The sequence below is a fragment of the Echinococcus granulosus genome (assembly GCF_000524195.1).
Source record: "Echinococcus granulosus chromosome Unknown EG_S00027, whole genome shotgun sequence".
Taxonomy (NCBI): domain Eukaryota; kingdom Metazoa; phylum Platyhelminthes; class Cestoda; order Cyclophyllidea; family Taeniidae; genus Echinococcus; species Echinococcus granulosus.
In genome coordinates, this window is record NW_020170407.1 from 678,263 (window position 1) to 732,322 (window position 54,060).

The 54,060-nt window shown below is 39.6% G+C and overlaps 6 protein-coding genes across 6 annotated transcripts in view; 4 read left to right on the top strand and 2 right to left on the bottom strand. All coding sequences in view use genetic code 11, as the record gives it.

The window, feature by feature from the left end:
* The window catches only part of EGR_04410 (Transcription elongation factor A protein 2), a gene marked incomplete at both ends in the record, with an annotated part of 3,056 nt that extends 2,733 nt beyond the window's left edge, over window positions 1–323 (top strand). Inside the window, 2 exons of the mRNA XM_024493659.1 lie at window positions 1–72; window positions 158–323. The exon at window positions 1–72 is cut by the window's left edge and continues 20 nt beyond it. Of these exons, the coding sequence (XP_024351980.1) occupies window positions 1–72; window positions 158–323 (238 nt within the window). The remainder of the gene's footprint in view (window positions 73–157) is intronic.
* A 6,864-nt stretch (window positions 324–7,187) lies between these two features.
* EGR_04411 (hypothetical protein) lies at window positions 7,188–15,941 on the top strand (the record flags this gene model as incomplete). The annotated part of the gene is made up of 5 exons (XM_024493660.1): window positions 7,188–7,353; window positions 9,158–9,486; window positions 11,755–12,069; window positions 13,128–13,455; window positions 15,607–15,941. 5 exons carry the CDS (start codon window positions 7,188–7,190, stop codon window positions 15,939–15,941), a joined length of 1,473 nt encoding a protein of 490 aa, XP_024351981.1.
* Window positions 15,942–18,492: 2,551 nt separating this feature from the next.
* On the top strand, window positions 18,493–26,167 carry EGR_04412 (Rapamycin-insensitive companion of mTOR; the record flags this gene model as incomplete). Its single annotated transcript, XM_024493661.1, has 6 exons — window positions 18,493–18,966; window positions 19,035–19,328; window positions 20,725–21,177; window positions 22,222–22,430; window positions 24,233–24,558; window positions 25,686–26,167. The coding sequence occupies 6 exons, from the start codon at window positions 18,493–18,495 to the stop codon at window positions 26,165–26,167; spliced, it is 2,238 nt and encodes a 745-aa protein (XP_024351982.1).
* Window positions 26,168–35,084: 8,917 nt separating this feature from the next.
* EGR_04413 (Glycine receptor subunit alpha-3) lies at window positions 35,085–36,665 on the top strand (the record flags this gene model as incomplete). The annotated part of the gene is made up of 1 exon (XM_024493662.1): window positions 35,085–36,665. The coding sequence occupies one exon, from the start codon at window positions 35,085–35,087 to the stop codon at window positions 36,663–36,665; it is 1,581 nt and encodes a 526-aa protein (XP_024351983.1).
* Window positions 36,666–44,420: 7,755 nt separating this feature from the next.
* EGR_04414 (Prolyl 4-hydroxylase subunit alpha-2) lies at window positions 44,421–44,672 on the bottom strand (the record flags this gene model as incomplete). Its single annotated transcript, XM_024493663.1, has 1 exon — window positions 44,421–44,672. One exon carries the CDS (start codon window positions 44,670–44,672, stop codon window positions 44,421–44,423), a length of 252 nt encoding a protein of 83 aa, XP_024351984.1.
* Window positions 44,673–47,465: 2,793 nt separating this feature from the next.
* Window positions 47,466–52,775, bottom strand: EGR_04415 (Prolyl 4-hydroxylase subunit alpha-1; the record flags this gene model as incomplete). The annotated part of the gene is made up of 5 exons (XM_024493664.1): window positions 47,466–47,555; window positions 48,938–49,170; window positions 49,592–49,687; window positions 52,130–52,202; window positions 52,242–52,775. 5 exons carry the CDS (start codon window positions 52,773–52,775, stop codon window positions 47,466–47,468), a joined length of 1,026 nt encoding a protein of 341 aa, XP_024351985.1.
* Between the last annotated feature and the right edge of the window lie 1,285 nt (window positions 52,776–54,060).

The window sequence follows — 54,060 nt, forward strand, 5'->3', positions numbered from 1 at the left end:
TGAACCCATGACCACGTTTGTTTTTTGTAATAATTGCGGTCATCGGTGGAAGGTAAGTCAGGTGGCTATTGGGTGAACTGCCGCATGGCAGCTGCAATTTGTCACTGAGTGGCCCAAGTGTGAAGGATTTAGCGTCGTAATTTTTTCCTTTTTTTAGTTCTGTTAAACCTATGGAAATCATTGTGCTTGCTACCATGTGCTGTATATACAAGGACGAATCGGTTTTCATACATGAACATGTGCCCTCCTTATGTATTAGAATTATTTTACAGGATTTCGAGTTGATTAGTTTGCACGTTGCCTACAGGTTGTGTATTTCATGATAAAATTCTGTAAAATATAGGTCACTTCAGAGCTTATCTTTTTCCTCAACTTTTGGCTAACCAGGAATAAGTGTACTGGCTTCTCCAAATGGATTGCCAATGCTTAGCCAGATTCATTCTGGTAAAGCCTGGCGGCATGGATTGTTTAATGTCGGGTGCGTTGTCTTAGGTTATTGTAAGTGAACTAGTAAAATTGGGATACATCGGGGGTAGGCTAATGTCATGAGTGGGAGAAGGCTGCGTGATGGTAGCACAACCATTTTGGCATTGTGGGCTGTTCGTGTTGTTTCTGTTTATATGCTTCTAGCTCCTCAATAAAACCATAGTAGTGTAATGCATTGGTTGTTTATTTCACACTCAATTTTCGCGAAAGGTCGCTTTTGTGTTCCCGGCAGTGAATCCTTGCTAATTGGGCGCCATCGGGCAATGTTAGCATCCCCAAGCTCTACTGTATGTCGAATATGCATATTTGGCCCGAGTATCATACCTCATTTTTGTCTTCAGAGGCATTTCGTGACAAAACATCAGTGGCCACAAAAAGCGTACCCAATCCTAAAGGATACCCGTCCTGATTTCTATAACTGACTGATAAACTTTAGTGGAGTAAAAAGTGCATTGCTATGGATGGGAGAATCGGTGATGGCCCATAACAGAAGGGCTAAGAATGACTTTTACTTTCGGCAGCTAACCCAGTCCCATGATCTGCAGAAAAACTACTAACTACGGAAGTGATTCTAGCCGTAAACCAACTGCTTACCGTACCTGTATGGAGAGATCAAACATGTGAACACGCGGTATAGCCCAGACAGACATGTTTGGACTGCACTGCAGTAAGAACAGCGTGGCGAGGAGGAACAGGCGTGAAATCTCACCCCAATGGAATTATGTTCAATCCCGTCCTTTCTTGTATGACTTCTTTTAAGTCAGTGTTCTTACGACTAGCTATGGACACGTGTCATGACCAGCATATTCAGTTCTCAAAAAGGACGAAACTTCTGATCCAGTGAAAATCCCGAGAGGGATTAGTGGCGTGTGGTCAAGAAACTCCTCAGTTCCATGGAATTTCGATAGCTGGCACACTTGGCTCGTGGGTTTTTACCTGCAGCACGGATCACGTCCTAATGGTTGACGCAGGAGGTTAACCAAGGGAAGAGATCAAATGAGAAGAAAGGCTCTAAAACTAGGTTTGTTAGCTAAAATCACGGAAGTTGGCAAAGGGGGTAATCGGGTGACCCGCCATTATACCTTCGCCAGTTGGGCTGGCCTCCGGACCATACCAGTGGCTCCAATACCTTCACGGTGTAGAATATAAATACACTACCTGAGTGTTATGTCTTCTTTCGTCTTCAAGGAGGTCTCGGGACGCCACACTGCTATGTGCCGAATATACGTGTGTTATCCGAGTGCTATGTCTTCTTTTGTTATCAGGAAAAATCTCGACGCTACTGTAGGGCGAGACTCACCGGTCTCCTCTACCCTGTTCCTAGTGTTCCTAGAACAGCCTGGTTGATTTGGTTTTGACATCTTTATTAAGGGGGAAAGATAGGGAGGAATGGTACAATGTTTAGGGAGGAAAAGAATCGCAATCACAGCTAGGCACGGAAGGCGACTGCCCTCTCACCAGATTCGAATTTCCAGATTGCCTCCTCCCTGAAAGGTACATTAAAACAACATATGTATTACACTGCAGTAGTTATATCAGAAAGGTGCTGGCACCCTCAAGGAAAGAACAGAAGCTGCCTAAGTTCAGCACCTTTTTCATACTTTCATTTGTATTTTGAAATGGTTAAAACTCCATTACCCATGTCAACGCATTCCCCTATCGAAATAAGTTTAGATGAAAATTCAGTCCATTATGTGTTGTCCTATTCATAGCACAGGTTTCAAACGCGGTTATTAGTTAAAATGTTTATTAATTTTTATTGGCTACAATTTAAGCCTACACCCATGAATGCATTTCCGCAGTTGTTTTTGACTTGTTTAAATCTGCACCTATGAATGAGAAAAGACCGAAATTTTCAACCACTGGGTTACATGGTTTTGATTGGTTGGGGTGCCGCTGAGGCCTTTTTTTAAGCCGTGGCATGAATGTTTAACAAAGGAGGTATTTCCTCGGTTTCTCGTCTGTGTATTATCCCATGCTTCTGTTGACATCGATTGCCGCACCTAAATAACCCCACTGCTTACTTATCATAGGCTGACATCAAGATATTTAGTTTGCTGCTAATTTAATAATCCGAGCCAGCGTTTTGTTTATCTTATCGGTCGTTTCCTGTGGATGCTTATTTGATTTTTTATGCTTTATTCTGCCTTAGCTATTATCATGTTACTTTGTCCTTTATCTCTCCAAAACACATACATTACCAGGCACTGACTTCCGATATGCAATTTCAATGTGTCCGTCATTAAGCATCGAGCGTTTGGGTTTGGACTTAACTCAAGGTAATTTTATGCTTTTCTTCTTCGCCTGTGTAGGCGATCAGACGATTTATTGTTTTTTTCTCGTACATCGTCTTATCAACTCTTCGTTGGTCGATTTACGGTCATAAAAAATATGTGGTTTTACCATTTATGTTCGTTAACCGTTAACGTGCAAGATATGCAAATATTTCCTCCTCTTCTCAGAGCCACTCCAATTGCTGAATGATTTGCTGCGCCAATGCTGGTTCGATTTCTCACAAATCTATGCCATTGAAAGTCAAATTGATGGCGATGTACAGAAGGATAAAAACTCTACCAACACCCAAATTTACACACTCCTAACAGATCGCCTCAATGCCCTCGTGGTGCTCAGTCCCCGAGTCTTCTTTCGACTTAGAAATGCAGCTAATTTGCGACAGCCAATGCTTATTGCCGTCTACCGTATGTGAGTACTTCTAATTTAAGCTGTCCAAAAACCTTTGCATTCAAACAGAGGTTGTTTTACTACCTACTGTACTCGTGTCTTGTGTGATTTAATTCTTGTGAGCAAGCGCACCAACTAAGCAGGTGATGATGTTTTGCACGGTCCTGAGTGGTTGTTCATTTGCTTTCGTTCGTGGGTTTAAGGGGTGTAAATTTTGGATCCTAACTAGTTATTGCAAATTATTGTTTTACTCGTAGCCGCCCGATTTACTTCCGACTCACGACATTAAAATTCGCCTCAAAGTTAATTCACGATTTGGTTGAATAGGCATTGGCCGGCTTATTTGTTCATCAAATCTGCCATTGCACACTATATTGGGACCTTTCGTTAAACATCAATAGTTTGCTGCCCTAGACACCCATTACTAGATCATTCACCACCATTACTTTTTGTGATTTATGAATCGAATGAACTTTTGATGCACCATAGCTCGAAGCCTTCCTCACAAGCTAATATGCTACCTGTATGTGTTGTTCAATTTTTTCTCGCATCTTGAAATTTCTGGACCAAGTATTAATCACAAATAATATCGAATAAGTGTGCAGAAGATCAATTTGTGTTGAGATAGCACAAATAAGCTCAATGTTTTGCGGTATTCAAGAGTCAAATCAACCACGTATCAAGGATTTGATTTTAGAAGAATAGTTTTTTGAAATATCATTTACTCCCCATAGTCATAAACTTAGGTTAACGCATTAATTATGGATACATTGGGTCACAAATTTTCAAACCTTTTTACTGCTTTTAAAATTGCAAGCGGAAATTTAGCGCCTCGGTACAACGGTAGTTTTTTTCAATCACCGCTTCTTAGCATGTAAAATCGGTTGATATTTGCAGCCCGAGGTTCCATTAATCGCAAAAATGTGTCAGCTGCATTGGCTACTTAGAAAAGTTCGGTTAACTACGCATCTCTTTACAGTCTTTCTTTGGCCCTGTGGTGCCGTCAACGGGCGATCCGCTGCGCTGGTCTGCGCTGCCTGCGCTACTACGTTCGCACTAGCGAGGATGTAGATGCGTTCCTGGCTAATCGCTTGGATCTCTTTATAACCAGGTAGGCTCCTCTTGCCACCTCATAGCCACTTTCTTTGCTGTATATTGTGCGACCTCTTAGTCTTTTCGCCACCTGGGTTTTACTATTTTTGTGCGTGGTCAGGTTGCTGTTCGCCTGGTTTCACGATCAGGATGTTGTGGCCCATCTGAATGTTGTTGCTCACCTCGTGAACTTTTAAAATTGGAGTAAATTCATCTTACTATTCGTTGTGTGGTAGGAAAACTGCTTTTTTATTCAAGCCGCAAATTGGTTTGCAAGTAGTCTGCCTTCATACCAGACTTGTGTAATGACATTACCTTAAATTTCTCCGTATCTTTGTCTTACTTTCAATTAAAACATCTTTTAGCTGTTTAAACTAAGCGAAAAGCAGGCATCTTTCGATGTAGCTTAAAGAGGCAAGCGAGATTGAACAATTTTTTCAGGATCTTTATTCTTTCCATAAACCTAATATTTTTCTTCGAACCCCTTAGAGGAATTATTGTGGGAATGTATTGTCTTGATCGGATTTTGTAGTAGCTGCCGTTTGTAATAGTGCTAGATTCGTGTTTAAAATGTTAGTTTTAAAAACGCTTGAAATTGTTTTCTGTTTGTCAAGCCTCAGGCATGTTTTTCGGCATTATAGTTTATCATGAACAACGTATTCTATTATGCAGTCAATAATTTACATCAATTGTGCCGTAAAAACTATGCCAACTATAAATTTTGTCACTATTTTGGCTATCAGACAGCTATACTGAGCTAAACTCTGATTCCACTTATATTTAAAAGAATAAACCTAAGAAAGGAGTAATTTTTTGTGAGTTAATCAACTTACCATTTAGATGTCTCGATCTGTCTTACATGGAGGAACTACTAGCCCTCCTATCAATTATAAATGAGGACTCAAGATGCAGTGAGCGGGCCGAGAAGCCGCAGCACATACAACGCCCTGGCGGTCCTTATCGAAGACTCCTGGACAATTCTAAATGCGTCGTGCGAAACGTTGACTTCCAGCGTCCCTTTCACGGTAAATTGGACGTTGCACCATTAATTGAAATTCATCAGGAAGCTATCATTTTAAATTTAGTTTTGTCGCCCTTTTTGCGGTCGTTACAACGTTAGTCGATTATTGTCAGTAATTCACCTTTATATCCCGTTTTTAATTAACAAGACGGGATTTGGTAGTAATAAGGGAAAAATAAGCCTATCAAGCGTTACTGACGGATTAAGTTCAGTTGTTCATTCTGCCCACTTAAAATAATGTGCAGCGTCTTGGATTGGCCAATGTTTAATTATTTTGGCTTAAAAGTGGTAGTGTAATTGAACCTCCTCTAACGTCATTCCCCAGAACAGCGCTTGTACATCTTTTGAAGAGGTTTTCATCGAGTTTTACAGAAAACCTATGTCTACCATTAGTGTCCATGGGTTGGGAACATACTTTTATGCCCTTGTGTTTATTGTGGCTCACTCGGTTACCACTGAATTGAAGGCTAACATTGAACCGGGATATAGTCGATCTAACATCTCCATTCAGGCTTCCTACGGCCTCCTAAACTGCTATTTGGTTTTTGTGGATCATTATAAAGTTTTTTTTTCTCTTGATCGTGACTGCAGCCAAACATCTGGACATTATACATCACATTAGTGTGACTATTTTTGAACTTTTAAATCCATTGCAAGAGACAAACTCATTCTCTTTTCGAACGTGTCTGGAGACGAATTTGTGTTCGCAGAATACATTCTATCTACAAAACGAGTTTAAGTACTATCTTATTTCTGAGGCATATTTGTCCTCATACTATGCTACAGGCGGTGACGTACCGGACAATTATTTTCACCATGTGCTCATATAGGTCTCCTCGCTGCCCCTAATTTAGCCTTCACCGTTTTCAACGCTGGTGTACTTCTGTGAAAACTTATTGGAGGGTTATTTTATTGCTCTAATCGGTATATATCAGAAATGGTTTTTTTCATTTACCCACTTTCATGATGGGGCTGCGATTGCTTTTCTTCTCTCTGAAATCCGGCAGTACTCCTTATACAATCGTCCATCTTTGGTTTTTCGTTAACGCATATCTCGCTCCTAGCATGCTTCATTTGTCCTAAGATTATTTTTAAACCCCTCCAGTAAAATCAAACGTATTGTTGCGCTCTCTTTAAAAAAGAGTTATTGATTGAAAATTTCCAAATTTAGCTACCGAGGCGATTTTTCTCAACTTGGTTAATCCTCACGTCAGTGTATCATTGGAGTGATGGAACCTAGGCCTCTAGTTCTGCTCACTTATTTATCCGATATGAATATCTTTAACATGTCAGACCTTATGAAATAATTCGTTACAATTTTTAATAAAGAATAATAAAAAACACTTCATTTTATTCGTTTACGCAATGTTTTAAAGGAATTTTTATTAACGTTTTGCACAAGTGTTTTTTGCTACATCGCTTCCACTGTAGAATTCCTAGTTGGCGATGATGCAAATCTTTCACTTTTAATAGAAACTTGAAGAGCTTTTAATTATTATAGAATCAAAAGCAACATATTCGTTTACGATTGTAACGGTGCCCCTCCACAGGGATGCAACTTAAGAATATGGAAGTCAAAATTGGTGTGCAAGCACAATACTCGAGGAACTTAGGCGTTATACTTTTATCAACCTGATAGTTATGCATTGTAGTACTGTAGCAGGGAATAAGAATTTTCAAGGAATGCTTATGCAAGTATCGATTCAAATAGAGTGCTTAAATAAATTAAAAGTGTTATGCCTCAAAGTCCATCAAAAGGGTAGTTTGGGAACCGTAGCATCAACAACGTCAAGTATACTTCGTGTTATGTTGGTTATGCAGCATAGATGGCATGGTGATGAGTACGTTTAATTAGAGAAAAAAGTCAGTGCACTGCTTACTAGAAGCAACCTCGCGTGCCGCAGCGATGGACACGACGGAACGGTTAGCCGTAATCCGCCTGGCCTTCCACCTCCTCCGACTCTCCGTCCGTGCATTCTCACCTGACCTCGTTCACGGATTGGCTGCCGCCTTCGCCTCAACGTCCGCAACCGTCTTACGTCCAGCGGAGCTCAACCTAAACAAGGAAGTAGGTGAGGAGGCGCCCCCTCCCTTTTCACCCCTCTCTGCTCAAGTCAGCGCCACCCGGGATGGAGACGTTTGTCTTCGGGGCTACCTCCTCTTACTCACCGAATTCGGTATGAGAAATCTCTGCGCTTTGTGCGTGGATCACTAATTTTTTTCCGACTTAATAACCCATCGAGTCTGCGAAAAATGCCAGTAAGTTTTCTTCGACTGACTTTTTTAAAGAACTAATTAGCCTTTGCACTCGCAGCAACTTATTGGGTTTTGAATGTGAGGTATGGATATATTTTGTCGACTTACCTTATTGAATCAGTATGTCTTGATATATACCTTTGCGTGTCGGCTTAATAGATTCTCTTACCTAGCTCTAGGTCCCTCTAGACAAGGTATTGTTTACTGTGGTGATCTCAGCAAATGTGTTGTCCTTAAACAATCGAAATGGGAACGGAATTCCTGTCCTCGGGATTGCCTCGCTGAAATCTGCGTTTGGAAGGTCTTTGCTAGCGCTTGCACCCTCTTTAGGTTGCGTGGCTCACTAAATCCCTAAGGGCACGAATAAATACATCTTTCAAGTTAAATAAAATATTATCAAGTCACCTTGGTTTTCTGACAGACTAATAACGATATCGGAAATAGACCCGTGGCTCTAATTGGTAAGCTTGCCTCATCCTTGGATCATGGGATTTTGGATCAAATTTTCATCTGTCGTTCCTTTCCATCCCTTGGTAGTCGATAGCTGCTTCCTCCTTCTTCTCCTCGCTGTATTTGGCCTGGAGAAATTATTCTCTGGAGCCTACAGTCTTTGGTAGTCGAGCCGTCCACCTAGTTCTTCCTAGCGCTCGATAATGCATGCATTTAGTGGGATGCCGGTACGTTTTGCTCAATCAAATTTATTTTGAGCTGAGCTTGAAATAAATTATTTGGCGTTGGAAAGGTACTAATGGCTCATTTATAGGTGCGTTGGGCATCAAAATCACTTTTGGGTTCTTGTTTCTCAAGTTTTTTAGTTTTCTCTGTGAATCTGAGACCCTTTCAAGCTAGTTGCAGTTTACTGCACTTTTCAATGATCAGTCGAGCTTTGGAACTTGAGAAGCAGTATCATTTGGTGGTTTTAGTGTTAATTAGCTGTTTGGGACAATAATATGATCCGTAAGTGTTTAGGCCACTGGATTCTTGCGTGTGATATCGGTCATTTCGGTGGATGTGTGCTCTACGTCTCATGTTAATGCCAGTGTTTTGGTAGCAACTGTTTAGGGTAAGTTAAGCGATGATTCCCGATCAGGTGCGGTTATTTGTGCGCGAAATTCTTCCTCTCCCTTTGATCTGTTGGTGCATTCTTCTGTTGTGGAAAATGAATTTGTGGTTAAATGCCCTTCGGACCACTTGAGTTCTGTTGTTGATAGTCGCCAAAATTTTGAGTTACTGTTTTTGATTTCTCACATAATTGAAGTCACTTGTACCTGGCGTATGAAATGTAAAATGGTGGATTTGTCTCATTGTATGGCAATTAGTGCAGTGCATTATATTGTGTGTTAATTAACCATCTTATGATGCCCTCGGTTTCGTTGTTTCTATAGTTGCATTAAGCAGCTCCGGAGAAATGCACCACATATCAGTGTCTGTCACCATATCTAAGTCAAAGTTCTATGCATCCCAGATATTGACTAGTTTGGTGAACTGAATTCAATATAATTATAGTGCGGATTGAGGGCCTGAGAGATTTGACTTTTGTTAGTTTTTATTATACATTTATGGATACCGTGTTGAATACAAGCTAGAGTTACAAGTCGGATGGTTTCCAGTAAGGTACAGTAACTACAAAGGATATGGGTACTATGCAAATGAATGGGGAGTACAGCACTGATACTTTTTCAATTTTGATGCTCGAAGTAATGCGCAGCTCTGAAGTGCACGTTGAGCGTTGTAACGAGGGGTCGGATCTTCCAGCTGTGGCCACCTCTTGCTGCCCTCCGCTCGAAGTGGCTGTTAAGTCACTGTTGAATGCTCTGCCATGCTGCGGAGAGCCCGGTGGGGTTTCCAAACATCCCGCCCAAATCTTTGAGATGGTCCTCCTCGCTCTCCTCCGTCTCTCCGCGGAAAGTCAATACGGTCGACGGGTTGTCGATTCGTGGGTCTTTCAGGTAAAAAAATCGTTTCAATTACCAACCCGGCTTCAGGGGCATCGACTGAACGGCACCATTAGTAGTGTTCTATCGATTGGCATCCTTTATAAGTCAATCGACCGAGTTCCGTTGCAGCTGAGTTCGATTATTTCCTCAGTTTTGTTTAAAAGTATCATATAGGTTTTCCGGGAATAGTTCGTAAAATGCAGCATTGTGGCATGTGCTCTAGGTTCTGTCAAAGTAAATCCTTCCCGTCACCGACCTTATTGGCATGAATGAAGTTTGTGGTTACGGTGGCTACTTGACGTAGAGAGTACATCGGCGATTTATCTTCGATTTTGGCTTCGAGTAGGATTCTGCTCGCAACATCAATCCTCTCATTGCCGTTACTTTTGGAGCTACTTACTCATATGAAAATTCGAAAGAACTTGATTATTGTTTAGCATTAATCAAACAGTCCATTGACCAAATATTTTATAAAGTGCGTTCGAAATATTCACTGTTTTCATGGTGTAGAATGAATTTCAGAGTTTCACAATAATCGCTTTTTCATGAAAGTAATGAGCTTTTATTCGATTTTACTTTAGAAATGCGTCGCTCCCTTCCTGGTTACCTATCCCTTAGTCACCATTCCAAGGTCTCCTTTTGACTCGTACGTTGTCTTTGCGTACTGTTTATATCCCAACCTCTTTTGCATAACGATTTTCATCCAGTCTCTTTCTTGTTTTACTATAATGAGGTCCTCTTAGGGATGTTATCTTCTGCATTGATTAGGCGCAACCAAGGTCAGCTATGAATTACACGAAATATTTAATGTGTTTGTAAGTGAAACTGTGTAATCTGACTTTAAGACAAAAATGTCATTCATCCCGATAATTTACACCACGAAAAGCTATCTTCCAATACGCTACTGGTCTGACTCGCTATTCGCGTGATTTGATTTGAGCATTCAACTTTACAGTCTTTTCGTGCCAGCTACTAATTTGACTACCAAGATTACTGTTTCTCACGATTTTAGAAACCCATCCTTTATCGCCGCTACGAGGGACTCCCTAGTACTTGCTCTCCGCTCCTGGTCAGGCAAGTGTTTGTACTACTCTTGGGTCTCTGGGCTTAAAATATTTGATTTTCCCGATGCTAGGTTTGACGCTTTTTTCGTGAACATAGGCTTCTAATTAATTTTAGCCAACGTAGCAGTACAGACAGTCCACGTAAGACTAGCAAATGATCTTCAAAGCGACTATTAGATTGTCTTTGATCTTGGATTGAATGCTCCTTCAATTGTCATACAGTTTCCGCTTATTTCGTCAGTTTGGTACGTATTCCCTTATTCTTCTTGACTTACTGTAGGCCTGTTTTATTTTCTCCGCGAGGGAAGACCATGTCTGCATGCCCTGACTCAATCTCTTCTTCTTGGCTCCTCAAAAATTCGAGTGAGCATGTTTCATTTACCCATTTATTTGAAGGAAACTCGACCTTTTTATTGCAATCCACTTCTTCCAGTTCTTTGATTTTTTGAGCTGTCCTCAAGGGAATTTTAAGTCCTCTGTTTGATATTCATTTTGTGATATCAGTCGATTCGAGATTTGTTTGACAAAATGGGATATCGTCCGATGTCATATCAAGTCACTACTGCGTTTACTGCGAGAATCTTCACTCATCTTGGTCATTATTAAATGTATCGCGAATATTCGCTCCTAGATACTGCAAATACATATTGTGGACTATCCTGTTGACATTTTTGTTGACACCATTGCTGATGCAAATTAGTGATCCAAGGAATTTATGGCGTTCAAAAAAGTATTTTAAATGTTGCCACCATGTATGGTGGGCTTTGACTTGATATGTTCATTCCTGCCCCACTCATCACTCTTCAGGCGCTTGGTTCCTGGTCTGTTTTTTGTCACAGGTGTAAACTCGTTTTATCAGCCAATTTGAACTGCGTTTTAAGGGCGTTGGATTTTGAAAAGTTAATTTACTGTCACACTGACATTTACTTTACGAAAAACTTAAACACTTAGAGAACCACTGAGTAGATTTGTCGACACCCAGAATACTTTTTTTACATTTTCGTTGCAATACTTCGATGATATCGGTGTATTGCTTGTATGTATTAAAAGAAATTTGCGGACTGATAAAGGCATGGTTTTACTGACCACCAAAGCATTATTAGCCCTACGGCGCATCGTAAACCGTAAAAATTAATTATTTCCATAGAATGTCACTGCCCAAATTTCCACATCCATGGTTCCAGCTCCCACTATACTTTGCTTATATTTTTTTCAGGCTTTGGTGCTCAATGTGTTATACAACCTCTTTCCTGGTGTTCCCGCCCTCATCCGTACCAATCCAGCTGACGATACAGCCAACGCAATAGCGGGTGATCTTTCCTCGGCCCTTTACACAGGCCTTCCCTATCCTCTGGCTTCCCATCACCCAGGCAGAAGGCAGCAACAGTCGCCCTTTCCCTATCTGGATGGCGATTTCGTCGTAGAAGAGGGCCTCCGTCTCTTCCCTCTCGTCCAATCTGCAGGCACAGACGTCCTGGAGGCTCACTCTGCCCTCCTTTTATGCTGTTTTGCCCAAGCTGGCCTCTTTGAGGTAGGAATGTGTCGGAATATTATTGATAATATGATTAAAACGACTGCTTTTGTACTCATTTGTCACTTTTCTAAGATTCTGGGTATTAATCACTCTCGAACATCGATCCGACACTTTTAGATTACCTTTTACAGCTGTTTGCCGGGATTGCCTCTAATCTCAGGCGACGCTGCTTGAGTACCAGCGTTTTGAGTGGTGGGTCAGGTTTTTTACAACATTTTAAAGGAGTGCTGCAGCACTATTGTCGTTGCTTACGGTAAATACACTATCTTGTCATTTCAAATGTGTTTATTTTGAATGACCAGTTACTGAATGTCGTGTCAATCCCAGAAAAAATACTGCAGCAATATTCCATTTCTGCCCCATACCGATTGGGACATTATATTTTAGGAGTTGTCTTCTGGGCGTTTTTGTAAAAGATCTTTGGTAGCCAGCAATCAACTGGCAAAAATTTTGGTTAAAATTTTATTGGAATGATTGTAGTTAAGCACTTTATTTACTCCTGAAAAAGCTATATAGCGTTTTTGAAGGGCCAAAATTGTGTACCTTATGGTTAATCGATGTAGAAGCAGAAAGTCGGCAGGTTGGAAAATCGTGTATTACGTAATACGGTTACTTTTTTCATGCTTGTGTGCTAACATAACTACTAAATATTTCGGGGTCATTAGTCCTCTACTTTTCCCTAGATTAAAATAGGAGTTGCTATTTTCTCAAGCATAGCTGAGTAACCATCTCCTAAATGGTTTAATGTTAACAAAGGGCTCCGAAAATATGACAATTCCATATTAAATTTTAGTCAAAATTAATTTCTGTGTTCAAATGTGAGGAGTAGTTTCAGGATTGTAGTCTACTCCAAAACAATCCTATTTTCCTCTAGGCACTGATTTCTGCTGTGGATGACGCCTCACTCTACGTATCAGCTGCCGCGGGTCAACTGTTAGGCATTCTTTCATTTCGGGTGGGTTTGCCCTGGTATTCCATACGATTTTCTGACTGTCCTCCTTCCGCTTCTCCTCTTCCTCTTCAATTCAATACCATCCCCATTTCACTTAATTCAGGCTAATTCTCAACTCCACCCGAACTCCCTGTGTATGGAGCGTCTAACGAGTATTCCCCTCTTGCGAGACAAGTTCCGTGCTGTGGACTTCCTGGAAAGAGTGCATCAGATTTTGATGGAGCGTCATCACGCTGGCGCACGTCCGGTTCTCTCCGCACCGCTCATTTCGCCCTTCCTGGAGTGCCTCTCGCGGCAACAGCGAAGCCCATCCACTCCCTTACCGCCGTCGGTGCCCACCTCTGCCGGTAGTAAAAGCGCAGACATCGGTCCCGTCTCACTAATGCAAAAGGCATCTGTCGGTGCCGTAACAACCTCTCCATCTTCTCGAAGTGTGTCTGCTTCTCAGGTGGTCCGGAGCTCTCTTTTTCTCGTGCGCTTTTGACGATTCTTCGCTCTTACATCTATATCATTGAGTTGTCATCGCTTTTGGTCCGTTTGGCACTAATTCTGTGACGATTCGTTGGGGGCACCTGAGCTTAGAAATAAATATGGGTCCATTTTAATTGAGTCTCATCTATTTATCTTATTCTTTCCTCACTGGAACTCTAGAATCAGAGTTGCCTTTGAAGACGTTCTGAAACACGGAAGCACGCAGGGCTCTATGCCGCCAGCGTTGAATTGGTTTCTTGGAAAACTCGAAAGTCCTACGTGACGAGATAAAATTAAATCAAATATCGTTGTGCTAAGGAACACTGCACTTTTAATATAACACATTATGCTGTGTAGTAGATGTGAAACAGTCCATGAATGATTCAAGACATGCAATTATAAGCCATGAACCGCACTGTTTTGCCACCATCTTCACGGCAGCCTTTGTGTATCTATTTGCAGCAATGAAACCTGAAGGCTGAGAGAAAGATGGTGAAATTGCATTTGAGAATTCTTTCATGACACGGCGCCTAGAAGATGTAGTGGCGGCCAGTTTTTGAAAAATCTGGTGAACAATGTACCGTTGTCAGTAGTTTGGACAGCAGTGGTTAGCCTGCTTGATCACAGGCTCTTTCTCCAACATTTCCATTCGATGAATTACAGTAGATTCCGTCAGCCGTAATCGAGTAACTAGTGATCCCAACGAGTAGCGCCTTCCAATTTTTACTACCAACAAATTTGATATTAATGCTAAAGATTTCACTCATTTTTTTCGGTGCACTTTGTGTTTATACTGTACACCACTTGCAGCGGTAGCGGAATTTCTAGGGCAAGCGGTTTCACATTCAAACTTCTGACGATTTCCTGAACGTAGATGAAACCACTATATGAATAAAGGTGGATTATCAGTGTTTCAATAACATCTTTATCCAGATAAATAAAGTGCGCCGATAATTTCGACACTAACATTGAGCCTTCTTTTGGTAGCCTGTTTATACTCTCCGAGAGGTGATAAAGTCGGAAAATGTCTTTTCCCATTTCTTGTTAATCGTATTTACTTCTCAGCTTGCAGAAATTTGTGCGAATCGAAAGAGATGCAGCACTGACCACTTAGTCTTATGATATTTGCCTTATGTAAACATTCACTTATGAACTCCATGGTCAAGCACTATCCCGCAAGACCAGTGGGAGGCTCCCGTCTTCTTCACTTGCTTTCAGTACACCTCTTTCAAAATAGATCTACTAGATCATTTTAGGGAGTAGCGGAAGTGCTATCAAAAGATATCCACCGTTCGTTTTTTGGCAATGTTCAATCTTTTTTCCGTCGAGTAAAGAACCGTGATGCCTTCAAAACTCACCCAAGATGGCGCTCTAACCTCGGTAATGCTCTTTGAATTGTGAAAAAAATCTATTGGTTTACCTTGCAAATATAGCACCGTCTGGAAATATAAAGCACTTGGTCTTGCAGAATTTTGAGTACTATTTCTTTTAGAGCAGCCCCGGTCGACGGTACTCTCGGGAAATCCGTATTTACTTGCTGTTTCGCTTATTACAATGGTATTTTCCCCATATTGATCGAAAGGTGCTCGTCCGCAACCCATCATTACTTTGTGGAATGGCTTGCCAAAACAGACAGTCATCTAGCTGTGCGGGGCTGTAGATTCAAGTAATTGACAGCACTATTGATTGTTAGGAACTCAAATTCATAGGATTTTTCGTCAAAACTTACCACAGATTCCTGTGTAAAAAAATATTAACATCATCAACACTAACTGTGGAGTAGTCCGCGTTAAAAAATTGATAGTGGCAGAATAGATTATCTGGTACACTGCATAACTTCTTTCTTGATAGCTTTAAAGCCGAAAAAGAAATTTTCAACTGCTTCTTACTTTCCAAAAGTGCTGCGTGCTACTTTTGTTACTAATAGCATACTAAGTAACAGAAATTGAAAACCGAGATTCTTGTTCTCATGATCAAAAAACTGGACTTTATACTATTTGTAAAAACTGTATCCAATTGTCTTGGTGCAATTCGACCCGATTTGTAAATGGATTCGGCTCTCTAACTCTGTTTTCTGCCACCAGTTTGTTAGTCTACTTTTATAATTTTAGTAAAATGTTTTCTGTTGCCCCTTGCTCAGTACACTGACGGTCTCCTCGAGGCGGTGATCGTCGCCAGTGGTGTCTGCGCCTCATCCTCCATAGCTAACACCATCACAGTCCAGTCCCTTGCTGGGTGCTCCATGGCGGCCACTTCGATGCTGGGAAAGAGTGCCTTCCTCACTCATGTTCCTATTTCCCATCCCCCCATTCCCGGTGTCCCCAGCACAACTCTCATTCTCTCCTCTCCCTATGAGTGGGATTGGGACGTTCTCGCTTCCTGGGCTCGCAAACTCTCTTCTTCTGCTGGTCTTTTCTCCTGGAAGGATCAAAACAGTCAGATGTGAGCTCTTCGTCCTATCTCTTTGTATTGTAACTCACTCCACTATGACTACTATATCCCTCTCTGCGTGTAACAGCTTCCTGACACGCCTGATCGACTTCATCACACCCAATTTAGAGGTACTCTCTTTGTCATTGGAAGTGGCGTACCCCACCGGGACGTCGCCACTCTACCCGCTCCTTTTGAAGCCCATGAACAGCCAAGAAGACGTCTTTCCCCTATCACCGGCCTACCTGCGCCTGTTAGGTCAACGGGGTGTTATTGGCAGCTCTGCTTCTTCCTCGAACTCGAGAGTCATTCCCAGCCTCTCCTGGACAAGTTGTAATTGGCCTCAGACCTGGGCTGCTGCTACTCTACTTTCTGGTTTGCTGCCCCATCTATCGCTCTATCAGCCCGTGTGTTTGTGACGATTTTCGCACTATTGCCATTGTCTTAGGTGCTCAGTACCTATATTCTGCTTTTTTGCTTATATTTAGGCTTTCTCTGGTTTCTTTGGCCTCCCTTTTTTATTTTTGCGTGGAGTTTACGATTTTCGCTGTTTTATTGCTAGATGTTCGATGAACTCTTAGATCCGGTTCGTTTTGTCAGTCATCACTCAGTACAGACTTTAGTAATTGGCTCTTGTTGGCATGCTTTCATCTTGATGGTAACTTGTTCATCCCTGTCCGTTGCAAATAAGAGCTCGGGGGATTAATAATTCTCGAAATTTTTTTTAAATTCAGTTCTTGCGAATTTATTTGAACGGTTCTGTCGACCCCGACGACATTTGGTCGAGCCAGCTTTCTTGCAGGAGAGCTGACCTACTTATCAATGAAATCGACTACGTTGGGATAATTCCATTTTTCTTTCTGCCCACCGTCTCATCCAATCTGTTGTAATGGATGTTCCTTGACATTTATCAATGAGCAAGCTGTCATAGTGCCTTTGCAGTGCTGGGCTACCTAATGGACGGTATTATTGTTTCGGTTTTGTACTGGGCTTTGCAACATCATCCCCTAACTATCGTCTCCAACATTTACAACTTTTAAAGGTGCCTATAATTTTTGACCTCCAAAAACTACCCTGTACTTTCGGTAACTACATCAGCCAATCGGTAACCAATGCTATAGCCTTGCTGTTTGGTACTTACACTCGATATTCACTTTCCTTCATTCTCAACAAAACTATAACAAGTGAACGATTGATTGCAGTGTATAGCTCGAGTCCTCCACGCAGTTGTTACCAAAGTGCTCGTGTCCAAGAATAGATTATTTACAAATGTAAGGGTAGGTTAGTGGTGTATTAACAGAAATCGCATTAGTAGGGCCCCATGACATCGCAACGATGATTGAAGTCATAGAGACCCAAATGTTTGCATAGTTAAACAGACAACATCGACGACCACAGTTCTGCCCCAGTACAACCGCAGTTTCGATCCATTTCTCATTAATTTTCGCGTACTAATTCCCGTTCGAAAAGACGCGTCACCACTGTCTCTACTGCGATGGGGCAGTTGGTGCTAGGGCTTAGGTATTTGTATCTGTAATTTTTAACCTGGCATTTCTTATTGCTTTGTCGACTCCTAACTTACCTTTGGTGTCATTGGGGTCTCACTTTGGTATCCCTATAACTACTGTCTCAATTTTTCTTTAGTGTCGACTTCTGGTTTGGTCTAGTTAGGCGCATTGCTTGAGTCGGTATTTTGGTATCGCCTAAATGAGCTAGCAAATCGTAGCTAACGTTTTGGATTTAGTCGAAAGTTTGAATTTGAAATGCTGGGTGAATTGCTCCCACTTTGTAGTATCTCAAATTTTTCCAATTAGTAATTTTGTTAACAATCGTTGATATGTTCCCAGTTCGTTTGGTGACTTATTTCAAAGTTTCTATAATTCTGATGGAAAGGCGTTAGTTGAATAAGTAATAACTTACTTCGGTCTGTGGTCAGTGTGTATTCTATCTTTCTGCACATGGTGGTACTACGCCAGTTAAACAATGTGTATGCCAATAGTTCCCGATTCTTGCTTCGCCAACGATTGGGAATACTTCCGCCGTTTGGGTGCTGTGTTAACTAAACCTTTGATATTGCATTTTGTTTCAACTCGAAATTTTGCTCTCTTTGTTGAGTGGCCTCATCTCTTAGGGTCAAGCGGAACCATACTCCGTAATTTTGTTTAGTTTACAGCCCATTAATTTTTTGATGAGTATCCGCCTTTAAAACTATAGTATTATTTCACCAATTGTGAAAGTGAAAATGTGAACTTGTTTTTCTTTTGTGTGTGGAGTTATTACCTATTTACTTCATTCATATTTGAAGACTTGGTAAAAACGATTTCTCTTGGAAGTGAAGTCTTCATCCCTTTTGTGAGATAGTGTTATGTAATTGGTTTTCCTACTTGCATTTAAGGCTATTGTCTTTTTCATCATAGTAGAGTTATCAATATGTTATATCGGCACGCTGATTCACCTGTTCTACTTTTTGACTGTCGCAGGACAGCTTCCCGGGCGCACAGTTGCGTCGTTTCCTCATTTCTTTGCGCAGCTGCCTACTGGCAGCAATCACACCGAGCGCGTCTTCCATGACCTGCGCTCACCTCCTCTTCCAACCCAGCCACCTCCGTGAGCACTGCTCCTCCCTCCTCCTCTTTGGTCTCGGCCGTCTGCTATCATGCGAGGCTGGCTCCTCCCTGCTCCACGACATGGAGATTCCAGACCTTCTCCTCAGTCTCATTGTCGGTGGCAGCGGTGTTGGCCAGGATCTGTCGGCTCTGAAGCTCCCAAATCTCCTGAAAAATCTCCATAAACAGCGTCTCCTTTGCGCCAAATTTCTCCTCCCCTCGATGAGCTACACTGGCAGCGGTTTTGGATACAGCCTCCTTGCCACCATCTGCTCTTCCGGTCACACCGCGCTACGTCTGTTTGCCGTGAAATTCATCCGCCTCCTCCTCCGACTCAACATCCCTTCTACGGCGATTTGGCTTGTCTCCCTACTGCTCAACCTATCCTGTGATCGAAGTCCTAAGGTGTTTCACGAAGCTATTTCAGTTCTGGAGGTATGTCACCACATAAATCCTCTCCCCTTCTTGAGTCACTCTAATTCTTCTGTTCGCCTTTTTTTCAGGAGGCATGTCTCAATCCGATGTATCTGCAAGCCCTGCTCGACTACATGCAGACAGATGATAGACATAGTGGCAAGCGGTGCTGCACGGCCTTCCCCAGTCCCCTGTTGCGACTCCTATCCATCGGCAGTCTGTCCAGTCAACGCGTTATCGCCTGTCTCCTCGCCAAGTCTGCGTGGATGTTCAAGGTCGTTTCGACCCCGAAACCGGTCGCCTTACGATCTCCACTCGCAGTGTATCCGGGTGGCGGAATCAATGGCACACTGTTAGAGTGTATTCTACGCGCATGGATGGATGTGAGGCGGAGATGGGTTATAATACACCTATTACCGTTCTTTTTTGGTTTTGGAAGTTGATGTCGTTGGTCAGTAATCTCTTAATATTGACTAATTTAACAAGAATATATATCTGATTGGTTTATTGTTAATTATTTATTATTTGTGATTTTGGTAAAGTTGTTCGGGAAAAATTGCGTGGTTTATTTGTTTTTGAAACCAAAATTTCCAATATCAACAAGCCATTAGATCATTGTTTTTTGTGTACAAAAACTGACCGTATCTATTCATTTTTTATCCTGAATGATGAAATTCTTGTCTGTTTTTATTCTTCATATCTTAGTACTCTGATTTTTATAAATGGAAAACAGTTGGATTTGTGTTTCTAACATTCGGGTATGCTATCATATCATTTGCATTTCTCTTCGGCAGTCACCATCATGCTCCATTGCCCTTGTTACTAAAGTTTGATTCGGGAAATTTTATTGACAATATTTGGTAAAATAACAACATGTTGCCCGAGTTATTCTCCTATAGTAAGAATGTAGGCAAGCGTTACTGCACTATCATCAAGCCGAGTTTATTATTTTATGACTAAAGTTTAGACGAATGCAAATGAGTTCTTTTGGTGCTGCGATTTCTCCGTACAATAAAGTAATATACTAGTGAAACCTTCCCAGGGTTTTGCAATTGATATTTCCTACTTTTTTATCCATTTTCGTGTTTTGGCTTCCATGCTTACTACTCGATTTACAGTTGAGGCAGTCGTCGGACAAAAAAGTCCAGAAGCAGCTTTACTGTCAACGGTTGGGAAATTGGTTACATAGGCGGTGCAAACAGCATTGAGGCTGAATTTTGGGCGGTAAATGGGTTCGTTTAAACAGATATCTTACTGCATCGAGGAGATACAATTTCGATTAGACAGGACAATCTGGGGCCCACCATTTGCCTGGGTGCTTTTAGCCATTGAAATGTGAAGTCTCTTCATGTCTCTGTAATATTTGCCGCTTTACTTTTGATTTTCAGTAATCTGGTATTCTCAAAAAATATGGCTGAATTCAAATTACATTTTTTTACAAAAGCTTGCGAGTTATTTAGCTATTTCGTCAATAGCCTGGATTTTTATATTTTGAAGGAGTATGAGGGATTTTTTGCTGGATTTAATTATTGAGTAGGTTTCCTCTAGTCAGTTTATATGTACTTCTTTGGTTTTAAGAGGATTTTTTTCTAGCCATCGCTTATTTTTGATAAATCCTCGGTTCAAATTCACCCTGCAAGTCGTCATCACATCTCCAGTTGATGATTTTGTTTTCGTCAAGGCCCGTTTCCGATAATATAGATATTACAAATTCGAATACGATTTATTGTTTGCTCAGCTTACGATTGTATTTTCTAATAATCACTGCTCCTCTGTCAGATATACAACGAACAATATGCGGAGAGCATCGAGAGCCGTCTTATGAATAGCTTCCGCCTGCCGTCGTTGCAAAATCACTGTGATTCCACCACCGAGCTTTGTCCCAGATTCCTCCAGCATTGTCCAGCCTGTAACCACCAACTCAGCAGGGACTACGAGACTGACAAGAGAAGCACTGAAGTTGAAGACGAGTTGGAGGAGGATCTCTTTCTCGATCATCAAAGCAATCGACTCTTCTTCAGCCACTTGGATGAGGTCGCAGGGGCGGAAGTAGGGCTGGGGACCGAGGAGGAGGAAAGGGGGAGTAAGGAGGTGACTTTTGACCTCTCACCGGTGGCCGTTCAACTCTTCTATCGGAACAATGGCTCTCTCTTTGTCCCACTACATCTTTTCTATTGTCTGGCGCTTCAAGAGACCGGCTTTCGTGTGCTTAGGGACAACGGCTATCTTACGGTATGTCGGTTTCTGCATTCACTGCTCAGCTCTTCAGTTTTTGCAAAATGTGAGTCACTTACACTCATTTATGCTTCTCAAGGCGTTATTTTGCTGTGTTCGCTTAATCTGTGCTGCGCTTTGTTGTTTATCGATGCTACGCCCTTGTGACTCCGTGCTTATTTTTACCGCAGATTATTTTTGTATTTATTTACTATCTTATTTTGAGCCTAAATCCGCTATGTATGGATTGAATTTCAACTTTCAGTTTTATCGTACTTGATGTTTACTCAAAATCATCTGTAAAAACCGTTAGCGCTTTACCCATAGCTGCGTTCTTTTGGATAAGTTTTCTTAATTGACGGCTTATGGGTTTACATAACGTGTCTCAGTCGATTGAGAATTATAGTAGTGCTGTAGATGGAAATGCAAATTTTTAATACTTTAGCCGTAAAATGAGATAGTCTTCCATCTAAAATTTGGAGATCCTAACTGATTTTGTTGTCCGGATGACTTTGTTTTCCACCACATCACCTTGTCGAACTTCTTTTTAATGGTATCAGATAAGTGGGCAATATGGTGGGAATTTCTAACATCGGTATGTAAACTGTGAGGTATAGAGTTTAAATAACGATCAACAGTTTACCTAGTTTTCTATCTTATTCCAACCACTGTTCTCCAGTTCTGACTATCGCGTCACGACTTGACATTGTTTGAATGGATTGAGGGCAATAAATAATCTAAATTTGAGTAATCCTCTACCATAATCCGGTTTATGCTCTCAAGCATAACTTGCAGGTACTTGTGTATTTTGTTTAATAGGAAAGTTTTTAACCGTTTCATTCTCTATCGTTTACAATAAGGATGCTGTTGGTTTTACATATGGGTTAATTTCCTAGCTTTTTGTAAGGCAAAGGCGCACCGGTTTTCCTATTTTTTTTTATAAATGCGGTTGTTTGGTCGATCCTAAAGGAATGTTTAGTTTGAACAATTTTTCACTTCATACCTCGGTTTTATTTTTGTCCACTTTATTCTTAAATGTTTCCAACTGCACTCATTCCTTAGAACCTTGCTGATGCGTTGTCTCGGAGCTGCCATCCAGCTACCGATGACAGTGATGAAAGTCATTGCGCTGCGACACATGTTAAGGCCGCAATTTGGGCCCTGGCTAGTATTCTCGTCACTCCTTACGGCTCTCGATGGGCACGGGCTCCAGCCGTACTCCAAGATATCTTTTGGCTCATTGCCAACGCCGATTCTCTTTCCGTCCGTGGGTAAGTTTGGTCTGTTGTTTTCCCCATCTCAGTTCTTTTGTGGCTTAGAATTTTGGTGACAAAAAACCGTCTAGTTTAAGATGCATCCTTTGCGTATGCTTTCGATTCCCTTCAATCCGAAGTTTTTAGTACTTAACAGGCTATTTAATGATTTTTTGTCATCCCTATGCAATCGAAATTGTGATGCGACATCACGTTTTCCCACCACCAGGCAGCTACCTTGAAAAAGCACGTGAAAGGTTTCGTGGTTTCAAATTCCAATGGAGGAATGTTCGTGCTTTTCTGTTACCTCAGCTTCTGAAGCAAATATGCTTGCAAAATTGTTGCTTAGGCGTTTGTTTTACTCTAATGGTTGAGTGGACCTTTATAATCATTTCGAATTCGTCGCTTTAAAAAGACTTATGCAATCCTTGTCGACTTCAATGAAGGTAGTAAAACACTGGGTCGTTAATTTCGAAATTGATTCTAAAGTCGTGCACCAAAGTGAACGTTTGTTTAGATCGCTTTTATATGAAATTTTAGAATGTAGCACGAATCTTGCAATGGTCCATTATAAACTTAATTTCTAAAAATTGCGCTGCTTTTCACAATCTTCTCAAATCCGTTGAATAAATGGCGCAAATCTCGTTCCATTTAACAAAGTAATCGCCAAGTCCACGGCCTGCTTGGCCATCAACTTGACGTCATAGATTGATTTCTATCGTTCCCGTTCTCAGTACATCAGGAATGTGCACTTACTTCTCCACTTCTTTTTCACAAAAATCGATTTGGATTCCTAGTTTATTTATTTGGATACGTTGGGTGTTTCCTGAGATTGCTAATCGTGAACAGATTTTGAGAACTGTACTGCCTCTCTTCATGAAGATCAATATCATGCCTACTGGCAACCATTTTTCTACCCTATTACTTCATGGCCATTTCCATTCGCTTTGAAAATGTGGTGAGGATCGTTTTATCGCTTTTTAAACATTTTTACCAAAACGAATCATGGGGTTGTTTTAAAAATCTGTTCACTTTACAATATTGAGTTGAGTCAGCGTTGGTAGTGCTTACCCGGTGTCATTACAAAGTGCTTTTGCCTTTTTTCATCACAGGATCATCCGACTAGTATTTTACTTTAACAGATTCTGCAAGCATTTCTGCGGACCTGATAAAGTGCTATGGGTCCTTCTATCTCGCATTATAAATAACTATTTCGTTTCCAATGCATGGGAATAATACGGCCACTCCTATATTTCTTCATCGCAGAACCGCTTGCTTGCTAATCTAATTGGCTAGATTTCACCATCTGTTTTAAAGTGCTATGCATGTGTGAGTACGGATCAGGCAAGTTCCCACCTAGAGTAACCCAATAGGCGAAGGCTTCAGAACGGACGTTTTTACTGCTGGCAGTCTGAGTTTACTGGAAATGCGGAGTGTAGGTGTGCGCCTGCTAACGTGATGGAGCAATGGGATGCACAGATGGCCAGTATTTTCACGTTTTTATATCATTTTGAATAGCCTTAATCCTATGGTGAATATTAGTTCATTTAAAATCTTAGATTTATATTGATCAGTCGGCAGAAACTGAACGGGGGAATGGTCTTAAAAACTTCCTGTTCTCGGAAAACTATGCTCAAAAGGGAATTTCTAGAACATTGAAACTGGAATATTTTTTTGAATTTACAGACATTCCCAACACAATGGGTTCCTTTTCCTAGGAAATACAATATGCTTCCTGCAAATGGTCGTTTTGAGAACTGTATTATTGTGTCCCACGATCAAAATAATAACCTAATTCTTGTAATTGTTCCTCATTACAGAACCGCCTGGTTGGGAGTCTGTTTCGTAGCCTCCTCAGTATGTGGCGGCAGACTTCTGCGTCCATGGATGGTTGGAAGTGGAGAAAGAGGGGGAATGAATGCAGGGGTGAAGATGGCGACCGAGGACGCTTGGCTGCTGAGCGCAACTGACCGCGATGCGCATATGTGGCCCCTGCTTGAGCGTCGCGTCCTCTGTCTCAATTCACAGGCCTCTAAGAGAGCGATAGAGGTTAGGCAGGCCCCCTTGGCGTCCCCTAGACCTCCATCAACAAATGAGATCGCTTCTCTTCACACAGGTGGCCATGGAAGGCCTCAGATGACTTTCAGTGAGTCTTTTCCCTTCCTTTAATAAAGTGCTCTCGGTTTAATCATAAAGTATGGTGGTCTGGTTAGCATTTCTCACGCTGGTGGAGGATGTATGATATTTGACAAGCTGTATCCCGTAGGTTACGAAAGGTATCGAATAAATTTGAATGCTGGGCTCTATTCTTGGCTTGAAATATGACCCGATCCTTTGACATTCACTTTTGTTAATAACAAATTGAATACGTACTTTTGTGTTCCTATGATGCCAGGCCAGCTACCTCATTTCCTTCGGTTATTTATTGAAATTACCGCCTTTTTATTTAAATATGGATCACTGCATCGCATTCGCATGTGGTCTTTTGGGTTTAGGTTTCTTTGAATCATTGTACATCAGCGCCTTTCGTTGTTATGTTTTCTCATTTACCCTTATCTGATCAGAATAACTTTTTTGTTTCTCATAAAACTGGTTTCCTATCAAACAAATGACTGTTTAAAGGTGTTTCTAACAAAACACTTCCAGAAGAGCACGGTATTTTTTCAATATCTTATATTTCTAATAAGTGTTTTAAGATTCAAATAACTCGAAAATAGAAGGGTTATAAAGGTGAAGTGGTGATTTAGGTTTAACCACGTGTTTCGTTAGTAAAACTCATTTATTTGTACATTTTTGAACATTGGAAAATTTTTTAGTTCTGGTTTATGGCTCTCGCTGCCTTGATGCATATCGAATTTTTAGCCTTGCAAGTCTGCTGTCGTTTTTGCTGTGTCTTTTGGCACTTTTTTTATAACTATGCTGAAATTTTCGCAAAATAAAGTGTGATATAATTCATGCAAAGCTTACAACTAAAGTGTAACGAGGAACGTAGCGGGTGAGGTTATTGAAGAAATGAAGAGTCTAATTTTGAGCAAATTTCAACTCATCGTTTGCAATGAAGTTGGTTTAAGACACGAAAAAATTCCGCTCCAAATTTGCCATTTCATATTTAATTGTCAGAACTCATTTGAAAAGTACGACTCATTCACTATTTTCCTCTGATAGCTTGTTTAAGAATATAATATGACTAAACGTCCAACTCAAAGTAAGCAATTCCATAACGAATAATTTGACATTAATCAGTACATCCTTATCTTCTCTGCCTAGTTGCAGACGTGCACCATCAAGACACTCACCTAAGTGTCTTCTCTTTGGGTTGTATTAACGATTCAGCGGATTCTAACCTCGTCACTGCTTCTACTACCACTGGCACTGTTGCAGCGGCAGTGATCACTACTTCACCCTCCGCACACTCTCCGGCCTCTCCCATGGAAAACACCAAGACAGCACGTTCGAAGGGTCACTTCCTGCGCCCAATGCGGTGGATTGCTCGGCGTGCCATCCATTCACTCCGAGGACAACACGGTGGGGCTGGTAATAGTGGGTGTGGCGTTGACTTCAATCTGCCTACTGATCATGACAATGGCGATGGACTTGAGACAGCAGTGATGGTTGGGGAGGGTAGGGAAAGGACTGTCTCTATTACCTCGGCAACCTCTGGTCATGTTGTTGGTGATGGTAACTCCGCTATGGTTCAGTCTCTTTCCAGTCCCAGCTGGTTTCACTCTGCGCACGCCTCCGATCCTGCCACGTGAGATACCTGAATTTGCGATCTACAAATATCATGCAACCTGGTCTTTTCGTGCTTTTCATCAGCGTATACCCGGATCTGTGGTCCCAGCCATTAGCTTTTGCTTTAAGCATTCTTACGGCTTTAACCGGAATGCGCTTATTCAGTTGAAGTATTTAGTGACTTTTAGTTCCTTTGCTTTCACTCTTGCCTTCCAAAACGACACGTATTTCTTCGTTTAACAATTCTGGAATCTTGTTCATGCGAGTACCTTATCGAGGCATAATGGGGTTGCTTTTTAAACCATATTTCCACATGTTCCTTTTTGTGCAGTTTTCCATTATCCTTAAATTTTTTACTGATTTAAATTAGTCCATCAAACTATTTGTAAGCTTTCCGTTTCTCTCCATTTCCAGTTTACATTAGTGCAAGGTTGCTATTAAACGAATCACGGGGCATACCTTTACGTCTTGTCTAATTTGTGTAAGTTGTGTTAACTGCTGTAGGCTGAGTTGACACCTGTCATGGGCTGAAGTTTTCATGTGCGTGTGGGCTGGACCCATCAAGCTTCCACTTGGATAGCCAATGAATAAAGATATCTTTATCGACCGACTTGTTTGGGTAAAAGAGGTATGGTAAGTGCGTCCTTGCTCAAAGGCTTGTTGGTAGACACCTTTGGATTTTGAGTGCAAGTCAGTGATCTCAGTTACACGCATTTATATCGATTGATTAACCTTGTCCTTCACATCCAAATGGCTACCAGCACATCTAGAGTTCATCTCTGCTTGGTAGGATACAGTCAGGACAGGTTGAAGTAGAACACGACCGTTTTGAATGTTTGGAGATTGAAAATCAATTGTAACTTTTGAAAAATCAACTAGGAATGTTTTTTGGAGTTGCAGGCTTCTCAACACCTCTCCTTACAAAAACAGTCAGTGGTGACGATTTCTGGAGTCAGTTTATAACCGTTTCCTTCTGCGCTTTCGCCTGCGAGGCCGTTGTCTTAATACACAAGATAGATTACCCAACATGTTTTTCTTTCATGGTGCTCTGTAAAGCCGGGTTTATAGGTAAGGGCGGTATCTAGAAGGTATCAAGCAGTGTTCCCATCAGTAGAGTACCGTGTCGAGCCACTGGTTCCTCGGCGTATTGCAGACTTAGTTGATTACGATGCTTCATTTAGGTGTCTTTTGCAGCTTTGACCTCTTGTTTGCATTAAATCTTCCCAGAGATCTGTCCATCGTGTCTTGGCCTATAGTTGCAAGCTTAGACGTCAGTATTTGCTTTGAATCTCGTTGAGACTTTGCCGTGTGTCCCTTGAAGCCATTTTTTACCTTGGAACTATCAGTGTTGACCGAGCAAAGCTTGAGTCCCACTAGGACTTTAGCTGGTGATTGGCGGTTTCGTACGGACCCGTTAGGCTGTTCTCCGATATATCTGTCAGGACCTCTGTAAGATATCGGCAGCCGTCTTTTGTCGAGTGAATTCAACAACGCTTTTTTAACGTGTCAGCGCATTTCTCCCTTTGTTCGTTGGATTGAGGGTCCAACGGCGGATACTGAATTTTTGATAGTAATTCAATTGTAGGAGTCGTGAAACTCTCCCCGATGTAAACGTTGACTGTGATCGACGTCTTTGCGAGTTCCTGTTGGCCAAGGATCTGGCCCACCATTTGTAGCATCTTGGTATTCGTAGGAGAGACCACATGTGTTATTGGTGGTCATTTTGAATAGGCGTCTACCAAAACGAGGTAATAGATGCTGCTGATTGGAACTGCAAGATCGAGGTCAATTGCGACCAGGGCTTAAGCCAAGGTATTGGGTGGAGATTTTGGAGGATTCTTCCCCACCTGTTGAACTTCGCTGGTGATCATCAGGAACTCTAAACGCTATGGGTAAAGTGGTTTGCTTGTGCAACTTGTGACGACCAATATCGACTGCTCGGGGAACATCGTAGTACGTGTTATAAACAGTGTTTCGATGTGTTGTTGAGATAATGGGAAATGTTTGGATTGTCAAAATGGGGTACTTTGGGGCTAATAACCCAATTTAGACTTAGACTCTCGTTTGATTGCTGAATTTATTGTTGTGTTTAAGTGGGGTGTCTTTGTACAATTTAGCAAGTGAATGTCGCCATTCTCTTTTACGCACATTGCGGCCTCATTTCCAGCCTCTAAAATAAAGTACTGTTTACCGTTACACCCTTTCATCTATGCATCAGGGTTTTTCGTGCGCGAAATACCATTGTCTAGAGCTCTTATTAGATAGTAAGCTTACACTTACATGAATCTGCTTCTAAACGCTTGCGTTCAAATCAGGATTTGCTTTTTAAGTTTATCAATTTTTAAATTCACACTTTATTGGATGTAGGAATAATAAACATTCGAAGCTGCGTTATTTTTAAACACACGGGTCATTGACAGTATGGACTCGGTGGACTGAAATCCAGTAGAATGGGAACCATTTGAGTCTAATGAATTAAATTTAAATCCTCTACTTTTTAGCAGCATATGTACCCATTGACCTAGAATTCATTGACCCCACTGAAGAAATTGAAAGTAGCTTTATTACAAGCATATGGAAGGAGAAAATAGACCACTCAAGATCATGCATAATTAGAACATATGTCATTCTCTGTTCTCTTTTGAACCTTTCATTTTTTTATTGCTACTTATTTGCGAACCTGAAACAAATGCCCGTTTTTTGCAGTGATTCAAAATCTGCAAGCGCCTCACCAGTTGAAGCGCCTACAGCGACGACCGACAGTCATCATTTCGGGCTCACTGACGTTTTTGTCTTTCGCGGTCTCTTCCTTCCTTCTGACGTTAGCATCCTCGGTAAAAATTTCTTTTCTTGTTCACCCACTTCACATCGCAGATCGACTGCACATCGCTGCAATGGGCAAGTCCTCCCTCACATCCTTATTGTCTTCACATTTTTTTCATCGTACGTCTACCATTTAACTAAACTTTTGAATTTCCTTGGTCGATAAGTCTTTTTTTTCGATGTTTGGCTCTTCCGTGCTGATTCACGTTATCCTTATCTCAGCTGAAACAAGCCAATATGTTGTAGAAAACGCTTGCACTTTCAAGACTATCCCTTATAAAGGCGTCGAAAAGCAATTGCGTTGCTTTGCGCTATTCACCAGGTAGTTTGGGTTGACAAAATGTGTCCTTCCAGGTGTATTACTTTACATATTTTAGCATTTTTACCGCAGACTTTGATAAATAGGCTGCTAAATGCACTTAAGATCTTGATACTTGCGGTATCTATTCTACCTCCCCAATTTGTTAATTAACTATCCGACTTGAAAAGCCAATTTACCATTTCACACAGATATTTGGCTAGTATTTTACACTTTTAGCAATTATGCTGACAATGAGTGATTTTGCCGCGTATTTATGTAGCTCCTGTATGGACTGCGCGATGTGAGAATTTTATTCTAATAGGATTTGAGGCACATGTAGAGATTGTGCTATGGTAAAATTGCTGTTCATTTAATGTCATGCGAGTTCAAGCATCCATTAAAATGGCTTTTATTCTGCGGTTGTAGTTTGCGAACATATCTGCCTTGCAGTCCGTAAATTTCTCACATGGGTGTATGCTCCCCCAAAACAATTCATCATTCTTAGCTCGTATTAGTTGGTGCATTTTTATGATCTCTTGTGCTTAGATCACAACTCTATTTCATTGTTGCTTTCTGCTCTATTGACTTTTGAAGAGCTATTAAATTTGTTTTTTGCTATTTTTATTCTCCAGAGCAAAAAATAGTTTCACGGATGGCAGATCCGTCAATGGTGATATGGATAAGAAGGCGGTTGAATCGCCGTCTGATTGTACTCAGAAGCTATGTATTTCTGAGGCCTGTCGAAGCGCTAACTCCCCTTGTCCTCAACGTAAGAAACTCGCCACTATTGTTAGCGTTGCGTTTTAGTATTTCCTTTGGATATTATTCAAATCACTGCCATCAAATCGTTTTCACCATCCACTTTGAAGATTGTCTCGAAATGTGTGAGAATTTGCTTTGTAATTAACTTTTTTTCAATTTGTTTGTGTTGATACGAAAAAATAGGCATGTTATTGCTCTGACTATCTGAAACTTGCCTCCTCCGCAGTAACTCCCTTTAGTAGTTTGGTTCGTTGACATCTTTGACTCTGCATTTCTCTGAAGCTACAGCAGTTTTATTTTCCTACTCTAAAAATATTGAGTTTGCATCAAACATGGTGAAATTTTGGGTTTTTCTTTGGTGTTTGTCGCCTCTATTCCTAATTTACCTTAAGCCATAACATCAATCCTAAATACTTTCACCATGTATTTTAATTCGTATTCATTGAAACTCTTGATAGGTAGCCTTTGTTTGTAATTCCAGCTATTTTTAGATGAAAGTAAGAGTATGTAAGTAACTCGACAGGGTAAAATCACGCATGTATGTGTGATTGGTCATGCAAAAAAACGAAACGTATACATTAGCTTCTCATATCGCCTCATGCCTTGTAGGGGATTTGACGAAAACACTCATTTTAGCCGAGTAAAAGGTTACCTTTTAATGCTAATGTATTTGTTGTTTGCACCCTACGTTGAGATCCTGCTGAATTATTTAAGTATTTCGATACCACTCTCGTTGAATTGTTTTCAAAGCCATCATTAAAAATTGCCTCACTCTATCCATTTGCAAAAATAACGCGAACTTTGTATTAACCTCGCAGAACGACCAGTGGAAACAATAACAAGCACGATTGGACTCCTCTTAGTTGAGGTTAATTTTTTTTCCTGAATTAGAAAATCTCTCTGAGTATTCATAATCCAAATGTTTGTTAAAAGTCCATGTGTCTGATCAATTTTCCATTTGTTTCTGCTAGTTTGACGTTTTTTTAGCTACGATTATGATTTGATCATTAATCAACAGCCGTCTTAAAAGAGACATCTTTCTGGACAGTCACTTTCAAAATAGTTTAATTTCATTAAATCTTTCACGGGTTTCAAATTATAGGTTGACCAAATAAATTCGCGTACTCTATACATTAAAGCTAAGTAAATGAAGAAAGCTTTTAAAAATGTCCTATTCATTAAAATCGTCATCAAAAGGCGGGAAAAAACTTGCGAAATCCACTTTTATAATACGTTTTGTCTGCAGAACCAAACCTTGCCCAAGTCACCCCCATTTCCGTCGCAATTTTTATTCCTGACTGCCCATTCCGAGGCTGATTGTCGAATGTCAAGAAAAGTTTATTGTCATCATTTGAGATATATTAGCATGGGAATAAGTTGGGTGAAGATGCGGTAGTATCTCCCATTTATTATAGAATACGCCTACTTTCGCGGCTAGGTTTTAGGGTCTTGTCGTTTAAGCCTATTTTCACTGTCTCCAAAAAGACGTTTTTGTAAACGTTTGAGTAATGTCATACAAAGCGGGTAGGTTTCGGTCGTAAGTGGACACTTTGTTCCGAAATTCACCGCGCGCAAAGCAGGTGTAGTCTTGTGGAACGAAATGGTACTTATCTTGTGTGTGGGAGATTTTAGTGCGTGAATTGTTTTGAGATAACTAATGACGTGTTCGTTTGCTTGACAGTTGAATACAGTCATTTCTCGTCACAAATAAGCTACTTAGCAAACAATCCTTTCCCATTCAAAGAGCAAATTAATTTTCCTTGAATCTAGCTGATTTGTCGATGTACGTGGCAGCTGTTTGCTTAGCTCTACCATGATTTTTCCTTCTCTGATGATCTAAATATAAAGCAATTGTTTCATCGCTCACGTTAGACATTACTGGGGCTTCTTGACGTGTTAATCTCTAATCATTTTAACTGTCGGCAGCACATAACTCTTCATGATGAGGAGCAGAGAATCTTGCTGAAAGTATTCATCCGCCCTGGAGTGTTTCGTCCACAGCATCAAATATCTTGTGCATGCTCTGATATCTCACTTGCCCGATGTCCTTTACTACAAAGTTGATGAGAAACCTCTAAACCTTTGGGGTTGAGATAAATTCGGCCTCTAAAGTAAACAAGCTTGACTCATATGCATCGGGTTCAGTCGACATTTTATGGTAGGGAGCTTAAAATGAAAGGAAATTAGTTTACAAGCGATTGAATTTCCCAAGTCTCCGCAAGCTTTAACAGGTTATCGTGGTTAGCTATATTAAAAACTGAACGAATCTTCTTGCTGACTTGATACTCTTATTGGCGTTTGAACAAAAACGTAAGGCGTATTTTCGTGCTTTTATTTTTAGATAATTCAAGGGTCGTCTTTTTCAATTTGTCTGATTCCAAAAATGTATTCCTCTTTGAATATTAAGCAATGTCTCAATGTGTTTTATCTTAGCGCTTAGATGCTAGTCACGTTTCTCATCATTCAAAATTTCATTGTTGAAACACTTGAGCGTCTTCTTGTAAAAGGCAGAACTTTAATGAAACAGTACTTTTTATTGTTACTTTTTTAATACAGGCGTTAATTTTTATGCATGGCGTAGAGGCGTTTCCTTACCTTCCACTATGCTATTCACTTAAATATTCAGCAAATAGCACTTCGAACTCAAAAGACTGTCTTTTCCGTTCTTCGCAGCGGCGGAAGACGCCGAAGTGGAGTCATGGCGTCGTGAGGTAGTGGAAGAGGTAAAGAACCTCATGAACAGTCTCTTTCTTGGACGGGTCTGCAGCAATCTTCTCGTCCTTTCGCATCGCGCCTATACCGACATCCTTCGCGGTCGTTGTCACCGCAATTTCGCCTCTGCTTGTCTACACGCCGAAGTTGCGCAAATACTTTTCAACTATCACTATTCTCGTCTCGCTCGCACCCTCGTCCAGACCTTCCTCGGGCAGTTTCCTCCCTTCAGTGAGGTTTGTTCTTAGCCTTATTTATCGTCAAACCTCGGTCTTGTTGCTTCAACAATTATTCGCTTTTCCTGGCTCATTTGCCTTTATCTCGTATCTATCCCACCTGCTTTTTAACCCATTATTTGTTGGTATGACAAAAACACTCTCTCTCTTAATTCACGCGTATTTTGAAATGTTCTTGTTACTTGCACTCATCAACATTTGTTTCTAGTAGTCTCTCAGATGAGGCTAAAAATCACAAAAAAAGCGGGCCAAACGCATTCTTGAATCCTAGAGCACTATCTCGGTTGCTCATAGCTAACCTTAGACTTCCTACATTAATGTTTTAAACTGTGCCTGCAGTTCTGCTAGTTCATTCAACAAATGAATTCTTAAAGATGCTAGCTTTTGAATAGCACATTAATGATTTTGAAAGATCGGATCAAATAAGAAAATTTAGCGTCATCGCAACGGTAGCTAATATAAAACGGCAACCGTCGTAATTGTTGCTTTAACAAAACGATTTATAGTGGTACTATTACTCACAACCGTGGAAAGCACTAACATTTCGTACATCGTTTTAGCTAATCTAGTCTATTGAAGGCGAAACTTTGTATGAGATTGTTAAGTTTTAACTCTGCTTCTGTTGGTTTTTTTATCAATTAAATGAACACGAATTCACCTGTTTGTGATTGTGACCGGTTAATATTGCCTAACGGATTTCTCATGAATAGCTGCTTGCTGATGCCAAAAGCGCACTTGAGGACTGGAATAATGCGACTTCACTGGGTCATCCTCCTGATTCATCTACCCCTCCTTTCCCAAAATGATCTGTTAATCACGCCCGCCCAGCACCGACCGTCACCATGGCAGCTCCCCGTAGCGCTACCAGCAGAAGTCTTTGGTCATCCTTTATACCACAGAATTAGTCAGCACCTTTACATTTATGATGCCACCTTTTTTGTGATATATGACAAGTAACCCACTCAAAAATTGTTCTCCGGTGCGTTTTCGAAAGTCATAGAGGAAAATTGTGCTAGGCAATTCAAAATATATGCTCTTTTTAAGTAATACTGTTACGTTTTGCTTTTGTAATTTCACGGGAAGTAGTAATGTTTGCAGGTCAAAATGTGATTTAAGACTTTTGCAAGGTGTAGAATTTACCGCCGTAATGGTTAGATATTTGATACTCTCTTTTTACTGTTAATACTTTCGATCAGTTTGATTTCCTACATTCAACTGAAACTGATAATCTATTTGATGCTTTAACAATGATGGAAGATTTTCTTTCACATATGTGAAATTAAGTAGCGGTATAAGGTACCGAACTGCCGTGCTTAGCTTTTTGTCGTCCATGGTAAGCAGCTTATCATGATGAGAAGGCCAATGGCAGCTTCATTTGATGTTCCTTTTATTCAGAATTTAACTGTGATGTTCGATTCATGGAGTGCTTAATGTTAGTAATTTCATCGCTTCAGGATATTGGGAATACGTGAAAAGCGGCTTTTACGGCTGGAAGTATGCTGGCTCTCGGGTTTAAAAGTTCTAACCATTGTATGGATTATTTCCGTCCTAGAAAAGATTATGAGAACAGTAATTTCTTTAAATAGGGGGAATTGCATATGCGACTCCGTTCTTTGCTGATAACTTCAATAAAAGCTTAAATACAGTGTACACAGTGAGAATCCATTCTCAAAGCTAGAAATCGTTAATTCCTTGGAAATTACTCGACAAAGAGAACTCAGGGCATATAGTTTAAGGCTACGTCTTTACTGCTTTTTATCAGATTTACTGTTCTACCAGTCCCTTAAGCGTCCTCAAGATGAGCCATTTATATAACATCTAAAGTAAGTAATCTGTGAGGGGCCATTTTTTTCAACCTTCCAGTAGGATTAACTTCACATTTCATGGTCAGCTCCCTTTTCTCCTCTTCATTACTTGAGCCGGCCAGCCAGCCGCGTTCACCCGACCACATCACGCAGCAAAGCCCACCTGGCCGACTCGAGGGCTTGAGAGCTGTTGTGTGGTACAGACACACAAAGTTAGCCAATAGGATGGCAATATCACTCAAAACTACCTTGTTGTCAGACTGTAGTGCATAGAACAACTGACTGTGCGGATACCTTACCCATGCGGCTTATGCAGTTTCCAGGGCTGTTTCTGTGTTTTGCCACTACTCTGCTCTTCTTTCTCCCCTCCATTCAATATGTGAATTCGCAAATACACCCACGAGGTCAATACCCATCCTCCTCCTCTATATCCTTCCCAACTTCGCCTCCGGAGTCAAGCTTTGAGAACAGTTTTGTCAGTGAGTACAACGTTTATGAAGCAAGAGAGACACATCCCGAAGCTCAGGTGACTTCTCCCTTTCCTCTCCATTCTCCATCTTTGTTAACACCGTCAATTCGAAAGAGGAAAATTCTCTCTCAAAGAGATGACATCTTGGAGAAGATTTTTCTGAACTACAAAACTCATGAGAGACCCACGGAACAGCTGGATACTTCGACAATTGTTCAAGTTAATATAAAGATCCAATCTATCTTTTCAATCGATGTGCGAACCATGGATTATTATGTGGATGCATTACTTCGACAAGCCTGGATTGACCCTCGTCTTGCATGGGATGAAATGCCTGAGCACAGAAATTTTACACAGCCTCTGGTTTCACCCAAAATGAAGAACCAGCTTTGGCTTCCAGATCTCTTCTTCCGTAATGGCAAGGAAGGCTATCTGCATAAGATGACCCTTCCTAATTACCTTCTTCGTGTCTATCCCAATGGGCAAGTTCTGTATAGTCAAAAGATTACAATGAGATTCGCTTGTCAGATGGATTTGCAAACGTTCCCCATGGATGTTCAGGAATGCGATATCAACATGGGCTCTTATGGGTACACACTATCAGAGCTGAAGTTTGTGTGGAGTGAGAAGTCTCCTATCGAATTGAACAAGGACATGCAGCTATCTGAGTTTAACACACCAAAAGCGTTTGCCACCTTCGATTGCACTTCTCAGGCTTCTACATCCACCGGCAACTATAGCTGTCTTTTAGCCAAATTCTCGATTGCTCGCCGACTAGGTTCGTATCTTGTAACCACGTATATTCCCAATGTTCTCATCATCATGGTTTCATGGTTGAGTTTTTGGGTTTCTGTCGACGCCGCCCCTGCACGTGTTCCACTCGGACTCATGTCACTCCTCGGTATCTTGACACAGGCCTCCTCTTTAGGCTCCAATCTTCCACGCGTCTCCTACATTAAGGCTATTGATCTGTGGTTAATCTTCTCTATCATATTTGTGATCAGCGTCCTCGTAGAGTACGCTCTAGCTATCACATATTTACGGAAGACGAGAAGGGGTCAGTGGAAGACGGATTTACGCGCAATCGTTCGCGAAGAACTGGCGCGATGGTGTTCAGCGTGCCAGCAAAAGGAGTTGGAGAGTATGCGGGCAGCTGGAGCGTCTGTGCCTAAGTATCAAGCGGACTACTATACCCAGATGGAGGCCATGATCGCCTTCCGTGGAGTGGTGGAACAGTACCGCAAACGACGCCTCGCTAGCGCTAGAAAAAACGGCGTTAACATAAAGATTAAGATTATCACCGGGGTCACAGAATCAGTCATCGATGCATACAGTCGGTTTCTCTTCCCTCTCTGTTACCTTGTCTACAATGCCTGCTATTGGCTCTACTACCTCGTCCTTGTCAAGCAATGAAAATGTTGCCGCTTTGTTGTTGTCTTAGATTGGTTTGTTTACTGATTGTGAACTCAGCCCCTTTAGCAAATTCTCGAGTCCTCACATTGTGTATGCCCAAATATATTGTATTTGTATTTGTTAATATGTTAGATGTTGATTTCCTATTAACAAAGGGCTTTTTAGGATCCTACCTCCTATCCTTTTACTTTGATTTATTTTCATCACTTCCAAAAAATACATTCTTATGATTTTGAGGAAATACTGATAACCCTTAGATGGAAAACGCTTAAATGCGTACACAATTTCCATCTCATCCTTCGATCGCAAAGTGGCGCATTAATACGTTCTGACAGTTAGGCATCGAAACACAATCGGAAAAGCTTTTGCCATAAAGCGTTTTTTTAGAAGTTAGTTATATTGGTAAAACATTCTTCTGTTGACAGTTATTTAAAGGCCAAGTGATCGGTGCAGCACATTAGTTTTGTAAAATTAACTGTAGGGAGTTTTGTCATGACTTGATAGGGATCGGGACCTAATTATTACTGTGATTTTTTGCTGTTGAAATCAGGTTTTGCTGTATTTTAACCAATATGAAATCATTAAGTGCTGTTTATTCCAGAGTGGTTGCACGAAAATGGAAGTCATTATTGGACCTCTTCCAGACCAAACTCGAGGCGATACAGTTGATGAAATACGGGACTATCATGTTGTTATTGCTCTATCAGATTTGAAGTTGAATACCAAATACGACATTTTCAATCCTTGCATGTTAAAGCTAAATTTCTGTTAGTGGACGCCGCGAACTCAACGACTCTAAGTTTTCACGATAAATTTCCAGCCAGGTATGTCAAATGTGTATCAAAATTACTTAGCTGGAGATCAAAATATTCGCTTTACGTGTTCATTGCCCATCTTTACTGTGCTAAGCCTTAGAATTTTGCTACGGAGGTGTTTAAACGTAAATCTGCTATTTTCTTTTAAGACCGTTTCCGTGATACACACGCAGTTGTTGCGGCCATTTCTGTCTACAAAGCAGCCAACAAGATACGTCACGCCATCTTATTGATCTTCAATTTAACGACGCCTAGTCTCTTTTATGGTCAGACCCTCACTGAGGTCTCTTTGGTGCCTTTTCGACCCAATGGACGTGTAAGTTTATTTTATCGTGATTCGTATATGCTATATTATGTAGGAAGCTATCATGAGGCAAACATAGGATAAGGATTCTACAATGCTCATTTAACGCTTCAGCTAAATTATGTCCAGTTTCGTAACTATTGTAGTGCCATGCATTTTATCAAAATAACCAAATGAGGGTGTTGGCCTCTATACGCTCTTGGTATGCAGTTAAATTCGCACATTATGTATTGAGACCCAAGTACCTGAAATTACAATAAACGTAGTTCATCCAGCTTCACTCGAGGGGGAGGCTATTTATTATTGTGATCCTCGGAGGGGAAATAAACCCAAATGGAAAGTGACTCTAGTTGTTAGAATTGGCAAAACGTCAGGTTATAACACAAAAAGTAGTATCAAATGTCCGAACAGTGGCAGTAAATTAGTATCGAGAAGGCTCCAGTAAATCTAATTAATCACATTTTGTTTATCCTTTTGCATCGGCAGTTCAATGGACAGTGGGTCTGGAATCCTTCATTGGGCTTTTGGTATACTTCTCATTTTTGGGAAGCAAGGCAATCGAATTGCGCTGATTTAGTGGAACTGATGATTTCGACTTCGTCACTAAAAAATTTTTAAGATATTTAAGTTCAGTATGCCACCGCTTATCTTAACTATATTCTCCGAGCTATTCTGCCCCACTGCAATGGAGTTATCTGCGGAATCTTAACGATCAACTCGAGTACTATCTGGAAAGTGGTGCTGAATTATGATGTCTATATCTATTTAGTAATTATTTTAGTGTAAAACTGCCTTAAGAACATACATTCGTGGGTTAGCAAATTGGATTGTATCTATCTTGATATAATCGTCGTAAGTCTAAAATAAGTACGACTTATAATGCAAAAAGTCAAATAATGTTAATTAGATTTAGCCAATTGAGCGACGATAGTCCGTTCAATTTGAATACATATTTGGATTTCTTAGGAATTAGTTCATTTGGAGCACTTCCTTCTGCTTTTCAATTTTTACCATATACGACTTAACACTACTGGTTTACTAGAGTAGCATTCTCACCATAGTATTTTATTCATTCATAATTTAGTATACCACCTCCTATTCCGAACTTTCAGTTGCGCAGCCTCTCTCAATCCTCGAAATAATGTGAATCATGACTTTTCAAGAGTAAATTAGGTGCCTTAACGTAGGTTGCACTTCTAAAAGTGGCAACTCTGTTCGAGTCGGGGAAGAAACAAGAAATTGCATCATGCACCCGAGAATAAATGCAGTGGTTAGTGTCGTGCAGATGAGTGGCAATAAAAAACTTCTACTTCGAGTCGCTTTTCATTCGTTTATAACACAAGTGTCTGTAATCTCGCAAAATTAAATATTTTCTTAGAATTACGTTCACCACCTCTACCTTGCAAATTCGGAATGAAACGTGTACCTAAAAGATTTTTGTGGCAGAATTTTGGTCTAAATTCCCACTTTGTGAAGGTATCGTTCGGGTTTTAAAATTGTTTTCACTAAATGTTTCGTTCGTGCAGCAAAGCCTGGAGAACTAACAGGTTTTTATTATAAAGTTCTATCCCACCACCTTGAGCTAATATGAGTTTAAGCATCGATGGATCCCAATTATCATAAAAAGTTTAGTATTTTGGCACAATTATCTTTGAATGAATAAGACTTGCAACAGGTTTCGCACGACCATTGCCTTTAGTGCTACATCATTGTACATGCAAAGGTGAATATGTGGAGAAAGTCGTAATACGTTTTATAATTTGAAAATGGATATATTAGGAAGAATACCTGTTTATTCAGTTTGTGAGCATAGCTGAAATGGTTTTTCTGCTGCCCTTTGCACAAAATATTCAAATTTTGGCGTTTTCAATAATGACAATATTCGAGACTAAGATAGTGGCTCATGTTTATGCTGTTCCATAACATTGTGTTTCCGATCGGAGTGACTGGCAAACGTCCTGACCAAATTTTTTTACTAGTCTACTCATTATAAGTAAATCGTATGATTAAAATTGAATCGTAAACAAAAATTATTTTTTTTACAAGTGATCCTCGACTTTGCCAATGGCTAGTTACCACAGTATTGAATGATTGCGACAATAGCATAGTGACTAGTGTCCCATGAGTCAAAATCCCCAATAATTGCGATCTCCCAAGGTAAGTCCAGTTTGCAGATTTTTCATTAAAACAATATAGTCGTAATCACTTTCAGTTAAGTGATATGAATGAATAGTAAACATAGAAGGCAGGCACTCTTATTTGTTAAAATTAATTCTTTAGATTTCGTGAGTTTTGCTGAAGCTAATCGGGGCTAAAGCGCTCACATGCTCTGAATCTGAACGCGAGAAATTAAACAAAGATCTTTATTTCCTCTAATTGAAAATATGAGCAGTGAAGCAGCTGATTGGGGGAAGTCCAACAAGATACTTCATTGGTCTATTTAATGATGTCAAAGAAGTGGAAATTCTTAGACCTTAAAATGCCACTCTGAGTTTTAGGCAAATTAAGTTATTTACAAGATTTTAGTAGGATAACTCTACAATTAGAGTTGCATGCATTTTGAATTAGATGCATGCGAGATGGCAGCACATCTAATTTGAATTTCTTTTACTACTGCATCAAACGACTAATTTCACCCGCGGTTATCACGCAGCATTCATGATTACCAATCAATAGCTGCATTTAAATCGGCTTAAAAACGTTATTTAGAATGCAAACTTAAAGTACGGTATCTAAATTCATTGAAACTAACATGATTAAGATGTGACAACTGAATTTCGGATAATTTACAAATCAAGAGTAAACAAAGTAAATGCAATCCTGACCTTACAATTTTTAACCAGGAATGGAGAAGATATGCAGTTTTAAACATCCTGTTTTCCTGATAATAGGAGTTTTTAACAAAATCCTTTTTAATCGGATGCATTGAGTTTAAAAGCGCGGGCGTTTGTAACAATCAACTAAGTAATAGTTGTAATATCGTAATAGTCCGAAAAAAATTATTTGCCTTTTGTTCGTTCTAAATCAATGCAGTCTATGTCCTTCAAATAGTGCACTTAGTGGAAGTCTAGACTCATCATCAGAATGCTTACATATGGGGCAGATAATTTTCACGTGTGGTATTCTGATCGTAAACCACTGTGCACATCGCGCACTTAATGTAACACACGTCCAATGCCCCTTCGCGAAATTGTAGTCACCTGAGTAGTTTATTTTTTTACAAAATGGAGGCGAAACATCAATTTCGGCCGTAAAGTGACAAGATAAACAGTGAATTTGGGTCTCTTATGCGATTTTTTTGATAAATTTTGCTGCTTTTTTAATGTTAGAAGCACGTACAACACTATGTAGATTGTAGAGGGAAATAAGATATTTTTGGGGTTACCAAAAAATGAATAAACCTACTTCTATTGAGTTATAGACTAAATTGACAGTGACCTCCCGGTTTATCGAAAGTACATGCTAGGCCATAACACCGTATCCATTGTTTTTGGCTGTTTAACATTCACCTAAACGCTTGGGACCTTCCAGCATTTTCTTGGTATTTGTATAGATTTTATGAGATTTTCCTTCGCGACCATAATCTTGTTTTAGTGTTTATTGAATTTGAAGAGAAGGTAAACCAATTACCGATAAGAAACATGAAGTCGCTTCAAACAATAACTGGTAAAGTACTTAACAGATGCAAAGTAAATCTAAAGTGATTTGTCCGCTCCTGTGATAACATTGTGAATTAGCAAACCGCGAACCAGGACAACACCAGTCCTCAACGGGATTTACAAAAACTGCTAGAAGTCTCCTAGCCGTGGTTGCAGGCTTTGACTGCGTGTTATTGTGGCAGGAAATATACTAAAAAGAATGGTGCTGTAGTATACTCCTGATTAGTTGACTTGGAATTTCATTCAGTATTGAACAATTTTCCATCCTCCAAAATCATGATTGCTTGTTTTTCACTAAATAAGAATTGTTTCAAGACGTTGTAGTATTGCAAAAAGCCAACTTTTACTTGCGGCTCTACTAAAACTTCAAATGCGTTTTTTTTTTGGCAGCTTAAACCACAAATTTTGCTAAAGTTCCTTGGAATCATATAAATTGGTGTAAGATAGTAATACGATAGCAGGAGATTTACCGGATCCCGGAATCCTGGCGCAAAATCCCATAATTTGATTACCATCTTTGACGTATGGAGAACAAGAACATTGCGGTACGAGCTAACCATTGTCAAAGGTGAAGATGACACCTCTCGCTTTCACTGCAAACTCGGAAAAGGGAAAATTGTGCTGACTCACGCTGCTTGGGTGGTTAGACTGCCTTTTTATTGGCATGCTTGCTGTGCAGGCATAACTCGGAAAGGATATAAACTAAGCATTGACCTTGCCAGGTTAAGCAATAGCTCGAATTAAGCGCCGGTCTGTTGAATACTCATGGAATTGCCTGTACGTTCGAGGGGGCTCGATTTTGTCGTCATGATATGTTAGGCAAATTAAGGGCCAGCTGCTAGGCCAGATAAATTTTCAATGTACATCGACATTGATTTGTGGTTGGTCTGGTTGTCTATTTCACTTCTGCGGTTACTCCAAAGTGGAACAATCATGCAAGAAGTTAGAGAATTAGGCTGCTTTGAATTCTGTGGTAGGTTCTTTTAAAATTAGATGCCTGGATTGTTTTGAGGGACTTTGAGTAGAATTTTCGACGTTTACATCTTAAAACGCTTTTGCTAGTTATGTATTAATTTAATGATTATAAAAAACCCAATTGATTAAACGAATACTGTATTAAATCTCAAGCAAGGAAAAGTGTATTTGAGCAATTGATAGTAGAGCCTTGTCACAATAATCAAATCCCATTTATCTCTCGCCTCAGCGAAGAATACTGAAAAGCGTAGTGATGAAGTTGCAAAAGGCATTTTTCATAACATCGTTAGTGCGTATTGAATAGTTTTATAGCTTGTAAAGGCCTAAAAGACTTAGCTGTTGGTTCGTACTTATGCTTATCTGTCTTTGTTGTTGAATATAGTGAATTCAGAAAGTGTACTATTTATCTTATTCCAACCAGACTTTTTTCTAGTTAATGGCAAAACTCATAGATAAATCTCTACCATTGCGCAAGAAGCTTTATTTTTTTTATCACAATGTTTTCTTCCAAAGTGTTGATGAGTAGTGAATTCAAAAGTTAATCACTAGAACTAGTTCACAAAGACAAAAATAACAGTTAAGGAAGGTATTGAAGAGCTAAGCTATCCGTGCCCTTGTTCAGAACGATATTGAATTCAGTGCGTTGGGTGGTGGCTAAGCAGCTACTCCGGAAGTACTATTGAGGGGATCTAGACGTTTTCGTTCCAGGACATGGTAAATTATCATGAAAAGTTGGAAACTGCAAAAAGGAGAGTTATTGTAGTGTATGCGGTTATGAGTTTTCAAGGTAAAACTTACATGGAGCACTTTGGTCTGGAACAATAAATTTAACTGGGGAGATTAATTATAAAATAATCTGTTTATTTGACGTAGTATATGATAAACAATTGAAAGCTTCAAAAAATTCGCTGGCTTGCGGTGGGTTAATTTATAGGAGAATCGGTGTTATTAGACAGTCTCAAAAACAAATTTTATCTTACGTTTGCATGTGACTAGCAATCTTTTTATTATATTTATGATAACTCTATTCATATTTTGACGCATACAACGGGTTAATGATCCTCAGGGCTCAAGATCACTACTTGATTCAACTTGCCTTTCTGTATATTATGAACAGTTCGTTTATGCAACAGTCTAGTAAAATTGTGAATTGTTCACAAAGACGCTATTTCGTAGCACAACAAAGCATTTCGAATTTTTGCCACCCGGATTCAATTTTATAACACCCTAGTTACCTCAGTGTGGTGTCTTCTTCAGTAGGGTAAACCAAAACTCGTTTTATAATAGTTTCATGACATTTTTATTTTTTGTCTTCACTGCCAATGCACAAAACTGATTAAGGTCACAACATACCAAATATCATTTCACCTAATCACATTGCCTTTTAATATTCTTGAACTCTAGATTTTTGCGTGATAAATAGCAATTAAGCCGACTAGGTCGTCTCAAGGCCTTAATTCAAGCAGTAGCATTTCAGAAATTGGTTAGTAAGTGAAATTTTAGTCCAAAATTTTCTTTTCTTTTGGGTCTGTTTCAGCCATACATACACGTTTATAATTCAAAGAAAATGGAGCACTATGATTAAATTTTGGCAGCATCTTATAGCAATACCAACATTGATAGCAAGTTTTAGACTCGAAGTTTTTCAGCTCATTGCTTTGGAATCTGGTGCTGAAATTTGCACTTCCCTGAAATGTAAATGGTAAAAAAGCAAATTGGAAATTACGTATTACATCACAGTAAAAAACCCATTTTCAGATTCATTTCACAAATGCATTAGCATTTAGTGGGAAAACGCAGCATTGTAAACAATTTAGAGCAAATTCCTTCTGACATCAATACGATAGCTGGCATCCCAGGGTGATACCATTAGAGAAATCTAACTTTTCACCTTTCCCCTAATTTAGTTTAGAAAAGCACTTACTTGTCCCGTAAAAGAAAATAATCTCCCAGCACTAGTAGTTTTTTTCATTCATTAGTGATGGGTGGATGAGGAGGACAATTAGGAATCATTATACTCGTCCTGGGGATTGAAGGGCTCTCGTTGGAGCAAGCAGGGCCGGGAGAATTCCTGTCCAGCGGCGCGAATCCATTTGTTCATTACCCACTTGCAGCCCACCAGCACTGGACAGGCTCCATGACGCGATCGCATGTCGCCATCACCACTGCGCAACAGATTATACCAAAAGACCAGCGAGCGAGCCACCGGTTTCACTACTGCTTTTGTTTTCGTAAACGCCGTCGCTCCACCCATCTTCACTGAGGTTAACTAGGTGAAAAACATGGTTGCGACAAATTAATATCCCTTACGAAAAACGGCAATTTTGACTTTTCAGTTGGAATTTTTTCCTGCTACACGATTTATCCTACTCTAAAGGTAAGGTTTTTGGCACCAACAAATGGAAGCATATTCATAGCGTGATTTATTTTCGACATTAATTAATGGCGTTAAAGACCGACGTTCACTCGAACATATTTTAAACCAAAATGTGACTGCATATCAATATTTTTCTCCGTCTTGGTAAAACTTTTATTAGTAACGACATGAGCATATTTGTAGGCATTTTGGTTACTTGAAAAGTGCGTATCTTTAAAAAAGGGGAAAGTTTTCAAAAGCAACATGGCCAGTAGACCGTATACTAGTATCAAATGAGCTGTTTCACAAGCAAAAACTTCACGACCAGAACGAATAAAATTACTTACTGCGCAAGTTAAATAATTGTGAACTTTTGAAATTGAATATTTTGACTTCATTTTATGGCTTTAATGCTTTCAAAAGGCATATTAAAATTAAGAAAATGATTTCTATTTAATTAAGATTTATGGTAGATCTGTATTGTGTGAAAATTCGTTTGCCAAATTGTCTGCCTACCGATTCTTTTATTTTGTATTTCAATGCAGCAGATTGAGCCGTTATGATTATTTATTATCATTTTGCAATATTATCATAACATTAGAAACTTTTCACTTTGATTAAATTTTCAGCACAAAACACTTCGGGAAAACCCCCTCCATTAACGACAAACAAAAACTAGTAATTTTTTATTGCTGATTCAAAAAGTCCCGCTTTTACCCTATTATTTAAGGAGACAAGGCCATTTCAACTGTAATAATAAATGTAAATGGATAAACTACAACAACCTTATAGTTACGAGGTAATTTAATGTCAAAGTATTTAATATCATTGCAGTAGACTAGCAATGTATTGCTGTTTACGAATTACGGCTAATGCTACATCAAAACTTCTTTAGAATGTTATCAGGGCGTTGTGATTAAAGGGTTAAAGAGTGCGTATATAAAAGTGTTCCATTCGCGTGATTAATCGGGAGTATTTCATTCAATCAATTCACGTCATTGGTGTTTTTACAACAAGATGTCAAAGCTTATTTGTGAAGTCCTTAATATCAGTCTTATGCGAAAGTTTATTCAAAAATTGAGACCTAATTCCACCTGTTCAAAAAGTGTACAAGCCTATGCACTTCATTACGTTGCCGGGTCCCTCAAAATCTTGAGTGGTCAGTCTGGAGAACACAAGCGAGATTTGAGTAGTAGAGAATATATTTTAAAATTTTATTAAACCTTTTCCAGTTGTGCACTTTTCGGCCTTGGCATGTAAGCGACTCAAACTTACATAGATCATGGCGGTTGCGATGCGATTTCCATGAGCATTTTCATGCTCATCCGTTTCGAAGCGCTGAAATGTGAAAATCGGGTAAAAGTGTGGTCAAAATACAAAATAAGCAGTTGAATTTTACACATCACTAGAAGCCCATATAATCCCCTGTGAGGTCAATTTGTGTGTTTCTAGCCTCTGGCCATGATCGCGAAGATCAAACAGGCAAACGTTGACTGTGAATGATTTTAAAATAGGGGAATCCGGGTATTTAAAAATTCTAATAAAATACTAGTGTTTCATATATTTTTGTTTAAATTCTAAAAGAAAATTATTGAACGGTCAAGAATCATGGGAGTTTTTGCACCGACGGAAGAGGGAATTTCACCAAAGTTCAAAGTAAAGTGATTTTTTTAAGTAAGCTGAGTTTAACGTCCGTAGACTGGCATTACTAAAAGAGAAGCCGTAAGGCTGATCAGAGAGGTTTTGGTCTCCCGGTTGCTTAGCGTGGATTATTTTGTATTTTTAAGTCAATTTCAAAGGCGTTTTGCCAGACATTAGTTAGTTGACAAATGACTACTATATTTGAGCCAGTTTGCACATGATTCGGTGGAGCTTATCACAAATAATACAATCTGTCTATTATTTTAAGATTTAATCCAAAATGGGTCAACCACTGGAAATTCCATTCTGCTAAAATGGCAGATAATTTATCTGGCTTGCTGAAAATACTTTATTTACCACAGATGACACCCTAAAAAACGGTGACCTTTTACATTCGCAATTAACTTAAACAATATTTAGAGGACCACTGGATAAATTATTGTTTAAATTTCCATTGTTTGCATTTCAGAAATTTCCATAAATACAATCCACTTAGCTATTTACTTTAAAAAAACAAGCTAGTAAAACGCTTGAGATATACCATTGAGCCATTTCCTTAAAGCATGGTCACGTAAACCCTGGTCTCATGCCACAAAATATTTACCAACTTTTCAAAGATTTAATTGTTTTATCATTCATCAAAAAGTATTGCGTGGTAGGATCCAGTGTTTCTGAGCATTTCCGATTTCATGGCATATTTCCATTCAAATTTAAACTATTCGATAGGCAAGATTTTTTGTTGGAAAGCAGTACAAACTGGTTCATCTCTGTTGGAAGATTAACAACCGGAAATTGACATTCATAAAGAAGTGCAGGTGCTGTAGGTTGGTGATGCAAATGAATGCGGGGTAGGCGGGAAATAGGATGGTGCCAGTGTGGCGAATACTTGTTTGCAAGTGGTAGGGATGACTGGTCATGTTAAGCTGCGTGCATTTGAAGAGTTGGGCTTAATACAAGTATACGAACTTTTCCGGATGGAATATAATTGCAACGCTACATCCACCTATTGAATATGTGCCAATATTGATCGTGTCCAAAAAAACAAGAACCTTATTGGCGAAAAACACACTTTTTCGTAACTCGATATGGAACTGGTTCCAGGGCTCCGCCCGTAGGATTCCGAACTAGCGCTCGTTTGAGCTAAAGAATTGGAAACAGAATGAATGTATTATTTGTTTTCTAGAACTCGAACTATAACATGGTATGCATTTGCGCATTCTATTTTGAAAACGACTTCTTTTGTACAAGCTGATGACCTTGACATATTTTTTCTTACATTTGTAGTATATGATTGGTGTAGCCTTGCACCACCTTGATTTAGCATCTGTATTATGTGCTCTTAAATGATATTACTTACAGTAGCTAACTTAGTGGTTTTGGAAACACGTGAAAAAGATGTGATCCTATCATTTACCTGTAAGAGGAAGTCAGGTTCTTTGAGTGCTTATAGGGTATAAGACAGTTTGTGATTAAGACTAAACCTCAAATGCGCCGCACAATCCATTTTTGTACAGCTACAAAACACGATATCAAAAAATTCACGCGAGACAGTTTTAATCGAGTGCGAAAGATTTTGAGCAAAAATTACGACAAGAATCAAAGTGTGCGATTTCGGTATTGTCCTAAACGCGAATCAATAAGGCTTGAAATTTAAATATATATTTTTACATACTTTTTCAAACATTCATTGAAATAACTCTCTCTTAATTATATACATTACATCATTTCTTCTAGTTTCTTATTGAGGATAAGGAATTGATTTCTTGTTAAAATACTAACCGTCCTGACGTTTTGATTTGAAGAAAACTTCCGACTGGCAAACGATAAACAGGTATTGCTAACAACGACTGCTTGTACACAGAAAAGCGCCCTCTAAGCACTAATACAATCCTACATATTCGGTAAAAGGCAAAGGGATGGCATTGACGTAAAAGTTTGATAAAGAAGTTAGCTGCATTAACCACCCACAAATTTATGGTATCGAATTTGCGACGAATTTAAAAATATCCAAACAAGGTCCCTATTGTTTTGATACAGCTAGCCGCTTATAATGAGTTTTCGTATCATTAATAAATAACGAGATTGCAAAAACACATTGAAACGGAAATGAATGCTGATCTAAGATAAACCGATAAACCAAATTCTCGTGTTTCGTTGGATTCTTCAGAGTACTTTGCAACCACATTTATGAAAATGGTTTAATGAGGACTGTTTAAATCGAAGTTCAAATATGAGTTAACTAAGACCTTTAGAGTAACGTAAAATAATCATTAGTCTCAGAACTAAAACAATTGACACGGCATACATTTAGTTTAAACGAAAATGGAAAACTATACATGGAAATAGATGCAAATTTTACATGTGCATCACAGCGTCCGTAGTCTAAGTATGTTGCTTCTAGAACTTTTGCTTACAAAGTTAACAAAAGAAGGAATTAATGAAAACAACTAGATTTAATACTCCAGCACCCAGATAAAGAAGACTTTTCGGAACGATTGAAACTAATACAGTCTGAAGCTCACCTTAGGCCTGGCAAGTTTAATGATCTGCTCGACTTCATTCTGGGTCACGAAGTCGTGCCATTGCAATATGGGTGGTTCAAGCTGAATCACCTCTCCCTTCAATGGACCCAATATGAAGAAGGAATGTGGTGTAAAGTAGTGACAGCTGAGGTGTTGATCTGGAGGCGACAGTAAGTCTGCAGTTCTACAGAGGCTATCGAATATGGCTGCTTCTGAACCTTCGGCTCTTGGACCTAGAACTTGAAACGGTGAAATACTGAACGATAATCTGCCGAATTTTGTTCCCAGAGAAAGTACTGGTCATTCAGAAGTCTATTTTTAGTGCTCAAAACAATGAGTACTAAAAGGATATACAACTGACGTTTAGAAAAAATCTATAGTTTTTTTTAAGAAACTCTGCCTCTCATTTGGATTCATATCAATTACACAGAGCACGTCTAAAATTTGACACTCCAGTGTTGAGTAATTACAATGATATAATTTCACTATTCCTTACATTCGTCAAGTTCTTTTAACAACTGGTAAAACCCGTACATAATGAATTAATGTTTTCCTTCTTAAAATTATGTGTAGTAGTTTAAATCAGTATGAGTAATCACTTTTCGCTGGCATTATAGAACATATGGGTGTATTACGGTGCAAATTTTCACTTACTTTCATCATCACTGTGCGGTGGATCATCACCATTATAGCGTTTCAACTCCATCTCATAAAATACTTTGCTTAAGGCACCGTTTTGTGAAGTAGGGTCTAAAATACACACAAGTTAGTGAAATAGTTCATGATGTTTTAGTAGAAAGCGTATTAACATGGGTATTTTATTTGTCAATTTTTAATAGATTTCACGGCTAAAGTATGAGTATTTTGAAACCAGTGGAAGCGATGGAAAGGGGTTCAAATGCTGGCACTTTAAATGTACTTTAATCTCTAGACTTTCAAATATGTGTATCCAACGTTTAAACGTCAATCATTGCGCTGTAGAAAGTTAAAGTCTGCAAATTTGAAGTAACTATACAGGGCCTAGCCAACAATGGTAAAAAACCCATTGAATAGCACGGCTTTACAAAGTTGTGAATTATTGCTCAGCAAATTAAAAATTAACGCTCTAATGCAGTCATTAATCAAAAGGTTTCAAAAGCAATAAATGAAATGCAAGGGATATGCATAAAAACTGAGTACTTTCAAAGTAAATACTCATTTTCCGGGACTTTTAGCGAGACACTTTGTTACAAAAGTGCATATATTATTTCAATGATCAAAGTGGTCAGTAAGTTATTCCACTTAAAATCCTTTTTTTCGCCGTCGAAAAATTAAAATTTGTGGGAGTGAAAAAGGACGAATCCTCTGAGTAATGCTGAAGCATCTGCCAGGAAGTGAGCGTTCTTAAAACTCGCCTTCTATAAGAAGCTTGTTGGTCACCTCTAGTGCCTCCTTGTATCTACCAGCCTAAAAAGAAAAAGCAGTGGTGGAAATAAATGTGGCACTCGAGAAATGCGTAACAAAGAATAAATCTCATGGCTTGAATTGTATTTCGCTTATTTCCATCAATTTTAAAAGAAACTGTTCGCCTACCCTCCCAAGTGCATATGAAATATGATCATACACCATGTCATAGGTAATTGAACTCGTTGCTGTGTTATCCTGGCTCCCTTTCCTTTGATTAAGTCGATCCAGTACTAATCGGTACCATTCCACAGCACAAGCATAATCACCAAACTCGTAGGCGAATAGTCCCAGCTGCATGCACTGCCAATCTGTACAAAATAACATTGTAAATATTACAAAACATTCCACTGTTACAACCATTTTTGCTTCATTTTATTTGGAGAATACTTTGTGTTTGTCTGTATTCCGTACTAGTCAATATACATTTCGTTTCACTATTTACATCAGTAAATATAATGTTAGCATTAGGAACTTACCAATTGGACTTTATCAAATTACTCAAGGATTACGTATGAATGTTTCATGAACTAAAATAGGTTTGTAATCTAAAACGATTAACCCATACATTCTAATAATACTATGGGGATATTTTAAATTATCCTTACCTCGGATAATGAGTGCACAAGAACCCTACCTGATAAAGAGCAATAAATATAAAGGGAAAATTCAATAAAAGTGATGTTTATTTAAGATGTGTCTTAATAAAGAGGTTTTAGGATGATACATTAATATTTATTGGCCTCGTTCGTTGTGATCCTTATTAGAGTTTGTATCGTTTTTGCCAGTTTAATTACCAGTGTTCTACTTTTACCAAAAACTAGAAGAGAATACTTCGAATGCCGTTACGTTTGCGTATACTTGAGTGAATCTGCTGTTGTTAATCTTAAGGTAACTTTCCACAGCAATTGAATTCCAGCACTAGTTTATCTACCAGTGCTTAGAGAACACAGTTGTATTAAAAAGTGTGGGAATCAAAATCAAATAACTGTTAGAATGTTTGAATTTTTATGGTCCATAGTTCCTTGGTGAGCACTTAATCATGACAGTTCCATCTCCCATTTAAATTCCTTTTCATATCTTACCTATATTATCATCTAAAACTGTGCAACATGTTTTCCCTGATGACGAATCTGATCAAACCGTGAACGCTGCAATTTAACAAATTGGAAAATTGGTAAATACAGAACTATTAATGACTAAATACAACAAATGTTTGTTCAACATTTTATTTGCACTAATTAGAAATTATAATCTCAAAAGACCCGAGAATGACTTTAAAATGCATTTGCTTTTGACATAGCTCCTCTTCGAAAAGTTGCTCAAAATTTCACACAGTTTTTTCTAATGTGAAAAATTACATTTTTCTTTACATTGCAGGGTGCAAAATGGTAATATCGAATTGCTTACAACTTTGGAACTCATTGTAAACCACCCATCGGGGTAAGTAATTTAGGAATCACGCATGAAGCAGTTTATTATGGGAAAATAGTGCTAAAAGTAAGGTTCAACATCACAAACTTTAATAGATCTATAGAGTTCCTTGTAAGTCTTGTAGGTAACACCAAACAAAGCATGGTACAAATTTTATAAGTCCTAGATAAGGACTTTCACAATATAATAGGGCTATAATTCGGTTAAACCTTTTAGGCTATCTACTGCAATCAAAGGTAAAAATGGACATTTACAAATGTTTAAAACAGTTCCGTTATAAGAGTGCTATGTTCAATTTGAAACGCGACATCATACCAGTAAGTTGAGGCGAAGGTGCCGAGGGCAGAATATGTCCCTCCGCAATATCGACTGCGGGTATTTTATACGTCTTTTGCAATCAAATGATGGCATTCAGCGCGCCATGAACATCATTGTCATCAGGAAGCATGTCAGCATACAACTTAAGACGCTGAAATAGCCCCCTGTTTGAATTAAATTCTTTGAAGGCTGCCATTGGAGCCTCCGCAATTCGCTCGCTCTCGTCATCAGTATTATTGATGGTCGGCAAGCCAAAGAGGGCGTGAAGCTCGCTCGTCCAGTTGGATGCAAGTTGAAGTATGGTAAGAAAGGCGGATACTGGATTGGGTGTGACCTCCCGTGAAGCGGAAGATGAAGTAGGTAAGGAAGAAGGGGAAGGCGTGGGACTTTGTTGCTCTGGGGGAGAATAGATCTGTGCAGCACTTTCTAGACGCTGAATTAAGCACCGTAGTTTTGATAAACGAGTCTCCTCTGCGCTGACGTAAATGGTTAGCTCGGAGGCAAGGTTTCTACCGGCGGCAACGGCCTGATCGATATTTGTAAGCGCAGAGACAATGTCTGGGGAGTTCGTAGTACAACCGAATGGAGTGGTCGAGAGTAGATGAAGAAGCAGCATAAGAGGAGTCACATTCGTACATGTCATCTTGTCCACAAGTTCTCCTGTGTAAATGCAAATGTGTGTGTGCATGTGTGAATCCAGATGACGTGCGAATGGGTTGGAAAACTCCCTTCTGGTGACCAATCATGATGCGGAGAGAGTCATGAAATGGGAATTTAGATAAACTTATTTTGAATGCAAAAAATGTCAGTTGGGATGCATTCATTTTTTGGGTATTTGTGTATTCATCACTATAAATCATGTTCTGAATGTTCAAAGCCTAACTTTGCAACTATATCTCAGCGATTACTAGGGACTAGGAATCTTCAAGCAATTGGTTTCTTAAACAGTTGGCCGAATCTACACATTGCCCTGAATGCATAAGAGGTATGATTAGGATAAATTCTACAATAAGGTGCGTAAAGCTGCGTGAAATATGTAAGTCCGATTTCCATTCTTAAATGTGATGTACACGTTTTTACAGAATGCTTGTCGCACCTAGGGAAAGTGGTTAGGGAAACAACTATATAATCCATTTTTCAGTTATTCAGAGTTATGACCTGTTAAAGGGTTTCAATCTTTGACAGAGAACCTATTTGTGGTTTAGTAAATCTTGAAATACATTCTAAAAATCTACAAATTCTGACTGCATGTTTCAAAAGTGGGGAGCGAACATATGCGAACTTCTTAAATTCAATGCTTATTTCCCAAATCCCTAAAGCAGAAAATATTTTGCTTAATTACAGTATCTTGATCGCAGGCACTATTAACCCATAAATACCTTTAACAACAAAATGGAAATTGTGCACAATGCCTAAAATAAATATTACGATCATTCTTGACCACATCATGAACTTAATGGGCAGATTTGACGTTTTTAACACCATCTGTTTACAAGAAATGCACATATTTACTGCCGAGGAAGAATTCCAGTGATAAGTTACATGGCCTTTCGAGGTTTTAGACGCGGCGGATTGAACTGTGCTTAAATTAGATGTGTCTTTAGATTTATGAGTAGAGATTTGGAAGGCGAGAACGATACATGCGTAAAATTTTCCCCTGAGTTCGTTTAAACGGTTAATTTTAGTTAGGGCATAGTTCTAAAACTGCTGGCACCCTGTACGCCAGTACTGCTGCCAGAGAATTGACCACGCTTATTATCTCAAACACTTTGCCCTAACAGGGAAATGACATTGCTCTCAAGAAAGGTCGATGGATTTTACCATGAAAATAATCCAATATTAATGTCAATAAGTGAAAAATAAAACACTTAATGGGACTCTGCTTCATTATTTGTTGATCCACATTCATTATACGGAAATAAGTTAGG